This window comes from Metopolophium dirhodum, chromosome 5 (assembly GCF_019925205.1).
Source record: "Metopolophium dirhodum isolate CAU chromosome 5, ASM1992520v1, whole genome shotgun sequence".
NCBI lineage: Eukaryota > Metazoa > Arthropoda > Insecta > Hemiptera > Aphididae > Metopolophium > Metopolophium dirhodum.
The window spans coordinates 4659507-4713861 of record NC_083564.1 but is presented as its reverse complement, the minus strand read 5'-3'; the positions used below and the strand labels follow the sequence as shown (position 1 = coordinate 4713861).

The window sequence follows — 54355 nt, the reverse complement described above, 5'->3', positions numbered from 1 at the left end:
ACAGCAGAGTGACACCCACTTACCCACTTTTTTTTTCAAATAGATTGTTTATTGTGAAAATAATTAGTATATCACTGCATGTCTACATATATACCATTTAAATAGTTGTATAAGCAATTTTGATGATATATACAGTGCCAATTTTGTAGTTACCTATTTATATTATGGTAAAGACAACACTGAGTTTAATAATTGTACCTATACAAATACAACTATAAGAATCTACAATATCATTGTTGCGTTTTCATAAACAGTAATTTCTTTTTAAATTTATTGGAAAAAAATATTCTGTTGGATGCATACAGCTAACCACTTTTCTGTTGAACCACCTACGATTTTTATCAATGTCATAGAGATATTTTTACGTCCTACTGCATGTTGCAGACGAATTTAAGACGAATTAGTATTCACATACGCATAGGTAGGTTATATAGGTATAATATAAATATTACCTATATACGCGCTAGGCCGCAGCAGAGTATTTTTTATTACTGTAACAGATATGCTTATAATAATATAAGCTGATCAAATATGTGCGTCGCGTACAGGAACGCTCAGCACAATATTCAGCACATGTCGCCGATGTGTATAAAAAAAAAAACTGTCGAGGATGTGACGATTATTATAATAAGTAGTGTAGGTATATTCTACACCGATGTATAATATTTTCGTCGGAGGATGAGATAAATTCGATAAAAAAAAAAAAAACAGAAGAATATTCGCAAGAGACCAAATACCAATCTCGTATATTATTATTACTTATATACCTATACCAATCATATTATAGGTACGTACATAGGTAACGACTCGTGAAGCCATATATATGATATGGCGTTGCCCATGTAAGTAGGCATAATTCATTTTATTCCCTCGGCATTTAAGGCCCCGGCCCTATATTTATGGTTACATAAGTCTACACAATGAACGCAATAAGAGAGTGTACGCACATAATTCCGAGAAAAATAACATATTTACATGTATAGCATAATATCTACCATATATTATATACCTACTTTGTATATTGTATGAATTATTAAGGAACACCATTTTAGGTCGTTTACAACTGTGTGATCTGTTACCAAATCCCACACACAACATACATGAAACCACGGTTTGTATACATGCGTATCGTATGAACAATCTCAATATAATACATTCGGTAGATACTTTTCAGTCGTCCCTACAGTAGTCCGTAGGCGGTGCAGACTGAGTATAGCGTTTTAGAAGCGGGATAACTCTGGTTTTATTTATTTTTAATGAAACTATAGTTCCGCGATGAAAACCGAACAATAAAGACAATAATTATTATTAAACTCGATACATAAATAGGGCCTACCTATAGGTATACATATTCGGCCTGAGCCCACGTGGTCGCGTACGCGATCGAGATTTTTTGGGAACACGATTGAGTACAATATTAATAATTAGGCTCCAACGTTGTCAAATTTAAAATTAGGTACCTTTACAACTTTCGAAATAATACGATAACATTTTATGATTTTTGTCACCTTCAAAAATAAATCTGGCCATATCCAGATTCAAGGGTAAGTAATTACTAGACAATTAGTATCATAATAATATAATTTATTTATATAATAATATATAATAAATTGATTTACTTTTTTTGATTATAAAAGTATTGCTTTCGGTTTTAATAATAATAATTATAAGCCTGTGTATTTTAATACACAATTCGAACCACGGTCTCGGTGGACTAATTTTTTGCATTTTTTGAAACTTTAGAATAAAATTATACACTTACTTACGAACCACGCAGGGTCCGCGATCTGCCACAGGTAGATTGCCTACCTGATAAAATAGTACTTGCACAGAATATATGAAATATGTACTTCATATATTCTATGGTGCTTGCATAATCACAAGCGAATCTCACGGACAACGCCGGTCGAGAATTGGGATGGCTATAAATTAAAATTTAATATCATGCACACTCAAAAAGACATTGCTTCCACAGCGTGTTACGACCAAAAGGAATTTAACAATCACAAAAACACAGAAATAGCATTGCCGTGTCACCTATAGTTGCCTAGTTATAATTTTGTCAGTTGGAATGTACACAGCTTGTAAAATACATGCGATTTGGAAACATCGCACAAAAATATAAAACTAATTTTATTATAGAGAATCGTGTTGTAAGGAATTCAAAAATATACCTCCAATAACTAGTTAGTACCTCAGACCTCTACCTATATATCGTATGGTCTATACTGTCACGAAAAGTGAAAATAAATAATTATTTAATTTTATTTAATGGTCTGGAGTACTCGGTATTTATTACCATATTATACATTTATTATGGGTACACTCTATAGGTACTCAAAATATGTATTCAAATCATTAAAAATATTAATACTTATATTTTGTCTTTTACCAAACTCTGTAATTTATTATTAAGCACCAACCTATCTACCGAACGTTGATCTGCTTTTGTTTCACATGTTCTACAAAATAATCTACTAGTAAAATAAAATACTCTAAAAATTGAAAAATCTCAACTACAGCCAGGTCATAATAATATTATACAGCCGACTTATAAGTAAGTATACCTCTAGACCGGAGTTCCAGACTCCTGAGTCGATTGTAGCAGTTCGCAACAGCTGCAATACTTCAGGTTGGTATATAAATACACATGCAGGTTAACCTATAGAGTATAGACTATAACCACCTACCTACTATATACAGGGTGATCATCGAGCATGCGTAATGGCTTACCTCCACTTTATATTTAAGTACCCATATCAAAATACCAAATTTCCGCGTATTAAAAAAAACATATATTTTTTATACCATTTATAAGGAGTATCCTCCAAGCGGTACAAAAACTTATTATATTTAAATCAGAAGGAACCGGCTTTTATTGCTGTAGGACTTTTTTGAAAATATTGACGCATCTAAATATAGAAATTCGAACCATTACTTTTAGAGTTATTAAACTTTACGTACCTACGACCTATACTTGCAATGATAATTTATAATGATAACATAAAACATTTTAATGATAGAATATTCAGTCCTCTATGGCACTTTATACTTTATTAGTTATTACTTATTATATTCAATAAATTCAAATTATATTTGAAATATAAGCATATACCACATATAAGCGGTAAAAAAACCACGTTAAAAAATATTTGGTCTTCAAGTGTAGGTACTTAAAAAATTATTTTGAAAATCAGAAGTTAAATAAATTGAACTACAAAGTTACAAAAGGACGCGTGAGCACATTACGTCATGTTTGGTGAATCACTCCGTATAATCGACGACGGTCAGGTGTCGCGGGGACGGACCGGTCCTAGGCCGCGGCGCGTCGTTGCAGTCGGCGTGCAGACAATAATATACTTTGGTACCGCGCAACGCGTATTACTATAATATAGTGAACGATACGCGCCTCCGTCCAGTAAGAATAATAATAATAAAAATAGTGAACGCGTTACGGTGCTCGGCGGACGACGTGCGCGCGTCGGCGGTTGCTCTTCGTTCGCGCCATCGTCATAGTATCATTATAATTCGTCTTTATTATAATATCTTAACACCGCGGCCGTTATTTTTGTGCTCTGTTTAGGCGACATAACAATAATAATATACAATTTATAATAATTCATGTTCCTATCGCGATACACAAAAATAATTACATCACAGTGCGGTTGGCCGCCTTCGAGAATTTTTATTTTGCCATCGCGGGACATACCTAGGTAGAGGTATATATTATAATATACCTGTCTGACAGTCATCATGTCCAGAAAACTCGAGAAATTCGTCGTGCTCTTCGACAACACCAACCTGTTGTATTTCCCGGGTCAGTTTCTCAGCGGCAGAGTGTTGGTGGAGCTCAAGGACGACACGCAGGCCTTGGGTAAATATAATAATATGTTCACAATATAACAATACGACGAACGGACATCGTCGTCGCAGTCGGATTATTTTTTATAACATAAAATATACAATAGGTACACACTATATTATACCTTAGCTGCAGGTAGACCGTGTACGGCACTAGACGCTATAATTCAGGTAATGGCAATAGTTAGGTACGTCCTATAAAAATATTATACTTACCTATATCATGGTGCCGGTCGGCCGTTGGCATGCACACGGGTATATGTCTGTATAATCACACTTGTCAAGTTTTTAGATAGGTACTATTGATTCGTAATTTTGTATTAAAAATAGGTAAGTATAAAGTAGTGAAAAAAGGCCAAGTATAAACTTTTACGGTATATAAGTTCTACGTCGACAATATTATACTATCTGTATTGTCTCTGTCAGGCGTCAGCTCCGATGAATTTACAACATGTTTTATATTCAATACAAAAACGTACCTATAACATCTAGACATATAGTCATTAGTCATATTGCAGTATACCGTGGAGCACTCCACGAAGGTTCAATTTCAACGTAGGTTCCTATTTAACCACCTACCTGATCAAAATACACAGGGGCGTATACAAGAGGGGATGTGGGGGTCAGATCCCCCTCATAGGCCTTTTTTTTAAGTTTTATAAAATAGTGTTCTTAGTGTTAGCGCGTTAGGTACAAGGAAACATAGAAAAAAATTAAATAATTTGTGTACTATAACTGTTTATTTCAGGGTCGTCATTTCAATTTTTTGAAAGGTATTCTAACATAACATAAAAAATGTTGTCACTACACTTGAATATGAGGATCTTTACAATATTTTATATGTAATAATATACCTAATATATTATGAATAGTATATTATACCTAATAATACTGAGTTTGTACTTAAATTTAAATACTTATATACATTATTGTATCTAATTGTATTATATATATTACCTATATTTTGATATTTATTCTTTTGATGTGCAGATACCTAGGTTAAAGGCTTGAATTTTTTTCTGACCCCTCCCCTCCCTGCAAAAATTATATATACGCCACTGAAAATGAATAAAAAAAGTATGTTTGACAAGTATGAATTACTTGTACCTAACCTATGTATGCTCAAACATAATTTTCTCTCGTCAGACGGAATGCATTTTCCGTCGCTCGGCCGATCGCAATTTATTAAAATATAATATAATATGTGTGTACTTCAAAAAAAAATCTCTATAATATTATAATTTATAATAATATAATATGTGTTGTAACCGTGAGTGAAAGTGTATAATATTATTATCCTACCGGTTGGCGGAGTAGGCGTAAAAAAAACCTGCAGCCCGGCACACGCCTCGTCGACTCGTACCTATATATATACAATATACATGCACAGTATAAGGTATATCTATCAGTATAATATGATATAATTTAAACGCATTATTGCGCGCGTCTTTGTTTTCACTATTATAGCAGTGTCGCGTATTATACACCGCATTATAGTCTTGTATTTTGTGTGGAAACCGAACGTTTTGTCGGCGTAAAACTTTCGTTTTGATAAGACTCGCCAATACCCGTGGCCCGCAGGTACCTAAAGAAATTCTGCGCTTTCCGTGGAAAATGCTCGAAATCATACACTTCTCGCTGTAGAGTAATCATTTTAATCTGTCATTTAATATTAAACTTGTTTTATTTTTAAAACTATGACTATGCGAGATATCACGCGAGTAAATGTGAAAAAACGTCGTAATATTGTGCATACATTAGAACGAGATCCTCGCATTTCTTAGAATATGCAAAGTTCAATTTAGTACATGAAATCTCCGAAGTTAGGACAGTTAGGTACTTTTCAAAACGTACATTACGTACACTATTTTTTACTACATGCAAATATAGCCTTAAACGCAATCGCTCAAGTCCCAAACCTAGTTTTATACCATGCGTCGCATGTCAGTATAATATGTATCGGTATGGTGGTATCTATATGGCTGTAGTATGTATCTAGTCGTCAATGATCGTTAGGAGTACGCGAGTACCTATACTACCTAATATACGTATTATAGTGTATGTGTATATAAGTGTATTACATAAACGCAATAATTTAACTTTGTATTTATTTTCTCTTGCATTTTACCGCATGCATAATATTATATAGATCAATGATAAATGATAATATACCTGTGAGTTATAATCAATATGATGCTCGTCCGCGCAACATTGCTGCTCCTCAAGTTACTTCGCTAAAATCGTTTTTTAAACTAATAATTTAGTAAAAAAAAAACCAAAAAATCAACAAGATTCAAAAGGTTGGTTAGCTATGTATTTGTCCCAGGTTATCTACCGCTTTCCATAGCGTAAATTTAAGTATTAAGTCCTGCATGGGTTGTACACATTATCCGATTAGGTGTGTATCTATATGTATTACCCTATCCGCATGCAAGTAAATATTAAAAATGTATATAATTCAATTAATAATTAACCCTAATTATATATAGTAATTAGTAATCACTTAACAGGTACAATAAGTCTATATAGTTTTTTAATCTTTGCGTGAGAAAGTAGAAACAAAAAATATACAATTGAACAGTGATTATAGCATATTATATTATATTATTATGTATTTATTAAATAGGTACTATAGCTAGGTAGGTGATACCTACTCATAAATTATAAATAATCTATCGTAGTTAATTCCTCATAATAATATTATGTATTCCGTAAAATATGTACCTGGAGACTGCAGTGTCACAATAAGTGTTGAGGTGTGGTTAATAATTGAATTGTCGGTTGCCTTTTTTTTGACCTTCATAACCTATAAAGACAGCAAGCCTTCCAACGTATAACGTGAAAATTAACGAAGTCAATATTTCTGACTTCTATAAGTTTATAAGAATGTATTGTATTATTGAAAATGTCTGTCTTTGTACAATTTCAACGGCAAAACCAATGTAAAATAAGATTTTTAGCTGTAAACATAAGTAAATAGTACAAAAGAAAGTATCAGGTCGATAACGTAGGTATTATACATAGTTTTGAATTGATACTTAGATTCATTAATGGGCATTAAAAAGCACAGAGATCGTTGAGGACAATACGCTGGACTCAATAGCGCCGAATGAAATTAAAACTGGCAGTTAAAATAATTTGATTGAACCCCTTCAAACGACTGTGAAACTGGCTCAACTAATTATGCATAAATAATTTAATGACAATCTGTGTTTAATATAACTATAGCAGAAATACAAAGAAGTATGCTCTATTATTTTACCCGAAATATACCCTCCGCCCACCCATTATTAAGGCAATTGAACTACTTGAAGTATGTTTTCAGCGCCACTGGGACGACTAATAAAAAAATGATTGTACGTTTGTACCATGGAGTAATTCACTACCTAATGGCTAATATTGAGATGAAAGCAATTTAAATTTAAATTTTAGATAATTATTAATTAATAATACCTACACTTTTTATTAATATTGTATTTAGGCCATAATGCATGATAAATTTAATAAAAATAATATGTTTGCCGATCAAAAGATAAATATAATTAATATTCATTTCTATAAACTTAATCCTATACCAGCTTTAGCTAAATATATTTACGTCCTACACACTTTGATAGGTTGATGTATATAATTATATTTTTAGATTAAAATATTTTAATATTATACAGCCATCGACTGGATTCAGATATAGGAAAAATTAAATTAGATAAATTATAATATGATGTGCAACTTGATTGCAGAGTCCGACTGCACCATAAAGCCAACTCTGCTGCGGATGTCCTAATCCGGTGGCTGGAATAGTGTAATGCAAATGTCCAACCTTTGAAATTATTTTAACATAAAATCTTACGGATCACAGAGTGTGGTTTCCAGCTGGTGTCCTCGATCAAGATATCTAGACATATTTGAATTGATTGTATAATGTACATATCCACCCATACCCACTTAACTATTAGTTATTAGATAGGTCTTTTATTTTTCTCGGAGATTATCCATCAATATTGTCCTAAATACCTGAAATACTCAACCAACGATTAAACGAAATAATATGTAGGTTTCAAGCAAAACAAGGTAAAATAAAACATCTATATTCTATATTATACCATCCATGTCGCTGAAAACGTGATGCAACATTATTTTGTACGCAGCGGTGTCCGGAGTTTCACTTATTTTATTATTTATATACATATAGTAAAACATTTTTGTACTTCTACGGCTCTACCTACAAAAACGTAGTTATAGGTACAAGCCGCAAAACAACTTTATTTTGAAATGTCAATTTATTTTCATTCGTTTCGAGGCAACGTAGTCATTAATTACTAATTAGATTATGAAGCACCTATATATACTTTGACTTATCATCCGAAGAACGGCAGTAGTGCAGTACATAATCATCGTACACTATATAGGTACAGTTATAATAATGGCAAGACGTAATAATATCTTAGTTGTTGTAATAAGTATATATCACCAAGTCGCATGACTGCACGACCGTTCAATGCTATTTGAGGATCGTTAAAAATTTAACGGACCAATCAATGAGGATCCGTTAAATTCTCAAGTGGTTGTGCAATACGTGACTGCATAATAATTTTTATTATAGTGAGTAATGAATAGTGACCACTGACCATATTATTATAAACTGCAACAACGTCCGAATAACGTGACAGAAGTAATGATTCCCCTAATAAATGATCCCGGGAAAAATAACACCATGAAAAAACAACCACGTAAAAAATAACCCTATAATAAAGATTATGTGTTACACATAATATACTTACGTCTTAAATAATATACTTCTCATGATTCCAATGTCAGCATATATAATTTAAAAACAGACAAAATATTAAAGTATAATATTTTTAGTCATGAATCATAATTAATATAATGATACTTGCATAAAAATTTAGTTTTTAAATATCTGTATACCTATATAATATATTATTTATATTGTATATTATTTTCAAAAGTATTGTCTATTTGTACGCCACTGGTAAAATACCAGAGTCCACGAAACAATTTTTTTTTTATTAATTATCAAAAATAATATGCAATTTTAAGATATTTCATACGAAGTTAGTTTTTCCTTTGTTTTTTTTCAAGGGGTTATATTTTCGCGGTACTTATTTGCATAATTTTTATAATATTGTATGCATACTCCCCCTCCCTATATTTGAACCACAACATTGAGGGGAATCGCGTTAGCATTACTTCTCCTATATTGTACCGGTAGGTACTATATAACTAAATATTTTTGATTAGACAAATTTTTGTTTTTCAGTAACTGTGCTGACCAATTTAATATATTTTTTAAGGTCATAATGTTCATTGCACTTAAATACTTGAATTTTCAAGCGCTGTAAAAATTATAAAATTAAATATGGAATGATGATATAGGTATTTTAGTTTAAAACAGAATTACAATTTAAATCTTCAGAACTTTATCAAATGTTATTTATATATCATATGTAATTAATATTATTACATCGGAAATGAAATCGAAATTTTATGACGTGTAAGGTATTGCTGTGTGTATTAGTAGGTACCTACCTATATTGTATTATTTATATACATAATAGATATATAATATAATTAAATATAATATAACCCAACACAAACTTTAGATCAAAGATTGTAAAAGATGATAATAAATGAAATTAAAAAACTAAAAATTATACTTAAGAGAATACCCTCACACGGGCATTTGTTGCCTCCGTTTTACAAACGTACATGTCAATAATTTTACGTTCACAATAATACATTTTACTCTGCATTTTCTAAAATTAGTGCATTTACCTCTTACAACATTTTAAGGTAACAATATTATCCAGGGCATCTCGGAGGGTTTTATTGATTTTATTATTTTTAAATAAGTTATGATCATTAAAAATTTTACAAACAATTTACAGTTTAAAAATGGTCATAACTAGCCCCTTTATAAAAATACTAGTAAAAGCCTCAGAGATTCCCTAGATAATCTTATACCTTTACATTTTATAAGATGCAAATTCAATCTAATTTTAGAAATTATAGAGTAAAATGTATAATTGTGAACGTAAAATTTGCCATGTTATACGAGGCGGAGACAACAATTAATGCACGTTTGGCGTCCTCTTAACACCTTAATAAAATTTTGATATTTTGAGTTTAGACATATATTATCATATAGGTACTGTAGTGTGTTTTCACTTAGAGGTACCACTAATTACAGCAGATTGACTTTGATTCTTAGATTGAAATTGTGTTTGTGTGAAAGGAAATGGATTACCGAATTCCACATTATGAGAAAAATTCAAATTTTTTAACTCTCCGGCACGTGTGAGCCAAACAACTTACATTTATTCTAAATGACGGTACCATTTTTTTCTACTAATTAGGAATTTTGAACATGTTTTTCTTAAACAATATGTGAACAAATAGATTCTTCTTATTACAAAATTGACACAGTAAGAGTATAATTATTAATATAGTATATGTAGTCTATATATTCATGGTATGTAAACATAGGCATATTGCAGCTATCTACAAGGATAACGACAATTACCTAAAAACCATGCAAAATCACAAACAGTCTAACCCTAATTAGTAATAAGTAATTGTTACCCAATACCTACTCAGTGCTCGACTTGGAAAAATTAAAATACGGAGACTCTGTTTACTTTTAATTAAGAGCGTCCTCGTCACTTGTCAAACATTATAACACCCCCTAATATACCCTTTAAATCATATAAAAAATTATTTATAAATAATAAATAAATAAAAGTTAGATAATAATATAAGACATATGTAATTATTTAGGTGCCTATTTTAATTATAAATAATAACAAACTCAAAAGGATAGTAAAAGTAAATAAATTAATAGTTTAGTATAATAATTAGTATTTAGTTAATGTTACCTAGTTAATAGAACCGCGGTTATGAAATAATCCATAAGACAAATATTATGATAATACTACCTATCTCGCGCATTTTGATAAAAATGCAGAATGATGTGCGTTCCTCTTAAAAATAATAGTAGGGGTACGTTAACATTTCTGAAAAATTAGTTGTGGTATTCCGTCCCCCTGCGTCCACCCACAAGTCGAGCACTGTAACCTACTATGTATATTATATACGTACTTAGAGTATCGACGGGACGAGAAAAAATATTTTATTATAATAATAACAAAAAAAAATTACCAAAGATTATAACTGCTAAGCAGGCCACTGCGGTTTAATGATTCACGGAACATCACCTCAGTGGTTTAGCCATGACTAGATTCGATGAAATGAAATGCACAATTAACATTATATAATAATATATATATAGATGTATTATGTCAAAATAACAAATTGCACAACTTTGCAATAGGTATTCATAATTGAAAACTATAAATTTGCTATGGTACAGCGCGTGCGGTCGGTCAATCACTGCAGCGATCATAAATCGTAAACATTAATAATGTATACCGCAATAATCATAAACGTCATACCTATTATAATCCGTCGTCGGATTAATCGGTTGACACATCCTATAATATTTTTTGATTTATTTATGAAACAGGCTTACATTTCCACGTGATCGGCGAAGGGGTAGTGCGATTGAAAAGCAAACGGCGCGAGCGGATCTACGACAAGGAAAACTACATAGATTTTCGGATGAGACTACTCGGAGAACCGGGTATGTATATAATTATTAATTATACCAAAACAAATACCTCGAGATGTTGTGGAAATACTCTAAGACAATGTACATTGGTTTAGAGATATTTCGTCGAATACGAACGCTGCATCTTTACAATCTATAGATTGATTATACTATAATAGCGGTATAACAACCGTAGGCGGTCTTAATAAGGGTGGACTTATTATATTTAAGCCAGCGTCCACCGAAATGTGTGAATTTATTTTTAGTCGTCCAACAACAAGCTTTCAGATTCTGGGATAAGAAAAGCAGAAACAAAGTCAAAGTTGAGATTTATAGAATATATACACCACATACCATACACTGCACATACACCTATATAATAAACCGTCTATATAGTTAATATTATAGTTATAAGTATTTAAACTTTAAAGTTTAGATGAGCTGCGAGTAGTGGACCAACATTATACAGGGTATACCTGCACTACTATTCACTCCACTCATCTGAAATAAATATTTATAACTCATAAGTCAAAATATCGATTTTTATGTATCAAAGTACGTGGAAATGAGTTTTTTTAAATTTAAATTAAAATCGAATGTACAATAGTCATTTTTTTAAGCCATAATTACAATAATAGCAGAAATCGTAGATGGGTACCCAATAGTGCGAGGATAAATGGATTGAAATACTACGAGGAGCGATCTGAGAGTTGACGGTTTGCTGAACCCCAACTTGTATTCAATATTCTTAGAAGAGTCTTATTATGGCTTTGTAGATTATGAGATTGCAGATGGTTGATAATTTAGATCGGATACGAGGACGAAGCAGTTGGAGTTAAGAATTAGCTAATTTTCGTTTATATTTAAGGAGAGGAACCTAGGCAATGTTCTTGTCTAATGTTAAGTCTAGATATTTTACTTCGGACACTGTATGAATTCTGTTACCTATTGTTTGGTTAGGAGAAAATTATAAATGAAGACTTGGTTTTGTTAATTTGTATCTTCTAACGATTGGACCAACAATGAATCATATCAATTAGGGTATCTTTAAATGCATTTGGAGACAAATTCTGGGTCTTTTAAGAAGCCATTATTATTGTATCATTGGCGAGCGCACCAATGAATGTATAAAATGCGGTATGCGGGAATAAGGAATTATAAATGTAACGACTAAAAGCTAGTATTTTAGCTAGTGCTTAATATTTTCATAAATGTCAATAGTTTTTGGGTAGAAGAGCGATAAAAGAATCCCGTATACGAGAAGGAGACAATATACTAGTCTATAAAATAACAAGATAACTAAGAAGACAATAAATAAATTCTCAAGTCCGCCTACGGTCCTATACACGAGTCGAGTGGCCACTCGACCACACCAACGTTCAAGGTTACATTATTTACCATAATATATTTAAAATGTCCTCCGTGGTGTGTGCAGGACAACCGCCAGTGATGCTGTCGCCAGGCATTCACAGTTTTCCGTTTAAACTCGGCCTGCCACCAGGACTGCCGTCCACGTTCCTGGGAAAGTCAGGTTGGGTCCAGTACTACTGCAAGGCTGCGCTCCGGGAGCCCAACTCGCTCACGCATAAGAACCAACAAGTTTTCATCGTCATGAACCCGATCGATCTCAACATGGAGCCGTCCATTTTATCTGTAGTAAAACATGTTACACGCAATAATAATAATCAATAATAATATTATGCCTTAATGATGTAGTATACACGATGTACCTACTTACATAGTTATATGCCAACATTGACGGTGGTGGATTCGGGGATTACGCATCAAAGGTTTCATTGGTGGGGTGGGGCGGGCGACGGGGCAATCGGCTACCATTTGGTCCTTTTTTTTTTAATGTGAAAATAAAGCTAGGTCTTGTTTCGTAAATTAAAATGCATTTCACGTACCTAAATCTGAGATGGATAAAGTCGAGTACAACTCGAGTAAAATGTTGTATTACCTATACATATAATATGTACCTAATAATATTATAGTATAGTTGTATCAATATGTCATAATATTACACTGTCACAAACTGTACTATTTGTACAGAAACTGTAATTTCGAAAATTATTTCATCGTACCTATATATTTTCAAAATGGAAAAATACGTTCCATCCCCTCAACCGACGATTCCAAATGAGTCCGACGTCCCTGTAAGTGGGAAGGTTGTGGTGGGGTGAGTGGGTGATAGTCTTCGTGTCTCCGCCCCTTGATGGATCCACCACCGGACTATCTGTCTATCAAACGTCGGGCATATTTTGTTATTGCAACGATGATGCGATTTGCTAGTATCGGCTTTAGCAACGATGCACGTGTTGTTTCGCAGGAACCGTTCCGGTGCGACATCGATCACAAACTGTCAAAGGCCATGTGCTTGGGATCCGGTCTGGTCGAGTGTCAGGTGTGCCTGGACAAGGGTGCCTATGTGCCAGGTGAGACCATTGAGATCACTGCTACAGTCACCAACAACAGCAAAGTTACCATTAAATCGACCAGAGCTACGCTGACGGAGGTGAGTATATAGAAGCACATACTACATACATAATACTGCATTCTCATTTCATAGAACACACTGCCATGTAGTGGACATAGGCGTGCGCAGACTTAAATTTCTGGTCGAGCTTAGGCACTATAGCCCTAATATTTTGACAGCGTCCATATTTTTTTTTTGAACACATCAACTTGATGTATTAACCTATTAATGTCTATAGTACCTAGTACCTACTATAATAGTTATTGTATTTGCATAAAGGTATAATGTTTGTATAATGTTTTTGTCAGATTAATAAAATGTAGATAACGGTAGATACACACAAATATTTTTGATTTTATTATACTTTCACGACAAACAAAATTTCCATGATCTCTACGAACATATTATTATAAGAAAATATAAACGCACATTTTACCATGCCCTTAAAAAGTTTCAGGTTGAGCCTGGGCTTGACCGGCTCGCCCCGTGCGCACGCCTATGGTAGTGGATCGTGGATGTGTGCACTAGCAAACGACACTAAAGACAATTATTTAAATAAATACTTATACAAATATAGACAGTATAATTAAAGATCGCTTTTGGGTATATATTATGATCGATTGAATGAATATGGCTAAAATAAGTAACAAGTATAATAACACTACATGGCGTAGGTATTGGAGTGTTATTTCGCAGGAGGCGTCTAACAGTCGGTATTAAAATACTGGGTAGATAGGTATACCTATAGATTTATTATAGGTATATATAGCTATAAGCTATAGGCTTTAATATCTAATAACTACTTACTTTTTAAACTCAACAAATACAAAAAATAACTTATATTAATAAATATATTACTAAATGTAGGAAAAAATTCAAAGTCTACAGTTTTCGTTTTTGAATTGGGTACAATAAAAAACAAATTAAAATTTTTCGAAAATTTAAATAGCATAATAGGACGGGAAGTGAGCTATTTCAGTCGCGGGCTTCCCGCACGAGCCACACATACTATTTTTTGTCACAGCTCTGTGTTAATTGATCGCGCCATGACGGCAAACGTAATTCAGGCTGGCATCTATGCAACAATGCCAGACTATTCTACGAAAACAATACGTATTTCGTGAAAGAATAGACTTGGTATTATTTATTTTAAGCGTCATGAATGGAGGTTATATAATATGAATATAAGATGTAACCAAAAGTTTATGTTTTGTAAGGACCGTGGTATAGATTTCAGTATCAATAATAATGTTATTATATTAAAATAAAATAAGAATAAAAAAAATTAACCAAGGCAAAGTTTATGCATTACGCGGGGATCTACGCAACAATCAAATTATTATACGAAAACAATTTCACGAAAGAATATAATATTAAGAATATATTCCCGTTATCCATTTTTCTGAAAAGTGCTGTAAATTTTTTGCTTCTTGTCGGCCTCCCAAATGTAGAAACTAGATCCTATTCGCTACCTGCAGAAACCACCCTCGGACATCGTTGCAGACAGTGGCGGCTTTAGGTGGGGGGGTGAGGAGGTAGATATGCCCCTAACAAAATTCCAAAACAAAAAAATAGAACAGACGAATAGGCGATTACTAAACAATTTGATTTAATATAATATACGCTTTTATTATTATACAGTGTATAATTTTATATCGTATTATATAGTATATTCTCGATCTCGTTTAACTGTAAATTCTATCGTTATTTTATATTTTCGTTAAGTACGCCAGTACGCAGTAAGTATGCGTCATGGTTTTCCGTTAGGGACTCTCGGGTTCTTTATTTATGATTATAATTTGTTTGATTTCTTACTGTTAATACGTTTTGACGACTGCTGCGGTCTTGCGTTCAGATTAATTTATTGTTTCGATGCTTGTATAGCAATGGATCGGGAACCAGTCCGATTGTCCGAACCAATGAAAGATGTTCATCAACATTACGACCAGCTTAAAATCTAGTCGAGTACCTACACACAAGGCCGTAAAGGAAAAACAATTTAGGGGGTCCTACATTATTTTAATATGGATACTAGACACTTACCATTTTCACGACTCATTTTGGTCTCGCTCTTTATGCATATCCATCGGGACATTTCTATAGATATACGGATAAAGTAATCGATCGATTCGCAAAAACGAATCGCAGGTTAGGTTCGATTCGCAGAATCGAAGATTAAATTTTGTATTATAATTTGTAGTTGTTCATATTTTTATTTTTTGACTCGTGCACTATTTCGTATAATCTGTAATTAATTTTTAAATTAAAACACTTGTGAGTTGTAAGTTTAATAGAAAATAAAGCTCAGTCCGATAGATGATCTAAAGTTGATAATTTTTTATGCGTACCTACGTGTATTTTTACAATTGTCACAATTGAGTAATTAATAAGATGAATAGCTAATGTGGCTACGTGGGTTAGATATGGTAGGTACTGATTTTGAAGCATTTGAATATATTTCGATATTACAGGCACTTAACATCAAATAGCAACAAAAAAATTGTGATCTTTAGGCCTCCCCCTTAAAAAAAAATCACACTACATGGCCATTAGCCGCCACTCAGGCTGCAGATTGAATCATTTTTGCATTTTAAAAATTATCTATATTCAAAACCATTGTAAAACCAACAACTAATCGACGCGCTCAGAATCTAAAAATTCTGTAAAACCAATGTTATTGTAAAATAAACAATGTTTTTTTAAATTTATATTATATACATTTTGTTAAACGCGTAGGCGTAAATATGGTTAAAAATCTGGGGGAGGGCTAGAAACATAAATCAACATTTATTAACATAATATATTATACTTACGAATGAGGTTAAGTTAGGAAATATTTTACCAAGCTTCTTCATTACTCCATCAATGGGCTATGGTTAAACATATTTATTACTAAACTTACTTGTTAATTCCTAAGTTAAATCGTTGGTGTTTAATACACTTTAGACCATTCAATATTTTGCCAAGAGTAAAATAATACAATCAGAGACCAGAGAATTGGCTTCGCTGAAAAGAGACAAAATCAGACCTAACGAAATGGACCAATGGCACAATGAACAGCTGTACGTGCCACCACTGCCGCCTACTAACCTCCGTGGGTGTCATCTAATAAATATTCAATATGATATTTATGTAAGTAGAATCGTATTGTGGAAATACAAAATCAAGGTTACATTTTTTTAAAATTATTATTATTAGTTATAGTGAAAGTTTCTACCTATATAATTATTATTGAAAAAAATCAAAAACTACGATTGTTATTTAGTACTTTATTAGGTTGCCATATACTAATATAAACGGTGATTGAAACATTCTATATTTTAATAGACATTGGATAAAAAAAAATATTTCAAAAAATTTCACTTATGTATATTTTTCAACAAATTAACTCTCATAGATTTTTGTTCAATTTTATAGTTCATTATATCGCCGAATAATATGGAAAAGGATGTAAAACTACAACTTCCTATTATGATGGGTACTTATCCGTTTAGAACAGAAAATGGATCATTCGATGGAAAACTTGGGACCCATTATCCATCGACATTGCCAATACTACGGCCATGGTTGGAAGAAAAGACTTTTAAATGATAAAATTAATTATTGAAAATTATATGTATTAGTCAACTAACCACCCTTCTTATTATATTTTTAAATTAATTAATATTTAATATATGTAAATTTGAATTAAACAATTTCATCCGTTTTACTTATTCCTAGTTTTTTCAGATTAACTTTAATCACCTTTACCTCTAAAAGTTGATATTGAAACATAACTACTATGATTCTATTTTTTTTATATATGTAATAATATGTAATTATTACTGTATTATACAAATACAATTATTTTGTAATAACTTTGTACAAAATTCAATAAATATAAAATGTTTTTAAAAGCAATTTTTAGGTTCTAATTAAAAAAATGATTAAAATCCAACAATACAACCTGATGTTTAAGTATTATAATACAATATAATATAATCATAGAACAATAATTATCAAATTTTCTTCAGTAACATATAGATTTTATATGCTAATAGATTTATCGTAAACCTACATAATTATCAATTTTGTTTTAACTAAATAATCAGTTAACTATGGGCTTATTGCTGCGACAATGACAGCATTTACCACAGAAATTGGATCAGTATGTCTTGCATTCAAGTACTAACCAAGAAAATTAAAGTAAAGTTAAATAATGTTAAATATTTTTAGTATTTGCCATTTATAAACAACTGAATGATCCTAAAATAACTGAAAGGTCCTATATTAATTAAACTAATTAAAAGTTACCATTTTAAACAGGCTTATCTTGAATATATAAAAAAACATGCCAAAATGACAAGATAGTAAACATTGAATAATCAATTATTGAAAAGAATTTTTATTAAACAAAAAATATTTACTAGGTAATAAACAATTTTCTTTCATTGTCACAAAAAAAAAGGACAATGGATAATTAAATGTTTAAGAATTCATCATTTTCTTAATTTTCATACCGAAGTTCTACAAATCCTTGAAATTGATTAATAGTGTGCCATCCTGTACAACATAGGCTATTAAGCACCATGCGATCACTGTACATCACTCCATTTAAATGATCCATTTCATGCTGAACTATTCGAGCAGTCCATTCTTTTGCATCTAAAGTTTTTTTCTCCCCGTTTTCATCAATTCCTAAGTTGAATTATTAAAATTAAATTACATTGACATCTAGAATAACCATGATATGATTTTACCTGTTAGAAGTACGCGCTTGTATCTAGGTACATCTGCTGAATAACCCTTAAAGCTCGCACAGGATTCATTGAACGTAACTTTTTCGTGATTCAAAACCTTAAGTTCAGGATTTATCCAAACCTACAATATTACTAAGTTAACATTAATCAAATTTGTGAGCTCAGACATTATTCTACAAATATGGTCTTCAACAAACCTGATTTTCAACATGTTCCATTCCTTTAAGTGTTATCTCTTCTTTGCTAAAATAATGGGATGGACGCGGAAAATGAATTACAAATATTTGAAACGGTATACCAACTTGAGGTGCAGCCAAGCCAATTAGATTTGATTTTTTCATCAGCGATTTCATAATGTAAATAAGCTAAACAATAAAATAATAATCACTTTCAGCACAATACATATAGTTCGGTACACATTCATCTAATGTGTTTACAACAAAACTTTTTTTAAAACGCTTACCGCTCACCAAATGTTCTTACATTTTGTACTTCTTTGGTCCCAATTTTCTCCAAAGGGACCGGGAATGCTTTATTTCGCAGTACGGGATCACCGATTTGTACCACATGGCTCGCGTAAGGTGGCATCGGATCTTTGGCGAGAAACATTCGATTGTAAGTACGTTTTATGAATCGCAAAGCCATGATAATACTGAAACACAGATCATATCGATCAACTGATAAACGTCAAGATAATATTATATAGGTACCACAGAATAATATTCAATGTGGATTCCTACTACCTACACGTTTTTTAGTTGATAAAAAAATATAATATTTGATTTACCTTTCGACCAAAATAAATTGAGTCAGCGCACTGTTTGACACACTCTGTTTGGTTGATTCAAAAGTTTTGGAGTCTGACACTACGATGTTTAAAAACCTTCGTAGACCAAACACATACCGAAGTATGGGAAAGAGCAAATCTGCGAACGGTCACTACAACACTCCAACTTCCAACCGCTCCACTACAAGAGTAAGTTGATAATTGACATTTGATAAAAAATTATATGGTTCGTTTTCAACACGGACTCTCGGTCCATTAATATCATAGAAATATTTATACTAAATATGTAGGCACTAATCTGTTTATAATCTATAAATCTGTGGTCCGTGGTATATCTTAAATCGTGGGAAGCTATCAATGTTTACCATTTTCGTTATCTCACTATCTCAGTACCTAATGCGATAAGAGTTTAAAATGATAAAATTATGATTATTGATAATAAAAGAATTTAAATTTAAAAGTGAAATTGGAGTTGTGCCTAATATCGTGATGATATAATAAACTTTAGTTCATTCTTTAATATATCATGAATATAGTTTATCTTAGTCCATGGTTAATACAATGAAGATTGAAGACGAGAACCTGAATATTATGATCTTCATCGTTAACACATTTAAAACGGAAATAAATAATAACGAAATCTTAGATTTATGTTAAAAAAAAAATTGCCTACCTGTAAGACCGGGATCTAGTATAATTTATTTCAAAAAAATTTTCCGTTATCCACGACAATACACCAGCCACGTAGAATTTTTTTAGACCAAGGTCGAATGTTTTGAAATTACTTTTATTTATTTAAATACAATATTATAAATCTTGATCTCTGAACCATAATTCATAGTAATACCACTATACCAGTATAACACAACATGCTTATATTGAGTTAATTATTATTTAAAATAACAAGTTGACCATAAAAATATTCAAAATTAAAATGAGTTGTGAATTTATAAATAGGTTTTTTCTTTTTTTCTGTTAATTAACCCTTCAAAAAAAAATGTATATTTTAGTTTTCTAGCCATTTTTCTATACAAAATTCTAGTGTTAAAAAAAAATGAAATATTCATAGAGTAACCATATTACTATAATATGTATGTTGATAACATATCAGCTTATCTAACTGATGATTATAAATTTACATTATTTACAGAATACCTGTCAAGTCACAATAAATTTTTAACTCCATCAAAATGGTAACTAATAAATATTTAGATTAAATGCTTGTATTTTCATAAAAATATAACAATTTTCAAATAATTATTAGACGGTAAAACAGCATTTCTATTTTTAATTATTAAAATAAAAATATTTATATAGAGCACAGTACACTGTGAATTAAGTATAAACTTAATTTTGGGTTAACATTGTGGACGACTATATGTGTCTAAGAAGCACAAACATTTAGTTCATAATTCATTTATCACAAGTCTAAAAAAAATGCAAATACAATACAACTAACTTCTGATATTTTATTAAATTTTTTTTATTATTAATTTGTATTATCAACTAAATTATACAAGTATTTTCTCCCAACAAAATAATTTACATGTTGCCCTAATAGAAAAAATAATTTTTACTTATCATTTACAAAAAAAATCTATATATATATACCTTTGCTTATAATATATATATATATATATATATATATATATATGTTTAATAATTATTATCATATTTTAAGAATTAAGTGCGAGATCCATTTGAATGAACAAGCTACAGTGTAAAGTGAACTGTTTCTTTAATCTTGCTCAAACAACTCGCTTTAAAATAACTTAAACATTAGTACTTTGGAAGTGGCGTAACCAAAATTTTTATTCTTATAAAATTTGGGGGACCTTTGAAATATATATATAAAATGTCATCAAATTCAGTCGTACAATCAGAATGGCAAGCTCTAATAATAAGTAGTGTTAAGCCACTAACAGACATTTTACGGAGTTTGAAAAAAAAAAATATTTGTTTACATAAATAAATCATTTACAATTTTTAAACTGAAAATATGTCACAAAATTGTATATATATATATTTTCATTATTATAATTTAAATAGAGCAAGGAGATATCTTAAGCCAGTTTTAAGTTTTAATATGATTTTGAGCCAATATCCAACATTTTTAGTTACGCAATATAAAAATGAATAAAACAAACAAAACAATCTTAGCTTAATGATTACTTAAATTAATTATTACTCTTTTACTATTATCATGAAATTCATATATTTTAAATTAATTTAATAATATCGAGTTTACAAAAATGTATAATACATAAAAAACATTGTTAGTCAGTCGATTGTTGACTTAAGGCTGAATAATTATTTTGTCTATTAAGTGCGTCTAAAATTTTGTTGTAAATTCAAAACCATCGCTTGGAGTTGTTGTAGAGTTAAGACAAATCTGAAATTATAAACAATAAATCAATTATTCTACACAATATAAATCTTAACAAACAAATATCACCATAGAAATATATATAATTTAAAAAATATACTAATAACCATGACATTTGAAATTTAGTACAGTTAAGTTATTAGTTATCAATTATAAAACGCTTATGAATATCTGCAATCTGGTAGAAGTTTGTTAACAATTTTATACCCTATAAATATGAAAATTGAGACTAGAACTGAAATAAGTAATCAGAAGTTCATAATAAAAAAGTTTAATTTTTGATGCCGGCTAAAGATTGCCACACATAGCAGCGGTGGCAGTAAAATTATTTGGCTGTGAAGGTACAGTACACCTATTGTGTCCACCCATTTTACCGCCACCGCTTCGCAGTGCGTGGAACTTTAAATCATCAAAAAATTACATTCAAATTTGAGAGCTTTAATATTTTCCCATTACCATCTATGCAGGGGGGGGGTCACATTTATTTCACTAGCTAGTTGCCTGATTTCACCCAATTAATAGTCCTCATAAAAAATCATCTATATACAGTATTCAGGTCCGGTGAGAATATACCCATTTGCCGTAGAGGCCGCCCCCCCCCCCCCGCCCAAATAAAAACTGGTCTTTTTCCATTTTACTTAATAAATTTTTTTATTAAAAATCATGATTAATAAAAATAAAATGTTGAAGGTCAAAATGTTCACAAAAATGGCTATTTTAAATTGTTTTATAAATAAAAAAAACATATTTAAGATCTCACAAGACACTTATTATAATATTAAGCTAACGGATAATTATTGACAACAATAATGATGAAAATACTACTGAATATACTAGTTGGGAAGTATGTAATAGTTATAATTTTTTTTAAGCTTAAGCCTTAAAGAGTATTTTAATAATATATAAACTAAGAAAAAAGAAAAACACATAAACAAATAATATCAATAATATATAACTTACAGCTTGGATCTTCGGCTGCTTCAAAACGTCTGTGCAATTGATCATTGGAGAACTTAACAAAAGCTTCATACTGTTCAGATAATTTCATGTTTAAAATCTTATCATATTCTTCACGTAATTGACTTTCACGCTCATTTAACATACGTTCACAGATCATTCCTACCTGAAAAATATGTTTTAGTATGTGGCCAGTAAGTATTTACATTTTTATAAAATCAAAACCAGTATTTAATTTATAAATCATAAATAAAATATTATTAACCTAATGAAATAGGTATACATACTTAAAACTTGGCAGGATAAGTAGCAGGTATATTATTAGTATTATTTGAAACTTTAGAGAATGCTATATTATTGTAATGTTGTTTGTATTACTTACAAATATAGAAATTCTTAACTTATTAAATTGTGTTAAAATTCTTGATTAACTTTTCATCTTATTTTGTTTTGCCCAATGTTAAAGCAATATGAGGTCAGCTACCATCGTCCCACAACTCTTTTATAATCATACCAGCTATTTTAGTGTGATCCTTTATTTTGCTTGTTCATTTCTCTATCTCTTCATATCTTTTGTTTTACATTCATTTTTAGACATTTTAGATGCCTCCGAGTTACCTATCATCTCTCAGTTTATCTACAATATTGGTTCCTTTCCTACACTACTCTTATCAAATTCCTTTCTTATTATAACCTCTCTAGTCACTTCACACATCCATCTAAACATCATCATCTCTGCTATCTCGCCCTCTGTTCTGGCTGTGCCCAACATTCGATCCATATGTTAAGATAATTGACTTCACAACTGCTTTATAAAATCTACTTTTTAATCTCAAAGACATCCTGTCACAAAATATCTATAACTCGACATTTATAATCCTATTTCTGATGTAAACCATAATTATTTTGTAGTATGTACCATACAATTATTCAATCATACACTATTGTCTCTGTTTTAATCCTACTTATCCTTAGTCCCTTCACTTCCAGTGTTGTGTATTCATTACCAACTAACACATAAAATTAAATTTAAGTAAACCATTGAAATAAATTATGAAAAAACTAATTTTTCAACCACATAAGGAAATTTGAAAACAAAAGTGTACATTTGTGGGAGTTCCATTAAGTTTCAACTATTGTAAATTTTAGGTACACAAAGTAAATACGGTTTTTTTTTCTATTAATTTAATAATTATTAAATATAATACTTGGCGAAAAGTGAAGAGCGGTTTGTCTTTGGCTGATGATGGAAATGTATTCTCAGATGAACTATCCGAAGAACTGTCATCCAAATTACGGTTCTCCGATAATTCCATGTTAAGCTGACGCTTACGACGCATCCTTTGAACTTCTTCAGTCAAACTAGCAGACAACATTTCTAAAAATAATAATAATATGAATTAATAATAATTACTGTATAATTTAGGTTTAAAAATTTGTAATTATTAATGATAATTTGTTCCAATTATGTGAAGAAAAATAGATGTGTACATTTAATTTAGATTAGGCATTCTAAACTTAATAATGTAGGCACTCTGTAAATTAAACTTATAGGCACAAATAGCGTTTGGGATGGGGTGGGGGTTAAAGCCTTGGCCCTACAGCCCTACTTTTATAATATTGAATATTAAGCTTAAAACAACACGTAGGAAATGTTTGGGAGGAAGGGTATGGACATTTTTGGAGGGGCTTAGCACCTAAAGCCCCTCTATTTGCGCCTATGAAATTAAAATTCAACTCTGTTGAAATCCCTTTGAAGCATAGTAATCAAACAGAGTAATAATGATTTAAAATCATAATATATAGATGAAATACCTATATTATATAAACGATCTATTTTCCTAATACTGTAAACAATATGTATTGTTATCATCGTTCATTATTATGTTAATTAATTAATGAGATTATTTTACCAACTTATGTCAGAACAATATTTGTTTTCACTCTCAAAAACAATTGAGTATTAACTAAACGCGTTTGTGTAAAATCATATTTTGTAAATTATAGAGAATAGCGTTTTTAAATGTTTGACATACCTATGATCAGTGTTCAATATAAAAAAATAATATTGTCCACCATTAGGTATTGATTGTTATCAAGTAATCACATTAAATGGAATGTAGAATAACATAGAGGAACATTTTTTAGTAAATGTCATGTCAATTTTTATTTTAAACAATTAGGTATAGTTTATACTTTATAGTTCCATTCACACAGTCAAATACTTGACTGTGTGAAGGGAGCTTACAGTACATAGCTACATGTTTATATGATAGAATTACAAAAGTTTGAAATATACGGATACTAGCTTTCATACAGATAGGTAGGTAGTTTGCAGTATTGTATTTACCAATAAAAATATAAGTCTTAAATCATTTTTATAACATATTATAAACACACCAATTGACAAAAATATTATTGACTTAATCTTTCTGTTTTAAAGGTAGTTATCTTATCATAATATTATTTCTTAGTACGAGTATACTCAATCACCATTATAATTTATAACTGCTATTCTTAAGATAAGCCAAGAATTAAAATTTACAATCAATAATTTTACGATGACTCTACTGATAAAACCTGTTATTCCTCCAATATTAGAATAAAAGATAGAATAGTATTATTTAAACAATTTTATTTTCATTGCATTACCTTATACCAACTTTTGTAGATATCGACTATGCATTCTTGGTTAAATATTAAATTTCAATAACTCAGCAAAACTCAAGCATTAAATTCGTGCCTACAAACTTTAAAATAATTTTATTTGTTATTTATGTCTTAAATAGTTCAAAGTTATGTTTAAACAACAACTTTTCACACACAATTTTACAATCTAATTTTACTTGTAAAAGCATCTTGAATGGTTGCTGTACGAACTTCGAAATAACTACAATATATTTGTTTTATTAATAACTGCTAGATAGTTAATTATTAACAGGGCTTGTAACTTCATGCACTAAAAAATTCATAAATAAGCTTGCATTTAAGCACTAAAAATTGTCAAAATATGCACTAAAAAGTTCGAAAATTTGCATTATGTAAAAATATCATGAGCAAATTTTAAAAATTTCAAATTCCACCACAACATTTTGCAAATGGCCCGCCACGGTGTGTTTTTCTTTTGGCATTGTTTAAATAAAATATGAATAATGTGTACGGTACCTATACCTCACACGAAAACAGGAAATTGAACGGACGAACGCATAAGACTTATATGAGTTAACTCATCGGCGAGTGCAAGAAAACTATAGGTACTGTACCAATGTACAGGTTTATTTTGACGACGGACTTTGTACGGTGGAGGATGATAGTGGTAGCGATTACATTGTTTCCGCGGTACTACGTAAAACGCATAAAATAAATATATAGGTATGTACTAGGACACTAAATAGTCAGTCACACACTGAATAAAAATAAATTAAAACACTATAATTTTGTAAACGGGAAAGCAAATAAGAAACAAGAAACTTTTCAAATATTTGTCTAAAAAATATTTATATGAAATAATAAGCACTAAGGACTGTAAAAAATCTACTTTATGCCAAAAATATGCATTTATACCCAAAACATGCAAAAACATGCACTATCAAACTTCATTTTACTATTATTATTGTTATGAAACGGATTAGTATCTCAGTTAGCATGTTTTCCTGTGTAGCAAAAAAAACATGCAGATGCATGAACTTACGAGCCCTGGTTATTAATATTGTTTTATTTATGTGCTTTTGTTTATTACACTGTATTATATAGTGCTTACTGCTGAGTGCCTATATTTTATTTATAATAGGTATAGTATAGATAGGTACAATACCAAATTGATTAAATTTCCATATCTTATAAATATAAGTAATGAAGTTTTTTTAAAACTCCATTATTAAGTTGGCAAGATATGAAATTTACATGAAATATTAACAGTTAAAAACAAACCCAAAGCACCCAGCTATTAATATAAAATCATGACTTAATCTATTTTGCCATAAAACACCAAATTTTTAATTTGTTCATATTTGTGATATAAAACTTTAGGAGAAACATGTTCAGACAGAAAATTATACTAGAAACACTACTAAAAAAATAATGTTTAAAGAAAATTGCCAAATCAATTTTATTAATTTTCTATACCTAGTAAATATGGTGATAGGTAAGTAGGTACCTTGTACCTAGGGTACTTAGTGTTTCTATTTTATTTACATTGTTAACTTTAAGAAATACAATTTAATATCCACATTGATCAGGGTGCCGTCAATAAACTCTCATCAAATTTACCCATTGTAGGTATAATTGGTAAATACAGATTGTAAATAAACTAAATTTTGTTCAATAAAAAAAAAAAGTGCATTGTATAGTAGCCAAGTAATTTTAAGTACCTACCTAGGTAGTCTATTTAATATGCAACAAAATACCCCTAGTATAAAAAACAAAATAATTGATTGATTTAATAAAAATTTAAATAGTCGTATGGGTAGGTAACTAAATACATTACTGTGTCATAATGTGCGATCGAGTGGCAATTAAAATAACGATGAAATAAACAATTTAGTTAATTTATCGTAATAAGCGGCTCATTACACAACAACAAATTATGCAGATTACCTATAGTATTATGTACTTCATTAAGTACCATGATATATTATAATATTAATATACATATTCCCGATGTAACGACTACCTAGGAACCCATGCCACAAAACAATTATTTATCATCTAATAATTTAAACCTGCAAATAGCATTGAAAAACGATACCTGCCAATTCATCAATAATTGGCAAGTCTAATTGGTTTTACTATACTTAGGTACCATGTATTCACAACGATTAAAATTAAAATACGAAATCGAGCGACACGAGACGGTCGGACGACAACTGCCAACCAATATCAATCGCTTTTATTTATAGCAAACGACGTCGCCATCGACACCGCCGCGACAACAGTAGTAGTAATAGTAATAATAATCACAGACTTAAACGGCGTTTACGAGACAAACAAAAATTCGTCGTCCTTACCTGCAGTGATTTTTGGTACGACATCGCCACCGAAATGGGGCGAGACGTATTCGGATCTGGAGCTGTTTGGGGGAGAGCTCGAAGGCGATATGCTCATAGGCGTGCATCTTTGTCTCTTGGTCGGTCTGCACATAGGGGGTTCGAAATCCAACGACCGTTTCAGCGTGGCGCAAGCCATGGCGTTGTTCGACGTACGCGCGACACCGACGACGTCTGCGAACACAGAGAAACCGATTCGTCCTGACGGCGAAACGGGCTGTAAGCGCGATGGGTTGGTGAAAAAAACCCGAAACGACGAGAGGTGTTTTTGTACACGGAACAAAATGGCTTCTCTATCGGATCGCACACGGGTAACGGATCGACGCAAGCCTCGCACGTACACACACACACACTCACGCACTCACGCACGCACGCACGGACTGACAAACGTACGGTCGGTCGGGAGCGGGAGTGACTCGAGCAGGCACGAAACAGAAATGACGGAGATCGGACTAGTACATCGGACGGTCATCATGAAAACTCATTTAAATAACAGCTCGTTTGGTCCGGTGTTACCAACACAAACCCTCTCGTCTTCGGATCACGATACACAACGTAGGCCAGGGTTGTCGAACACTGTGGGACCGTGACCAACCTACTGATGACCATAATATTCTCTCATGGAAGAACAATAAAAACCACCACCGCGGCCGAAGAGTACTTTTACACTCCAGGAAATGAATGCCGTGACGAGCAGCCTGCTGCTGCAGCTGTGTGCGTATATCTCGGCCCGTGGTGCGCGTATCATATTTATTATTATTATCACGCATCACAGACAATGATAACCTCGGTTATCAACCTCGCTTGATGAGCGCCGTGATCAAAGATATCTATGTACACAATATTATTTTGAGGAGGACGTGGATGACTCGGTGGTGACTAGTGAGCGGGGACATCGGACTTCAACCATTGGCCATCGCGGCGATACGTCGTATCACCACCAATATAATAATTTATCGTGCGTACGTTTGTCGTTTACACCTGGTTGGTATTTTTTTATCGTCGTGAAGTTTACGTGACGTGTTACTAACATTAGAATATAATATATTACTGTTGTAAAGTACCGTTTGGTTATCGCCGTCGTCGTAGGCCAATATTTTGATTATTCAAAGTATGTAAATTAACCCGTAACCGCACCATGCTCCCGGAGTAAATGTTCGATTTATGTACGAACCGAAACAGCAATAATGGCCGGACAAAAGTTTCAGTACGACGAAAGCGGAGCGACATTTTTCTATTTTCTATTGTCGTTTCTGGCTCTTCTGCTAGTCCCCGGCACGTACTACTGGTGGCCCAGAAAACAGAAAGAAGGTAATGTTAATTGTCGAGTGATGTCTGGTCACGATCGACGTGTGTCGTTTAATTTGTATTAATTGTTTCAACTTTAGATCCAAAAGCGTTGGCATCTGAATGCTATTGTCCAGGATGTCGAAAAAAAAAACTCGTCCTGCAGTCTACCAAACCGTGGGAACTGATGAAAAGGACGTGCATGTGAGTACTTTTTATCTTGAAATTGGTCTAAGAATATAATATGTAGAATATTTTCCTGAGGAGTAAAGAGAAGATACTAATTTTATAATTTTTCTAAATCCAAAATCTCTGTTTTTAATGCTGTGCATATAAAGTGCCCATCCTGTGACCCAATCCAACAATAACCAACATTTCTGTTCTATAAATCATAGAACTTAGGTCAACACGACTTTTGAGGTATAATAAAAAATTTAATAATTTAATTAATTCTGAATTATGATTTTTAATCTGTACCTCCATATTTCAAACTAAAAACCCTTACGAAAATAGTTCTAATTAGTTATCAATACCATAATTTAGATGTATTTGTACTTTAAGAGTCTAAGAGGAGACTTATGGTTGATTAAATATTGAATTTTATATATATTTTAGAAAAGTCATCATTATTGCTGGCTGGGCGTTGTTAGCTTTCCTCGCCTACAAAGTTTCTCAGTTTGATTACGAGAGTGCAAGTTTTGATCCGTATGACATTCTCAATGTTCCAATTGTAAGTATTGATTATTATTTATTACTATTTATTTTGCTTTATTTTAAAATGGTTTTTAATTTTAAAGGGAACTAGTGAAAAAGTAATTAAAAAAGCTTACAGAAGATTATCATTAATTTACCATCCAGATAAGGAGACTGGTGATGAAAAAAAATTCATGAAACTTACTAAAGGTAACTCTTAATAATAATATTTCAAAATAAGAATATTAATTCATAGTTTTCATAATCATTTAATATACAAAGAATTTAATTGTTCAGTGTATATAAATAATGAAAAACATCATACCACAATCAATCAAATAGTTTAATAGAATATGTTATTTACAATAGTTTTGGTTAGGTTAGGTTAGCCCTTCAAAAAAAATATACAATTAAATATTACACCGATCTAAAACCTAAAACTTTTTGTTTTTTATTAAATTGTATGTTTCAATTGACCCCATTAACCGGTGACGTCTGATAGGCAATTTATTTTTTTATGAGTGAATACATGCTTATTGATCCCAGCCTGTTTAAGTCCATTTGCGGAATAAGTCAATTAACTGCTAGTCTAATAATCGATGATTGCTGTATGTTTTTGTTTGATTTATTATCATAAATTATTAATAATGCTTTCTTATACTGTATATTATTATAATGTTTATATTGTCCAAGGTGAAACCTGTTTGTTATTAATAAATTATTATAGTATGTATAATTTTATTATTTAGCTTATCAAGCCTTAACTGATGATGAGTCCAGGAAAAATTGGGAAAAATATGGGAATCCAGATGGACCTGGTGCGATGAGTTTTGGAATAGCATTACCATCGTGGATTGTAGAGAAAGAAAATTCAGTTTGGGTAAAAATTATTATTATATAATGTTTTGTGAAGAAGTGACCGGCCGGCGTTATATGATAGTATACATAAGGCTTAAGTTTTTAACAAAACTGAACTTCAAAACTTTTCAACTTTTTACCTTATTTTTTTTTAATTTATCATTAAGCCTGGCAACTATGGCCATTAGTCGTTTGTAAGGGAGGATACTGTTGGTTGGTAAACACGCGTGTGTAGTTTTGGCAGATTTTCAAATGGCCACCAGTCGGTTTCTGCCATGCCTGGGCGGGGGATGACGGCACTTGTACTCCGGACACCGTGACTTGCCCGAAGATAAATGCCACCCGTGAACCTAGGTTTGAACCAGCGCCGATGTGCGTCACAAATGACGCCTTAGTTCACTCAGCCACTCCGTCCCCCTAGCTTTTTTATTGTGCTATCAACTAACATACATAATCAAACCAGAAGTGTATGTGTATAAATTATTTTTATTAATTTTAAAAAGTTGGCAAATTAGTATTTTTAAAAAGAAATTGTGTATAATTCCAAAAAACGCTGTATTTATCACACTTTTTATTTTTATTTTATTATTCTACAGTATTCTTCTTTTTTTAATTTAATAAAAATAATTTATACATTCCTGGTATTATTGTGTAGGTTATTTGATAGCTCAGTAAAATAGTTTGAAAAAAAAATTATGATAAAAAGTCGAAAATGTTTGAAGATACATCTGCAAATGTGAAATTTGATTTGGTTTGATTTGTATCTATAAAAAGTTGAATTGCCCATTACTGAAAAAATTAAAAAAGTTCGACCCATGGTGTAAAGGGTTTTTTTTTCATAACTTAAGGTATACTATCATATGATGCCAGCCGGTAACTTCACTGAACACATTGTATACTAATTATATTGACAATAATTAACTTCTTTTTATAATTATACGATAAATTGTGATAAATAAAATTTACATTTCAACCTGTTGATGGTATGTTGTTAAATACAACCCAATTAGCTTCATAGAATTATTTTATTCTTAAGAGAGCAGTATAGTGATACAATGTGTTGATAATAATAATTCTGAATTCTGTGATTAGATTTTATAAGTTCTGAAAAACATTAATCATTTTTTTTTTTTTTTTAGGTCTTAGGTCTGTATGCTTTAGTTTTTATGATTGCACTGCCTACTACAGTTGGTATGTGGTGGTATAAGTCTATCAGATATTCTGGAGATAAGGTATGAAAAATCTTCTAAGTAATATTTAATTAAATTGTTACGGCTTTTAGTTTTTCCTTAATTATTTATTTATTTTTTATAGGTTTTATTAGAGACGTCTCGGATGTACTATTATTTTTTACATAAATCAAATTCAATACCTTTGAAACGGGTTATAATGATTTTAAGTGCTTCATTGGAATTTGAAAAAAAATACAATAGTGAAATTGTTGAACGATCTTCAGATGAACATGAAATGCCTCAAGTAAGAAATAATCATTTAAAATATATATATAATTTTCCTTGAACTATATTCTATAATTAAAATGAGACTTAACTGGCTAATTAAACAAATTATCCTATATAATTTAAGGTACTTATTTGTTGTTGCCTCGCCAGTTGCCACTACTTCATTAATATATATTTTTTTTTTTATTGGTCTAGAACCCTATAACTATGACAATTAGCTATTGTAGGGGTTCCAGTTGGTAGGGTTGGAACGGTTGGTTGGCTACAGTGCTACACGTGTATGTGTGGCAATCGTTTTGCCACAATGGACCCCGGTGGTAACCCATTCGGGAAATAGTAGCAACTCTAAGGGGGGCCACTGGGGCTTTCAGCCCAGGCTTTCAAAAATGTTAAATTTCTGAATACATATCATATTTGATATTTCTCCTTGTGAACATTAAATTATTATATTAGATTATTGAATTAGATACCTATCTAACAATTATAATTTGCCTAGACCCTGGACCGTGTACTAATTAGTAATTTGTGGAAAATAACATTATTGGTCAATAATCATAAGTTATAACTACAGCTGGGAATTTAATGCCCTATAAAACCCTAAAAAAGGTTTTAACATTCTACAAATTCTAAATAATGCACTAAAAAAATGTTAAATTAGTAAATTGTTTTTATTTTTAATAAATTGTAAAATATGAGTGATAAAAATAATTTTTTTATAGGCTAAATTTCAGGATTTCTTTTAACTGAAAAAACAGTAATTTACTTATATTTTTAAACTATTTTGATAGATTAAAAAATAAATAAATTTATATAAAACTCGCGTTAACATGTAAAATCTTAAAATAAAATTTCAAGTTTGAATTTGGGATCCAAAAACTCCATTAATGCCCTAAAAACCTTATAATGCTCTAAAAAATGAAGAAAATGACGTTAAAATCAAAAAATGCAATAAGATGCAAAATAAATTTTCTTATCCTCATTCTAAAGTACATGTTATGGATTTGTGACCAGGCGAGCATCGAACAGCAACCTCAGAAAAAAAATGAAAAGTTCATCGAAATCCCATCCCTAGTCATAACATTGTAATTTGTAACATGTTAAATATTATTTTGTCGACGGACAGTTTACGTATATTCATCCACGTATCATGACGATGGCATATAGCATAACAACATTGCAATAAAACATGAAAACCCCGAGTATTCTAAAAATAATATTTTATAGGACAACAGACCTTCAACAACTATATTCATAATGAATAATGATATCAAAAATGAATTTCTTTATGACTTTAATATTACATACCTTTGTGAATGAATAATATTTTTTTTTTTTTTATTCATTTAAGTAATTTACAATCTATACAACATTATGTACAATGAGCAAATAGGATATTTAATATAGTATAAGTAGCAGAATTTAACATTTTTGGGCAGGCACTCAGCAGCACCACCCGACCAAGTACATTTTAGATGTCGTGGTTTTTTTTTTTTTTATTTTAGTAGGTCTCTAGGCTACTGTCTTTTGAGTCTTATGAATAATATTATATTTCTTTTACTTATCCACATTTCATAAATATAAACTAAAGTTATTGTGTTTAGTAATGAACAGATGAATTTGTTTGAATCATATTTAATGCAATGATTTGGGATACCTTTTTTTTGTTTATTTTCATCCAGTAATTAGTACTCAATAAAGGTAATAATAAATAAATAAAAGATTTTTTCTTATTTTACAAATATCAAAACATATTTTATTGAAATTGTAGTGAATTTTTTCCTTGTTAGATAAATAATAAATTCAATTTATTCCTCAATTTTTTAGTAGTGACAAATATATTAAACAAGCTAAATATTGATATTTTACACAATATCTGTTTATGCACCATACAGTAAATGATTGAAAATCTTATAATATTAAAAAAGTTAACAAAAATGTATAAAATTGCACCAATATCAGAAGAAATAATATTTGTTTTAAATAAAAACTTGTGATTACCTACCTAATATTTAACTAGTAAATTTTAAATTTTTAAATTGGTATTTGCATAGTAGTGTATGTATTGATGTACCTACTTTGTATTTTTAAAAATAGACTGTATGTCAGGCGTTGCATGTTGACACATTGATACGCCACGTCGCACGCCCATATAAAATATTAATATTATTGTATCAGTTTTTATAACAACAAAAACTTAAAACACAAATCTTTGACTATACAAAAGAATTTTCATGAATTAAAAATTTTTAAAAATTATATTTCATAAATTCTTTGATGTAGCTCTTTAAAAATATTGTTTTATGATTTTATTATACCGTAGATATTTTTCAGTGAGGGGGGCTGAACTATTTTCAGGGGGGCTAGAGCCCCACCTTGCCTGTCCTTGGCACCGTGCCTGCTCCGTTGTACCTGTTATGTTATTTTTTATAAACTGTTAAAAAACGACGTAAATAAATTTTAAAAAATAATACTTATTTTTAAATGTTCTTATGTCACACATTTTATTTGTTTTAACAACATGTTTTTGTTATTACAATAGAATGCCATTGTTCATAATTAATGCATGATTAACTCACTAAAATTATTTTTTTAACAATATTAAATTAGTTAAGAACATAATATAGAAATTTTTTATATTAGGCTTTTTATTATTTTTATTAAGGCTTCAACTACTAAGGTCATTAGCCTGTGGTAATGTGGAGGAGGGTACTGTGGGTAATTTGTTTATACGCGTATATTTGTTTTTGGCAGAATTTTTGATTTGGGTACTCGTAGGTATCTGCCATGCCCGTTCGGGGAAATTTTAGATTTAAGTCTGTCGATGTAAGGTTAATGTAGCAAAAACAATTATGTACCTTACTTAAAAACATTTTTTTATTTACTTAATCTTCCTAATGATATTTTATTATTACTTACAAATACTGATTGAATTAATACAATATAATTTTTTTTTTTTTGCATTGACAAATGTTTCAAATAAATTAGATTTTCATTAATTATTAAACATACATTTTATTTTCTAGCTTATTAAACAACTTTATAATTTTGGAGAAAAAGCACAAAAAGAACCACCACTATCCTATAATTATTCAATAAAAGCTAGAGCTTTAATACATGCACATCTGTCTCGACTGGTACTTAAGGCAGATACATTAGATTTAGATCGTATGTACATAGTGAAGAAATGTCCATATTTAATTCAAGAAATGGTTGGTGTTGTTTCTCAATTAATTTTACTAGCATATGCTCAAAGAGGTTTGTATGATATATAATATTACCTAAAAGTGTACATATGTATTAACTTAATATTTTATTTTTGTTATTAGTGCCTCGGTTACTTAATATTGAAACCATAGAAAACTGTATGAAACTTTGTCCCATGGTGATCCAAGCATTATGGGAGTACAAAAGTCCATTTATGCAATTACCATACATTTCAGAAGATCACATAAAACATTTTGACAATAAAAAGGTAAGTTGAATACATAATTTAAATAAGTAAATTTCATATTTGTGTCATCGTATTGTAGAAACGTGTTAGAAGTATTCAGCATCTTGCTCAATTAAAAAATGAAGACAGGCGCAGCACATTAAAATTTTTATCCGATAGTCAGTATGAAGATTTAGTAAAAGTTTTAGGTAGAATGCCCTATATAGACTTTAAAGTTCGTTGTGAAGGTATGTACTAATGGTATAATAATTTGGTTTGTTCATCAAAATGTAATATTTATGTAATAACATTTTATTCAGTTATTGATGATGAAGCTACTACAGTTTATACAGCTGGAGCTATAGTAACTGTGACTGTGCAGTTGAAAAGACGAGATATGAGAGTATTGTTTGGTGACGAATCGTACGCAGACAAGCATCATATTGAACTAGAAAAAAATGCTGCTAAAGAAACAGAGAAACCAGATAAGTTAGAGAAACCTCTATCTAATGGAGATGTAATAGAAAATAATGAAGATATTGAAAACAAAGAAACAAAAGATGACGAAAAAGAAAAAAAAGTAACTAAAGGTATTTGGCAGCAAAAACGCCAATCGGGAAAGGGTAAAAAAAGTGGAAATGTCAAAAAACCAAAAGCTACTTTGTCAGCATCAGCTAAGAAGAAAATCAAAAAGAAAGAAAAATTGGAAAAAGCAAAAGTATGTATTAATTTGACTTAATTGATTGTGAACTGTGATAATATATTGGTACACGATATGCTAGAAACTGGACAATTTTTAATTATAATTATTAATTACCAATCCCTTGTCCTTTTACTTTGTAAGTCTTCTATTATCAAAAACTGTTCTTCATAATTATTGTTTACACATTATCTTTAAATAAGTTTGTAATTAAATTAGATAATGCTAATTTTAACATTTAAAGATACTGAAATTTTATTATTTTTTCATTTAAACCGTAAGGAACATTGTGTATAAAATAAAATAACCATTCACCACTTAATAAAATACACCTTTGCAATATTCCATATTTTATAATTGTATTATATAGTTAGGAGATCCTGAAACTAAAGAAACTGAAAAAGATAAAACTGAAGATGATAAGACCGAAGATAAAGATCAATTAAAAGATAGTAATGCGTCATCAGATGATGACTCTGATTCAGATAATGAAAGTTCCAGCGATGCTTCTGGAGAGGAATCAGAGAAGACAGATGCTGAAGATACAGCAGATGATAAAAAAAAGGTATTTATAATGAATAATGGTTATTGTAGAAAAAATATAAATTCTGGGTTGTTTGTGAAAGTACGAAAGTTGTGTAGATCAGCGGTTCTCAACCTTAGGGCCAGTTGTACCGTCTATGATTAAAGTTAATCAGAGTTTAACCGGCCGAATTAGCACGGTTAAATATCTGTTATCAGCTGATTAAGCTTAATCGTAGTTTAACCGTAGACGGTACAACTGGCCCTTAGTGTGTTTAGACTAGATATTAACCCAATTTTTCATGCAACATTTTTGAAAATAATGTTCAATGGGGAGCTCCAACCTACCCACTCCAGCCACCTTGATTTTTTTCAATTACTGTTACTAAAAAAAATATTTATCTTCATTTTTTTTTTACTTATATTACTTATATTATTAACATTTTAGATTCTGAGTGGAACGATGAATGTATTGATTTTACAATGATGTGTGTTTTTTTAAAATTTTTTTTTTTATTTTTGTGTCTGTCGTCACCTTTTAGGATAGTAAAAGTGCTAGGATTTTCTTCTTTAACAGTAACTTTTCTGATAGGAAAGTGAATCTAGTTGGTACTTTGGGGGGGTCAAAAGAAAAAATTAAGGAAAACGGGAATTTTTACGCAAAATCTGTTTTTGAGAAAATTGATTTTGGTTTTTGGTATAACTCTAAAACAAATGACCGTAGGATCATAAAATTTTGACTGGATGTTTATAATTGCATTTCCTATACACCATAACATTTTCCAAATATTTTGACTTACTTTGAACTGTTTACAAACATTGTCAATTTCCATTTTTTTTAGTTTTTTTTCTATAAATATCAATAAAATTTTATCTGTTGAGTAAAAAAGCTTGAAAATTTAATAGAAGGCTCCTAGGTTATTGTTTAAAAGGTAGATGAAAAAAATTGAAAATCCGTATTCACCATCTTTATTTATAAGCATTTAAAGTTCAAATATTCATAAATCACAATAATATCATCAAATATACTTGGTAATATCATAGGCTGACTCATAGGCCATATATTTACATTTTAATTTGCCTCTCACTTCTATTGTTTTTTTAAGAATATTTAATATATTTGTGTATCTATATGAAATAATAAGTTATTTATTTTATAATAGGTTTCAGCAAACAATGATGACGACGATGATGATGATTGGGACAAGTTTCAATCTGGAGCTAATAAAAAAGACAGAGTACTTGAGGGCAGAACTAAACAGTCACATTTGGTTCACTCCCCATATTTTCCTGAGGTATAAAAATTATCAACTAATCGATTATAATATATTATACTAATTAATAATTAACTAAATATATTCATAATTTAAATATCTTATTAGGAAAAACATGAATATTGGTGGGTTTATTTAAGTGATCGGAAAAGTCGTACATTATTGACTGTTCCATATCATGTCACTGAACTTGTTGATGAAGAAGAAATCCAATTAAAATTTACAGCTCCTAGGTGGCCTGGAGTTTACGTATTTGCAGTTTGTCTTAGGTCAGATTCATACTTTGGTTTTGATCAAATGCATGACATCAAAGTAAGTGCTTAACATTTTCAAATAATTTCTCCAGCAATTTTGAATATTAGAAGATATAATATATTGTCTTAATATCATACTGAATCTTGAACAATCTGTCAACAATTATTGTAATATCCAAATCTGTATATACCTTCCATAAGATGACACTATACCCGCATGGGTTGTCTGTCTTACAAACGCATATTGTGGACAAGTTCAGACTATGACCCACCTAATAAATTATCCAAGCTGCCCAATTTCTTGTATAATGGCCAATGGACGACATAATATCAGTAACCAAAGACAGGATAGAAGTTGCTAATTTCTGGCAAGGAATAATTTGACACACTACATACCATAGCAAAAAGCTATTAAACTAGAACCATTTTTTACTTTGACTCAACATTTTATTTTATACAATATGTTTATCTGATATATATTTTATTTATGTTATCAACTCTCTTTACCAATTTTATTCATATTAACATACAAGGTTGCTTGAAAAAAAAAACAAACCGGCATATTGTACATTCTGAATAATGTATTTAACTCTGGTATGTTTAATATAAGAGCAAATTGAATTTGCAATTTTAAAATAATCAAAACTTGCTTTAAAATTAAAATATAAAAGAAAGAAAGAATGTGTGTGAGCCCACCATTACACTATGGGGAAGTAAAACTTCTTTCATAAGTATTGGAGCCCGTGAAATTATAAGTGAATTTAGGAGAGTGAGAAAAATCAATACAATTAGAATAAACGTGCATGACTTGCAAAATAAATAAATAAACAATCGTGTCATTTCATTTTTGTTACAATTTTTTTTCCACCCACACCTCAAGAAAGAAGTTTTACTTCAAAAACCTATGACGTTCGCTATATACGATTCTGACCAATACATTTGATTATAGGTCACATTTTTCCAATATTAATCATAACAGAACTAATTGGATAATAATTATCTGAATTATTTAGAACAATATATAATTTGCCATGTTTCGCGTTTGTAAGACCGAAACATTGCATGCGGGTGTAGTATCCTCTTAAAGTACATGATTAATTTTCCCAAATTAAAAATTATTTGTTTATTTAACAATAAAAAAAAATATTTGTATACATACATTACTATTAATTTTAGTTGGATGTAAAAGAAGCACCAGAACCTTTGACAGAACATCCACAGTGGGATATTTCTGATGAAGAAGATGACACTAAAGAAGAAGATAAGCAAAGTGATATTTCAGAGTTTACTACTGATGAAGATGTCGAAGATTAAATAATATAAAAGCTTTGGGTGACCTGACAAACAAAGAAGTTCAAAACAATAAGTAGAGTTTAAAGTAAGTAAAATATTGGTTAAGATAATATTATTTTTAAGGCTTTACATTTAAAGCAATAATTTGAAAAATATATTCATCAACAAATTAGTGTAATTATGCAATATTTTCAATATTAATGTTGTTTTACTATTAATAATATTATATTCAATGTTAAATTTAATTTAAAAATGAAATGCTTTTTTTATTTGACTGATAAAATATATTTTGTTTAAATCTATTATAAATATAATACATTTATATATTTAGTCCTCTGCCTTATTATTTTACCTACTTTTCACTTATGTAACAATATAATGAATACATTTTAATATTTTATTATTTGCCAAGAGTATTTTAAGTGTAAACATTATATGGGACTGTACATTTGTAACTAGGCAAGTTATCTATACTATTTGTTGCTCAACGGTCCTATTTTATTAGGATTTCTAACCAAATATTCATAATTTATAAATAATACCATATCAGTGTACAAATAATTACATAGTTTCAAAAAGCCCAAAAAAATAAATTATTTATTATTATCCAATGATTAACTTTCTACTGTAACCTTTACAGATCATCCATATTAATTTACCTCCCTTGTAACCAGGGATGTGTGGCTGAAGTAACAGTTCGTTGTTATCAGATTATAGGTACTTTAAATTATTTAATATATTGGATATGATTTATTTTTGACACTTCAGAAACCGTACAATAAGGATACGCTACTGGTAAATGTGAACTTATAAAAGACTATAATAATAGTAGGCTATAAACGTATACAAAACGTTTGAAACAATTGTATCTTTCTATTCTTCTTGAAATCAATGACGATGTACGTTACTAATTGTGTGTACTATATTTCTTAATTTTTGTTATTCCTATTCAAATTATTTTTTTATTTTTTAACTTAAAATGTCTGTTGCTAATACGGCTATGATCTGTCATTAAAGAACAATTATTAAATAGTAAATACCCATTTAAGAACGCAGTAAGATGAACAACAGAATTAATACAAGTTTATCTGCCCATAGAAAAATCGCACATTTTTTTTTTTAATTAGTAGCAATTGAACTAGCTTCTCGGTTGCGACATTATTTTATTGTTGATAACATTGTATGATTCTAGTTAAACAAAATAATATGTATAATGATTGACAGTTCCTTATAGTCCTTGTTTTATACCACCGTTAATAGAATTTAATATTAGTATCACTTGTGCCTTCTTACTAATACAAATTTATATGAAGGTACATTTTCCATTTTTCAAAAATGGATCATCTCTCAAAGGCACAATTAAGCTTTGTTTTTAAATGTCTTATTACTTAATGAACTATTATTTATGCAACTGTGCAATTGTATATTAATTTATTTTCAAAAAGAAGTAAATAGTTGTACTATTTTAATACTTAAATTGTTCATAACACTGTGTATTTTAATTTGTATAACTATTATAATAACATATAAAACGTGTGGCAAATTATTTTGAAAAATATATTTTTAGTGTCAAAAATTACCTTTTTTTTTTTTTTTTGAGTGGCCATTAATTACAAAATAGATACCTATTATGAGCATATGGCTATTTACCTGTCAATAATGAGTATTAAATTTTAATAATTTTATCTTATTTATTATTAATGTATTTTTATAATATAAATATTTTAATGTTTTACATGCCATGGATTCTAATCCTTGACCTATAATATGCTATGCACAATATTCCACATTACACAGCAAAAGTAGACATAATTTGGAACTTACACACTTTAGAATAACTGTCATAACAAACTATTATAAGAGTCTTGTCTATATATGAATTGAAAACTACTTAATAAAGAATACCATGATCATTAGCAATATGTAAAATATAAATGCATTATGAGTAAATTATGACATAATATATTTTATTGATATATGAATAAAAAATACAAAATATGTATTGAATTAAATTAAATTAAATTTTTAAAAGTACAATACTAGGAAATATCTTATTGATAAGTATTTAAATCTATGATGATAAATGTGGTTTAAACAATAAATTAACGACAGAAACTAGGAGGAATTCCATCATCTGTCCTAGCACGCTTTCTCGCTTGCATACCGGAAAAAAATTCTTGCACGTCTTCCACTTTAACAACTTTATCCTCTTTAAAGCTGCCCAGCCACTCTCCTAGTTCTTCTTTGAACTGATTATACTCTGAAATATTAAAAAATAAACTGATGAGACATGTTGATTTGACAATGTAGACATAAGAGGGACAGAGATACTAACGATGAGCTAATTCCACTGCTGCCACTCTGTCCATAGATGATAATGCTTTGGAAAGACCATCTTCACTTTGTTTTTCTTTAGCCAACATTCTTTCTCGGCTTTTGTTTTCATATGCCTGTAATGTATCTTGTTGATCGGTAATAAATGGAACGCCTTCTGTCTTATATAGTTCCTAAAAATATATCAAGGTTATCAAGTTATAGTAAATTATGATTTTATATTTATCTATTTATCTTACAATACAATTAGAACATGTACAAAGTTCTTGACGCCAACCTTCTACCCAGAAAGAACTTCCGATAATTTTCTTTGGGTCTTTTGCATTTGTCAATTTACAATTTTCGCCACTAGAAGTACCAGCTTTAGCATTGTCGGATGTCTAAAAAAAAAAATTATTGACAAACATACAGCTTGTTATGTAATTTCTCAAATAAAATCAGTCAATTAACATTATCAGTTTTTATAAACATACTACATACCATGTCCTTGGATACAACATTTAAACCATTTTCAACATTATCTAAAAATAAATACCTTGTGTAAGAATAAATTTTTATAATAGTTGGTATAAAATTTACCTTCAGATTCCTTAACTGTATCCACAACATCGACATCCTATATAAAAAAAATTTTATTTTCAAATTAAAATATAAAAATATTTTTAAAGAATAGCAATTTAATACTTAATATTATAACCCTAGTAAATTATTAACCACCGTCAATTATTTTATTCAGGTATAAATTGATAATTATGTAAACGTTAAAGAAAATTAAATTAAATTATGTTGTTTCTAATTACTAATACGATAACTGTTAATTTTTTTTTTTTTAGAAGTCATCATCAACATTTGTATTCGTATATGTGAAGTATGTCAGTTATAGCTGAGTAAAATTATTATTTAATAAACAGAAATTATAATAATTATGAATTCAAAAAATTATATGAAAACATACCTCAGATTCATCATCTTTTTCGATGTTCTGTACCAAACCATCAGTCACTGCAAAATAATATGTAATAATTTAATGTAAATAAATATTTAGTTTATAAGTGTGTTTCAAATTGTTTAAATGGTTGCTTATTTTGATATAAATGATATATTATGATTTTTGGTACTGAAATAAATGGATTAACTAAATGTATTTTTAATTTATTTATACATGTATCAACTCCACTTATTCCATACCAATGATAACAACAAAAAAAGAGACGATTCATCAATTCTTAATCTGGTAGTTACTGAAAATGGTTAAATAAAAATCTGTTGCACATACATAATTTAATTGACAAATAATGATTTAACTCAAATATTTATTAGAACTAGTAATACAAAGAAAATTAGTAAATGTCTTAAAAAGTATTTTTTAAAATATAGACATTAGTTCTATTTGTAAGACAAAGAACGTATAAATTAAATTTTTTTTTTTAAATGTCTGCACGAATTTCTGGTTTACATTTAAAATTATTGTACATCAATAATTAACAAATATTTTTAGTTTTAAATATTAAAACAAATAAATTCTTACCAATTAAATGATTGTAAGCTGGTAAGAAACTTAATTTTGATGTACAGCCAGAACATATCATTTCAGAATAATCATCTGGATTCATATCTTTTGTACCCAAATGCTAATAAAAGATGTTGTTAATAGCTGAATCTAAAAGTATTTAATTTTGATGAGTACCTTGCTATGATACCAATCTTCACAGACGATACATTGTACCATTTCATCAGTATTTTCAGAATCGGGGTACGGACGTTGACAAATGCAGTATAAACCCTTAAAATTTTGGTTGTAAACATTGCGGTCATTTGCTTCAGGTTTTGACTAGTTCATAAATAGAAACAATTTTTTATAAATATTAAAATACCTAGTTTAAAAGAAAAGTCAATAAAATTCAATGCTCAACCTGTATTTGCTGATCAATTGTTATTTTTTTTATATTTTATTTCAACAAGAAAATTGTTTTAATATTGTAAATTATAGAGTATTGTTCATTTAAAATAACAGTGACAAGTTCTATGAAAGAGCATGAAAGAGCTCGTACGTAATTTAATCTCCCTTCCAAACAAAAAATAATTACATCAGTCGGCAATGATCGTTTTTGATCAACACAGACTAGACACGTTTCTAGTTATACACAACTAACACAAATTCCACATCTCTAGCTAACTAAAAGATAACTCAAATATAATATAATTAATAAAATAAATAACTTATTAATTAACTAAAGCCAATACAATTCTGTTAAGACACTATATATAATGCATATACTAAATAATTTATTTACCGGTTCCAATTTACATTCTGATGTTAACTTATCACTTCCACAGTCACAACGATAATTCCTTAACAAAAGTAAAATAAAAATAAATTAGTCAGTAATTACCAATTACTGTAAGGGCTGAGACTTCTTCCTGCATTTATTGTTTAAGAGAATGATGCACCCGCATTTGTTGTCTCTGTCTTACAGACGTATTGTAAATTTTTATTCAGTTAATAAACAGTTTTAATAGTGTGCTAATAGTTTTGATATTAGAGTGAAATATTGACTTATTACACAATTTTAAGGTAAGAATATTATTTTTGTGTTCTCTCGTTAGTTTTTTAAATGTTTTAAATGTTAATTACGAGACTTCAAATATTAATATTTTACATACTTATAACTCACTCAAAAATTAAAACATTGTAAAAAAACAAACGGGAGAACACAGATAATGTTCTTCCCTTAAAGTTTGATAATAGGTCAATTCATTCTAGTATCAAAATTAAAAGCACACTATTTAAACTGGTGAACAAAAATTTGCTATATTGTACGGGTGTGACGTCTTCTTAAGAAAATGCATATTAATAAAATATTATACAATTTATATAAAACTTAAAATATCAAAGATAATATTTTAAAATTTTAAAATTAAGAAATCAACAGTAAAAAGTATGATAATGTAGAAAGGTACACCTTATTAAAATTTTTTTTTTTATGATTAAATCTTGTACATTAAGAGGACGTTTCACCCACATTTGTTGTCTCCGTCTTACACACGTACAGCATAGCAAAAATTGTTTTGCGCGAGAAAGAACCGTGAAGGCTACAGTCATAACTAATAAACAAAATTTTCACTACATAAAAAGGAAAACTTTTGCTGGGCAATATAGTTTTTATTTTATCGGAATTTCAAAAAAAGTTATTAAAGTTCAAAAAACACAAATAATAATGGATTTTGAAATAATAAGAACTCTTTTTGTATAAGTGATATCATAAAAACAAAAACGATATTGCGCAGCCAAATATCTCCTTTATTTGTGGTGAAAATTTTGTTTCTTAGTTATGACTGTAGCCTTCTCGGTTCTTTCCCGCGCAAAACAGCTTTTGCTATACCGTACGTGTGTAAGACGACAAATGCGGGTGAAACATCTTCTTAAGATGGTTAAAACACATGTGGGTGTAAAATTCTATTAAATAGGTAGTTTTTAATAAATAAAAATTACTGTTGACTCAATATTATATTAATAATGACATAATATAACATATATAAATAAAAAATGTGATTAACTAATACATTTTTATAAGGTATTAAATTTCTACACCCATATTTACTATATCAGTATATTCCGCGAATCAACACAACATGATTTAAATACTGTCGTGTATACAGCAAATGTTGGTGTTTCCTCGTTCTAAAGAGGGATTGAATATTTCAGCATCATTTAGTACTTGGTAGTTTTAAATGAATGTAATCATATTTAATTAGGATGCCTTTGAAGTTTGAAATATAAATGTGAGATACGAGAGATGGCTAATAAACATGTTGTGGAAATTATACCTATACATAAGAGTATAACAAATATTATCTACCTTTTTGTCCATAACTCGACCAAGTCATGGTCTTCATGGCATTCGTACATACAGGGCAAACATATAGCACCAGGCAACTTGTCTTTTTCAGTGCAAGTCAGACAAGCGTACAACGCTTGTCGGTTCATGTATCCCTGTAACAAGAAGGTTCAATTAAAACATGTTCGTTGCACGGTTGTACGGAGGGTCTACGAACCAAAGAGTAAGTGCAACTGTCGCTTTCGGACGCCTCGAGTATCAGATTGGCTTGTTCGATCTCAGCATTCTGATCGTTGATGTACTCGACAAGCCCGACCACCTGATCGTCTTCGTTGTCATTGAAAGAATTTCCCTCGGACTCGGACATGGTTGGTAAACGACGACTTGCACGGACGAAACACTCACGTCCACTATGGCGGAACAATGAAATATGACTAACGGCGGGTATTCGAGTAGTATCGACAGCCAGCGAAATCGACGGTAGCCTTTTCCACGAAATACTGATCGGTATTCCGGCGTTCAGCGCTTTCAGTTGCACAGGTCGCCACTAGTCTGTCGGTGGTCGGCTGTTATTCACTGTTAGTAATATTGTCGTTACCGCTTACCACAAAATCGTATCTTGTTGGCGCGCGCGCGCGTACAGGCGTCAGGGGTGCACTATTGTGTGTGTAAGCAGCTGTGGAGCTAAATATTGTTTGTGCGATCGACATATAATTATATTAACATTTATCCCTGTTGTTCTGTGTCGCTATCAAGATTAGAGATATTCTAAATAATCGGTTGAGCACGACTGTCCACGATTTAAGATCTTATTTAATATTTAAGGTCTTACGATTAATAGGTCTGGCAACTAATCCCCGGTCATGAAGCTCTTATTGTCGGGTCTCGCTCTGGCGGCGCCATCTACCGACAAAGTACCATAATATTATTATTATTTCGATGATTGATTGACGACTTAAAAACCTAATTAAGACCATGAGTTTAACGATCTATTGAATATTATCGGCAATATTTTGCTCATAGCAATAATATATATGAGCCTATGACTGTAAAATACCTCCAAAATATACAGACCCACGTTAACACATTATTGTCATTTTTTTTTATTATTTATAGCCTCTAGTATAAACTATGACAGCTTGACAATTACATAATAAAAACAAAACAATACAAAATTAGAGTTAACATCATATTAAATTCTTGTATACTGTATAATGAAGCCAGCCTCCAGTATAGGGGCGATTATCATTTTAATAGCTATTTCAGATTTAGTGTTTATTATGGAGTAAAGTTTGAGAGGAATATTTAGAGATATAAAAGTGTTAAATAGAGTTTGTCTTTTAAGCCGGAGGGCAGGACAGTTAAATAAAATATGAGGAAGGTCACAGATACACTAATTTGTATGAAGTGTTCAAAACGGCGGAGTCGTTAAGTCCAAGTTTGAAAGAGTGACTAGGTAATAAGGAATGTCCTATACGTAAACGATTAAATTGAACTATATGTGATCTTTGTAAATTTAGGTTGTTAAACCAGGTTTTTTTTTTGATATCAGGTGTTGTATGTCCATATCTCGAAGCGAACTCAGCCGGTAAGTTATGCCAATATGAAGATAGGTAGCGTTTTAAAAATGAAAAAAAGTCAGATTGTGGTACATGTGCAAGAGAGGGACAAATTTGACGAGAGGTGGATTTAGCCAAAACATTGTCATCTTAAAGGTCTAAAAGTACCTATAAGTACTAACTATTTATTTAGTTTAGTTTGAATATTTTTTCCCGTAATATAGTATTTTATATTCATATTTATTAATATGACACGAAATTGTTAAATATGTAATTGTAAAACTGCCAGGTTCGGGATTTTCCCGGTGGGCCCTATCCTGTGTTCATGTATGGGGGCCCTAGGACCATTTATCAAATACTGGTCCTTGTGTGATGAAAATAATTTTAATAAAGATGCAAATTGAGTAATTTAATATTTTTAACCACTACAAGAAAAATACCATAATCATTTAACTATAAACAATATTTATTTTTGTTCCTCGATCGACTGTATCACTGGGAATATTGAGATTTTTTTTTAGAATAGGGTTATAGAAAACCGTATTTAATATCGGTGATTATAGCTGTACTATATAATGTACCAATGCTGAATGCGGTGCTTATACGCTTTTATAGTTTTTTAAATTTTTTTTTAGATTTTGAGCGGAACGAGGAAGCTAGTGGTTTTACTAGGGTGTTTATTTTTTTTTTATATCCTGTATACAAAATTTCTACCGGAAGGAGTGCTTTGATTTCAATATATAGGGTACGTACCTTATCTTTTAGCAAACTGGATCAAAATGGTACTTTAGAGAGGTCATTTTTTGTCTTTCTCCATAGTTATTAATGCCATAGGATAAACTACTGACATATTACGAAAAACCGCTTAAAATGGGATTTTAATTTCTAACGATTTGTGTATCACCGTAGCAATGAATAAAAAATTATAATATTATAATATTAATTCAATTTAAAGGCTATAATAAATAATAATAATTTAAAAAATCCAGACTGATAATCCGTCTCCGCTCAGAATTGTTTTTCTTATACATTATCATTGAATTCAAGTTTAATACAATCCATGATACATTGACCCACTTGTAACCTACTGTACAGCAGAGCGACAACCACTTACCCGCTTTTTAAAAATGTGTGGTTTTTAACGCCGATTTCGAAACTGTTTGATTTTTTTTGCGGAACCATTATTTTGGAAGTTAATAGTCATCCAAAGTTTGTTAAAACTTAATTAAGACCATAGGTTTAACGATCCATTGAATATTATCGGCATTATTTTGCTCATAGTAATAATCAGGGCTCGAGACTTCTAGCATTTGCGTATTTATTTTTAGTATGCTAAAAATAATATAGCAGAGTAAGCTAGAGATCTGTTTCATATACTTAAACGAATGCAGCTTTAAAAGTTTTTAGTGCATATTTTAGGGTTTTTGCATTTTTTCTGCTAGTTTTATAAATATTATATGCTATTTTTTGCATTCCTTTATAACGTAAACCCGGCTTTACCGAGTTTTTCGATAACACGCCGCCACTCGACGAGTGATTTATATTTTATTGTCTACCTATAGATAAAAATATTCCAGTTTTATGAAAGATATCATGTTTATTGGGCCCGTGTTTTGTTTCTATATGAAGAACACGTAGTTGTAGGTCGACTATCGTGATAATTGTGATCGTTTGCGTTCGTAACCGTGCGTGTTATTTTAAAATTGTGCTGTTCGCTTTTCGCAAACATTTTAAAATCATTCCTAAAGAAAAAAGCCATGTACGCGAATTTGATGCGGACACGTTTTCATATGATTCGTCGATGCTTTTTTGTAAATACTGTGAAATTAAAGTTAACTGTGAAAAAAGATTCAACGTAACGCAGCATCCGAAAACGGAAAAACATACCTACCAAACAATTAAACGCCGACAGCTAGGGAAAAACAGAAAAAACACAACAGCTTATTGTTACGAAGTCTAGTAAAAAATCATCTTTCGACAAAGATTTATGTAACGCTTTATTATCTGCTACATACCTTAAAATAAACTTTAAAAATAATCAATTTCGTATTTTTTTGGAAATTTATACGGAAGAAGAAATTTCAATGGTATCTACTTTAATGCAAGGCCATGTGCGCATGATTTATGCATTGAAACAGTTGAAAAAATAAAATCGGAAATCCTAAGTAAAAACATATGGGCATGGACGTTACATTGCGAATGTTGTAGTGGGCATTTTGGACCTAGATAGACCGGGGAAACGATTTTTAATAAATTGTGCAGACCTAGAAAAAACAAACTTCTCAACAATAAGCAAACTGTTTGATGATTCCTTACGGTTGATGGATATTCAGCGTAATCACGTGTTACTATTTTTGACTGACGCAGCGCCATCGGTAAAATCAGCTACAATACGCTTACAGCCCTATACTCTAAAATGATCCATGTTACGCGTGCTGCTCATGACCTACATATAGAGTGACAGAAGAAGTAAGAGGTGACTTTAAATCAGTTGATAAGGTCATAGCTGGCGTTGAAAAGACTTTCAAAAAAGCTCCAAGTCGCGTTCAACTTTTCAAATCCATTAAATAAGTTTACCTCCAGAGCCTATGATTACCCGTTGGGCTACCTGGACCAATGCAGCGAATTATTATTGCGATAATTTAAGAACGATTCGTTCTATTTTTTAATTACTTGACTCTGACGATGCAGTCAGCAACAAAGAAGCGAAAAAATATATTATAATAAAAACGGAATAGACGTTGATATTATTTTCATCAAATCAAATTTGTTGTCTCTTACTACATCTTAAAAAAATATTTCAAACGCAGGGGTTGTTATTATCTGACTGTATTGAAATAATTAACGATGTAGAAAAATCGTTTGAAACATTGAAACTCTACGAGGTCCAATTGGATTGAAAATACAGTCAAAATTAAAAAAAGTTTTAGAAAAAAATTGTCCATCACTTTTGGCAAAAATGTCTTGCATTTTATTGGGTATAAGAGACATCGAAGAATTAGATGGTTTTCCAGATGATATTTCTAGCATTGATGTTCCATACTTCAAGTTTGCCACTATTGCATCGGTCGACGTCGATCGTTCATTTTCAACCTACAAAACATTTCTGACTAATAACAGAAGATCGTTTAAATTTGAAAATATTCACAAACACATAATAATACAGTGCAATTTTCAAGGTATAAACTAAAATTTATAATATTTACTTACTTACTGATTTATTGAACTTTACCAATTATGTTTACAGAATGAAGAAAATCATACATTTAAAATGGTCGACGAAAGGAAAAACACTGGAATATTTTTTAGATTATAAATAAATATTATTAAAATTAATGAAAATAATTTTTTTTAAATTTTTTTTAGAGCATATTTAATTTTTATTGAACATATTATAGTGCATATTTTATCATTTTTAAAGCATATTATAGCGCATATTTTATGTTTTTTTAGTGCTAAAAGTCTCAACACGGTATCGTGGTTAATCGTATGGTAACTTGACCTAACCAACCAATCACAGCAAAGGATTTGTATGCACGTACACGCATGTACGTGTATAGTGGAAACCGCATATTTATTAATTTAGTTTTGTTTGAATACTTTTAATATTTTGAATATTATAGTATTCTAGTCTTCATGGCAGTTACCATGAACTATACCGCCGTTGTAACCATATGATCTAAGGTTGTAACCATAGAATTGATATCGGATGGATATCAAATGGTTAATCTATGGTTATAACCTAATCTAATCGAATACGTGTTTTTGATAAGTTTGTCTTATCGTTATATCTGTGATTGTAAAAATTAAATAGTTAAATACTGAGAAAGTGAAAACTCAATAAAGAATGCTATTCATTAATCATTTCCTGTAGACGATAAGTAAAATTAACTTGGATACTGTGTAACAACTTAGGAATTTAAATACTGAATTGAATTTTGGTCTTCTGTCATTATTATTGACATTGATATTAAGAAAAATATTTGAATGAAATTCACTAGCAGGTAAACAATTTTGGAAATATTACGAATATACTTGTATATGTAGTTTGATAACAATTAGAAAGTAAATTTATACTGCGAATTAATTCCAGTATCATCTGTGTACGTCAAATTAAGCTCTTACTACGAAGTTAATGATGGATTTCAATTGTGGTAACAATAAATAATTTAACTATACATTTTCTTTTTTACTGTTTTAGTGTATCATATTATTTAAATGACTACTCGAAGAAGACGAGGGAATTCTGATTCAGATCAAACGTTTACAAATAATTATACCACTCAGGAGTCTTCTGTTGTTTATTCAGGGGAAAAAGAAACAGACAAAATAATGCCACGAGACCGCACTGCTGAATTCAATAGTGCAGTCAGATCCCTTCAAGGTCGACAAATAGCAAGAGCTGTGCAAGTTCGAGATGTAAAAAAAGTAAAAGCTCTTCAGAGCTACGGAGAGTTTATGATGATAGCCAAAAGTGTTGGCTTCAACATTAGTAATACATATGCAAAATTAGAAAAATTGACCTTACGTAAGTTTTTAAAAATCAATTAGATTTTACAATCATGTTAGGTAGTTCTCATTTTATTGGCTAGTACTTTGATGAAAGTTAAAAACTAAAAATGCAATATATTTACCAATGTTGTTTTATATTTTATCTTATATATCTGATTTCATAATTCAAAGTCTTAACTAAAATTATGAAATAACTGGTCATACCTATGTATATTTTTGTTTGGTCAGTCTATAACCTGCAATTATAAACCTTATTGTAGAACTAATAGGTATTATGTTGTTATAAAAATGTTATTTATAAGGCCCAAGCTGACAACAGTGATTTCCTGTATCTACTAAGTTCTTTCCACATCATCAGACATATTTTTAACTTTGCATTACAATTTACAAACTAGAATCTAGGTGATTAATTGTATTGTTGTTTTATCATCAACATGATTATGTTAAAATATTAAGTAGTACTTGTACAGTTGTACTGTAAATCTTAGTAGCATATGCTAAATTATCCCTATAGACTACGTACACTCAAATTATATAAAAACAACAATATAATAGGATAACAATATTCATAATTCAGAAATTTCTAGTGGCTGTTTTTTAATTGAAGCATTAAAATAATACAAATGTAGGTAGATAAGGGTAAATATAATTTTAAAAACGTCCATCTTATTGCTGCTAATAATTGTTAACCAAAATTTGATATATGAATATTTTTGAACGAACAATACTGTAATGTGTGTTGTTCTTATGTAAAATATTAAACTATTATTAACTAAACATAATATTTAGTTGCCAAACGGAAATCGTTATTTAATGATAGACCTCAAGAAATTCAAGAGTTGACATATATTATTAAAGAGGATTTGAATAGTTTAAATCAACAAATTGCAAAATTACAAGATGTTGCTAAACTGCAAAAAGCTGCTCAGAATAATGTTGGACGAAAGCATTTGTTGTCACATGAGTCAAGTGTTGTATTATCATTACAATCAAAATTGGCAAATATATCGAATGAATTTAAACTAGTTCTTGAAATAAGAACAAAAGTAAGTTTTTGTTAATATTAGATACTATTTACATTTAATTTGTTTCATGAAGTTCCTTTTAGACTATTAAATATTGAATTACTTTCTATTATATCTTTACAAGTTAGATTCTATCTATTTCATTTATATTTTTATAAATTTGATGTGTAGTCATAATACTAAAAATATAAAAATATTTGGTTTAGAATTTAAAACATGCCAAAACAAGAAGAGATCAATTTTCTCAAGGAAATAATTTAGCTGCATTATCAGATTCATCATCCCTAGTTCCAAGACACAATTCTCTTCTAATGTCTAGTAATCAATGTGCTATAAACATGGATAATAATGCTGATCAAGATCGACTACAGCAAGTCACACAACAGACACAAGCATTGGCGGTTTATGATAATACTGTATGAACAATTTAATTATATATAGACAATTAAGTTTAATATCAAAATAATATGATTACATATAATGATAGTATAAACTCATAACTCATTAGTAATAACTATGATCATATTCATTTGATATTTTCCAACCAAAAATATATGGTTTATGTCATTCATTTTTTTTTTAGGATCAATATTTGTATAGTAGAGCAGAAACCATGCAAAATATTGAATCAACTATTGTTGAATTGGGTGGAATATTTCAACAACTTGCACATATGGTTAAAGAACAAGAAGAAATGGTTGAGAGGTATAAAATAATTAATAACTATAATCAAACGGATACGTGTTTTTTAGCATTGTAATATTGAAAAAATACTCAAGCATTTTGTTGTTTCTAGAATCGATTCCAATGTTCAAGATGCTGAACTGAGTATTGAAGCAGCTCATACTCAAATATTACGTTACTTTCAATCAGTAACTTCCAATCGATGGTTAATGATAAAAATATTTGGTATTTTAATATTTTTTTTTATATTTTTTGTTGTATTTGTTTCTTAAACATGCATATCTACTTTTTTTGTTTATATCTAGACAAATTGTTATTAATCCATACACTGTTGTCCAATTATAAAATTATGAAATATCTGTAAAATAAATAATAATACTATATATATAACCTTATTACATTTTACTATTACACTTTTGTTATTTATTTGTTATAATATTGCTTAAAAGTATTTTAAATTTAAATAAATTTTTATCTCATATATTATAGTATGTATGTAATTAATAATATTAAAAGCCTTATATTTGACAATTTCACTCAGAATTTAATTTAGGTAGCTATAATTCAAAAAAGCATTTATTTAAGGGGATTGCAAACGGACAGTTTTTAAGGGGTTCAAAATACGCAATTGTATACATACAGATCTTGTAAATGTGTGTGTGGTAAGTGATCATTGGTGTGTGTGACTGGTAAATAAAGTAGCGGAGCACTCCTACATGTACAACTCACATTCCGGCTAACAACGGTAAACAA

General features: G+C 30.1%; 6 protein-coding genes and 1 long non-coding RNA gene across 9 annotated transcripts; 3 read left to right on the top strand and 4 right to left on the bottom strand.

The window, feature by feature from the left end:
• The first annotated feature begins 3366 nt into the window (after nucleotides 1-3366).
• Nucleotides 3367-17864, top strand: LOC132944276 (arrestin domain-containing protein 17). Of its 2 annotated transcripts, none has more exons than XM_061013536.1 (6): nucleotides 3367-3874; nucleotides 11405-11521; nucleotides 12924-13141; nucleotides 13818-14003; nucleotides 16911-17096; nucleotides 17382-17864. In XM_061013536.1, exons 1-6 carry the CDS (start codon nucleotides 3754-3756, stop codon nucleotides 17553-17555), a joined length of 1002 nt encoding a protein of 333 aa, XP_060869519.1. In that variant the 5' UTR covers nucleotides 3367-3753; the 3' UTR covers nucleotides 17556-17864. The 2 variants fall into 2 exon arrangements, with proteins under 2 accessions (XP_060869519.1, XP_060869518.1); XM_061013535.1 differs by having other exon boundaries at nucleotides 12924-13144.
• LOC132944279 (uncharacterized) lies at nucleotides 15804-17016 on the bottom strand. The gene is made up of 3 exons (XR_009664438.1): nucleotides 16778-17016; nucleotides 16008-16209; nucleotides 15804-15933 (listed from the first exon to the last, which is right to left on the bottom strand). It is a non-coding gene; the product is annotated as an uncharacterized LOC132944279 (long non-coding RNA).
• A 47-nt stretch (nucleotides 17865-17911) lies between the features above and the next one.
• On the bottom strand, nucleotides 17912-19858 carry LOC132944277 (peptide deformylase, mitochondrial-like). Its single transcript, XM_061013538.1, has 5 exons — nucleotides 19491-19858; nucleotides 19187-19355; nucleotides 18901-19068; nucleotides 18704-18824; nucleotides 17912-18641 (listed from the first exon to the last, which is right to left on the bottom strand). Exons 2-5 carry the CDS (start codon nucleotides 19346-19348, stop codon nucleotides 18451-18453), a joined length of 642 nt encoding a protein of 213 aa, XP_060869521.1. The 5' UTR covers nucleotides 19349-19355; nucleotides 19491-19858; the 3' UTR covers nucleotides 17912-18450.
• Nucleotides 19859-20936: 1078 nt separating this feature from the next.
• LOC132944278 (akirin) lies at nucleotides 20937-28331 on the bottom strand. Its single transcript, XM_061013539.1, has 4 exons — nucleotides 27840-28331; nucleotides 24042-24211; nucleotides 22837-22999; nucleotides 20937-21882 (listed from the first exon to the last, which is right to left on the bottom strand). The coding sequence occupies exons 1-4, from the start codon at nucleotides 28015-28017 to the stop codon at nucleotides 21872-21874; spliced, it is 522 nt and encodes a 173-aa protein (XP_060869522.1). The 5' UTR covers nucleotides 28018-28331; the 3' UTR covers nucleotides 20937-21871.
• Nucleotides 28332-28773: 442 nt separating this feature from the next.
• Nucleotides 28774-43123, top strand: LOC132944272 (translocation protein SEC63 homolog). Of its 2 annotated transcripts, none has more exons than XM_061013531.1 (16): nucleotides 28774-29189; nucleotides 29267-29369; nucleotides 29781-29895; nucleotides 29963-30068; nucleotides 30608-30738; nucleotides 31856-31948; nucleotides 32031-32192; nucleotides 35200-35431; nucleotides 35503-35648; nucleotides 35707-35854; nucleotides 35927-36324; nucleotides 36677-36871; nucleotides 37992-38123; nucleotides 38211-38414; nucleotides 39533-39734; nucleotides 42817-43123. In XM_061013531.1, the coding sequence occupies exons 1-15, from the start codon at nucleotides 29066-29068 to the stop codon at nucleotides 39668-39670; spliced, it is 2427 nt and encodes an 808-aa protein (XP_060869514.1). In that variant the 5' UTR covers nucleotides 28774-29065; the 3' UTR covers nucleotides 39671-39734; nucleotides 42817-43123. The 2 variants fall into 2 exon arrangements, with proteins under 2 accessions (XP_060869514.1, XP_060869515.1); XM_061013532.1 differs by lacking the exon at nucleotides 42817-43123 and adding an exon at nucleotides 40290-41929.
• LOC132944273 (putative E3 ubiquitin-protein ligase UBR7) lies at nucleotides 41596-46674 on the bottom strand. Its single transcript, XM_061013533.1, has 11 exons — nucleotides 46040-46674; nucleotides 45844-45977; nucleotides 44278-44335; nucleotides 43671-43814; nucleotides 43512-43614; nucleotides 42939-42985; nucleotides 42563-42599; nucleotides 42464-42504; nucleotides 42223-42363; nucleotides 41985-42156; nucleotides 41596-41909 (listed from the first exon to the last, which is right to left on the bottom strand). The coding sequence occupies exons 1-11, from the start codon at nucleotides 46187-46189 to the stop codon at nucleotides 41752-41754; spliced, it is 1185 nt and encodes a 394-aa protein (XP_060869516.1). The 5' UTR covers nucleotides 46190-46674; the 3' UTR covers nucleotides 41596-41751.
• A 4495-nt stretch (nucleotides 46675-51169) lies between these two features.
• Nucleotides 51170-54083, top strand: LOC132944275 (syntaxin-5). Its single transcript, XM_061013534.1, has 6 exons — nucleotides 51170-51385; nucleotides 51583-51909; nucleotides 52683-52939; nucleotides 53125-53334; nucleotides 53502-53623; nucleotides 53715-54083. Exons 2-6 carry the CDS (start codon nucleotides 51600-51602, stop codon nucleotides 53872-53874), a joined length of 1059 nt encoding a protein of 352 aa, XP_060869517.1. The 5' UTR covers nucleotides 51170-51385; nucleotides 51583-51599; the 3' UTR covers nucleotides 53875-54083.
• The last annotated feature ends 272 nt before the right edge of the window (nucleotides 54084-54355 follow it).

Excerpts from the sequence above, each read along its gene's own strand:
- LOC132944276 (XM_061013535.1), top strand. The coding sequence starts at position 3,754 with ATGTCCAGAAAACTCGAGAAATTCGTCGTGCTCTTCGACAACACCAAC. Across the intron at positions 11,522-12,923 it reads GAGACTACTCGGAGAACCGG|GACAACCGCCAGTGATGCTG; the intron begins GTATGTATATAA and ends TGGTGTGTGCAG. Across the intron at positions 13,145-13,817 it reads AGCCGTCCATTTTATCTGTA|GAACCGTTCCGGTGCGACAT; the intron begins GTAAAACATGTT and ends GTTGTTTCGCAG.
- LOC132944277 (XM_061013538.1), bottom strand. The coding sequence starts at position 19,348 with ATGGCTTTGCGATTCATAAAACGTACTTACAATCGAATGTTTCTCGCC. Across the intron at positions 18,825-18,900 it reads TGGAACATGTTGAAAATCAG|GTTTGGATAAATCCTGAACT; the intron begins GTTTGTTGAAGA and ends GTAATATTGTAG. Across the intron at positions 18,642-18,703 it reads CAAGCGCGTACTTCTAACAG|GAATTGATGAAAACGGGGAG; the intron begins GTAAAATCATAT and ends AATTCAACTTAG.
- LOC132944278 (XM_061013539.1), bottom strand. The coding sequence starts at position 28,017 with ATGGCTTGCGCCACGCTGAAACGGTCGTTGGATTTCGAACCCCCTATG. Across the intron at positions 24,212-27,839 it reads CGTACCAAAAATCACTGCAG|AAATGTTGTCTGCTAGTTTG; the intron begins GTAAGGACGACG and ends TATTATTTTTAG. Across the intron at positions 23,000-24,041 it reads CGCTCTTCACTTTTCGCCAA|GTAGGAATGATCTGTGAACG; the intron begins GTATTATATTTA and ends CATATTTTTCAG.
- LOC132944272 (XM_061013531.1), top strand. The coding sequence starts at position 29,066 with ATGGCCGGACAAAAGTTTCAGTACGACGAAAGCGGAGCGACATTTTTC. Across the intron at positions 30,739-31,855 it reads AGAAAGAAAATTCAGTTTGG|GTCTTAGGTCTGTATGCTTT; the intron begins GTAAAAATTATT and ends TTTTTTTTTTAG. Across the intron at positions 36,872-37,991 it reads CAGCAGATGATAAAAAAAAG|GTTTCAGCAAACAATGATGA; the intron begins GTATTTATAATG and ends ATTTTATAATAG.
- LOC132944273 (XM_061013533.1), bottom strand. The coding sequence starts at position 46,189 with ATGTCCGAGTCCGAGGGAAATTCTTTCAATGACAACGAAGACGATCAG. Across the intron at positions 43,615-43,670 it reads AAGATTGGTATCATAGCAAG|CATTTGGGTACAAAAGATAT; the intron begins GTACTCATCAAA and ends ATCTTTTATTAG. Across the intron at positions 42,364-42,463 it reads ATGTTGTATCCAAGGACATG|ACATCCGACAATGCTAAAGC; the intron begins GTATGTAGTATG and ends TTTTTTTTTTAG.
- LOC132944275 (XM_061013534.1), top strand. The coding sequence starts at position 51,600 with ATGACTACTCGAAGAAGACGAGGGAATTCTGATTCAGATCAAACGTTT. Across the intron at positions 51,910-52,682 it reads ATTAGAAAAATTGACCTTAC|TTGCCAAACGGAAATCGTTA; the intron begins GTAAGTTTTTAA and ends CATAATATTTAG. Across the intron at positions 53,335-53,501 it reads TGGCGGTTTATGATAATACT|GATCAATATTTGTATAGTAG; the intron begins GTATGAACAATT and ends TTTTTTTTTTAG.